General features: G+C 39.1%; 1 protein-coding gene across 1 annotated transcript; it reads right to left on the bottom strand.

The window, feature by feature from the left end:
* Positions 1-15,157: 15,157 nt before the first annotated feature.
* Positions 15,158-50,747, bottom strand: LOC139726740 (prokineticin receptor 2-like). Its single transcript, XM_071637734.1, has 2 exons — positions 50,281-50,747; positions 15,158-15,920 (listed from the first exon to the last, which is right to left on the bottom strand). The coding sequence occupies exons 1-2, from the start codon at positions 50,745-50,747 to the stop codon at positions 15,158-15,160; spliced, it is 1,230 nt and encodes a 409-aa protein (XP_071493835.1).
* Between the last annotated feature and the right edge of the window lie 21,342 nt (positions 50,748-72,089).

Here is a 72,089-nt window from a genome sequence, read left to right as displayed (position 1 = left end):
GATCAAGGTGTGATTGAGCAGATGCTATCATTTACAGCGATGAGTGAGTAGCTGAGGTCATTTTTCCTTTCATTAGATATTTCATTGTAACACTCTTTGTTAGAGAATTTGAGAGCTTATACGATAAGATGACAATACATGTATGATCAACCTGAAATAATGAAGAAACTATAGTAATAATAATAGCAGAATAATAATAATAAACAAATTCATGTAGCGTATAATTATCGCCAAAACTAAATGAATAAATGAATGGCATAGCATGACATGGCATGTTTATTTGATTGTTTCTTCTCTGCTCCTTAGTTTCTTTAGTACCATTTCGGTGACATATTCCCCTCATTCGTTTATCAAAAAACCTCGTGAAAATATTTTTTTTTTCGCCCGCGTGCGACTACCTAAAAAAGAACGCAAGATGGCGCTGCTTCCCTGACTGTGTTTGTCACATTACATCGTCTTCTATACGACACGATCTTAGGCTGACCGTCACAACTCAGAGCGGCGACCGACCGATTTGTAGCCTGCTTGGTCGCCGCTGATATTTTGGCACCACCCAGCAGTTTTTGGAGATGTTGAGCAGGCTGTAAAACCCAAGCGATGACCAAGCGATGCCCTGTCGATTTCCAGTATGTCACCGGTCGATTTTAGGTTAAAAATTTGCGAAATATGGTGATCCTATAGCCGCGCAGAGTCCGAGCAGTCACCGAGCGATGCCCCATCAGCAACTGGACGATCTACCACCGGCCACCGGCAGATTTTTATGAAATCGCTCGGGGACCGACGGGTGATCGATGGGTCATCTACTGGTAGCCCGTAGACGTACTAGCGGCGGCCCGCTACATACTTCAATAAATTTGAGACATTGTTCCTTTTATTTTTACGTGGTGTTGATATTATACAATGTCAGAATATCCTCTTAGCACCAGGAATTTGAACTGAATTGAATTAAATCACTGAAACTGCACTGGTCTTACTCTCGAGACACAGTGAACAGTTCCAGCACGTTTATTTACATAGCTATTCCACTTGACATCTATACATCACAAAAAGCATACAAACAAGCAAAATACAAAATACGATATAAATCGGGTCATGAATAGAAAGTGTGTCAGCATACATAAGTACATAAGACAATTCTCTATAACATGTGAAATATGATGGAACCGCAAAAGCAAAGCTTGTAAACGCAGGTTCCAGGAAAAAATACCAATGTAAATTTGTTATGCAAGGGAGATAGGACACAAAGTACTAATGACGAAACTATAATGAAAGCTAAAATATCAAGTTACAAAGGGAAGCAGAAGTAAAAAAAAAAAATAAAAGGAAAAAAAAAGAACCCAAAGAATAAGAACTGAGTGAAAAAATAGCATATAGATACACAAGTATACGAGCACATATCTGTGATCAAGTTCATGACGAGTTCTGAATGTGAATACTGGTGTAGTGATTATATAATGGGAGCATAAACCAGAGGGGGGTAAGCATGGTCTGCATAGTTTTTCTCAGTGAAATATATGGGTAAATACAGTTCATTGGTGGAGTTTATCATAACTGGAATAAAAGATAAAGGTCCATAATAGTAGTAGGTACTATATATAGTTACAATGAAAAACTTTAAGAAGACGTGACCATACGGAGGGGGGGGGGGGAATGTCTCTTATCTCAACAAAACTAACACAGCGGCACAGTTCATAGTCTAGTATGTCGAGTCAATCTCGAATAGCGCCCTCAGCTGTCGAAATTGCGTCACTCTTCTCGCTTTCTTCGTTATCCTTGATTGTGATTCGTATCATTTTAGAAAGAAGACTTCCAGCATGATTGCACAAAGTTTACATGCTTATTTGATATCATTTTCAGATGACCCAAGTTATGATCGTTTCATTACCATATTCAAATACAATGTGTTGCTAGATAGCTGGTATGTCCGAATTTGAATGGATTTCAGAACATGACAAAGTTTCATGAAGAAGAAGGAAGAGATTGTTTTTGTATTCTGAATAGTCTTTCTTTTCTTTCTTTTTTAGTACTCCACTGTGTATCAGTATAGATATTGGACATGGATCATGCATTATGATATACATCGCCACAGATTTAGTCGACACACTGAGAATCAGGCGTATGAAATATCAACTAAATGCTATGATTATCTTTTAGTGCTTCGTTGTTATGGTCGTTGAACTGGTTGTGTGTATAAAAACAAACATGTGGACGTCGCATCCCCTCTTTCAGTGAGTAATTCAAAATTTTTTTTTTAATGCATCAAGTTAATCAGCAAAGGCAATTCCTTTCCCTTCCACTCTCGACATCGGCTTTTGAACATGGTGAACTGTCTTTCTTTGCTGCTGTATATCAATATAGAAACACTACATATGTGAGAACGTAGTCATTTATTTGTCATCAATACCAGAATGCCTTCTCTATACATGTATACGAATTTGCCTTTAGCTCATTGCCTTCTTTCCTTCTGACGTATCCGACCTCTATAACAAATCATTGCAACTGATTGACAAATTGCGCTTCACCAACGTATATATTTGATACGCATCGGTTATTCAAAACTAGTATGAAAACAAAGCCAAAAAAAAAATAATAATGGCATATATACTCGGGTAGGACTTATACGTGTATGTCAGTTTTTCTTCTTGATTTAATCATTACAGCTACTAATATAACACTGAATAATTGATGCTACTTTACGCCGATGAAAGGCAATTTTGTCAATCAGCTATAATAGAATAACTCGACGAAAGAACGCATTAATTTGAACGAAATGATTGCTTGCAACTGGTTGACAAGTTGCTCTTCATCAATGCCAATGAAGGGCAATTTGTCAGTCAGTTTCAATCAAAAAAAATCAACGCAGGACGCAGGAGTCATTAACTGGAATAAATACCCAGTATTATAAGCGCGATAGGGGATCAGAACCATGCGTCCATCAAATTATTGAGCGTAAGTTCAGTGATCTAATGGATACAACGCCTGTTTAGCAATCAGGAGACCGTGGGTATTGCGAGTATTATGTCCATGATTTTTATCATGACTATTAAGTAGACACTAAACAACCGGTGATTGTTTGCGTCGATGAAGGACAATGTCTCAATCAGTTGAAATAAAAACAACTCGACGCAAGAATCATTCATCTGAAAAAAAGAGGAAATGTTGCTGTGTACTTTCCACATGACAAATTGGCTATCTTATCAACTAACAAATGAATTGGCTGTTGTAAACAGCAAAAGGTACATGCCTCGGATATGCACAACGGCTTGTTTGATTGTTTGTTTGCTTGATTTTTTTTTGGGGGGGGGGGGTGTGGGGGAAGGGGGTGAGGTGTTTTCAAAAAAAAAAAATAAAGCGAAATGTTTAATTAGGCCAGTGATTTTCTGCCAAGCTTGCAGACCTACAAAAGACGCAGGCATTCTCCTCTGTTGAGCAAAATGAATTTGTGAATTGTAAGACGGTTCTTAGAACTGAATGGGATTGATATCGAAAGGTGATGAGAACTGCAGTTTTTCCTGGAGGAGTAGAACACGCCTGCTCTTTATTTGTGAGACTTTTTCACCTGCCCAGTTATCCCACCTCCCAAATATTCTTTTCATTACTGTCGCTATTTTCAAGGAGGTTTGATACCTCCTTGCTGTTTTTGATTGGTTATTGCGACTTCGGGCCCATTCAAGCCATCTAGCACGTTTCAACGCAAAAGTGTGTGATTGTGCTTTTGTTACTTGCACAGATCGTAGTTAAAGGGATACTTTAGCATTGTGGAAGATGAGGATTTGGCTTTCAACTTTTTGCGAGGTAAAAAGACACCACTTAAATGAAATAGTACAGAGCATACGATTCTAAGAGGAACTCAAAGTTTATTTTATGAAAATCGGTTTTGGAATGACTGAGACATCCAAAAGCAAAGTAAAACAAAGCAATCGTAATCGCTCTGTTTTGGATATTTCAGCCATTTCAATAATCAATTTTCTTAAAATAAACATTGAATCCCTCTTGGAATTACATGCTCCTTCATATTTCATAAAAGGTTTGTCATTATCTCACCAAAAAATTAATGTTCGAAACGGGATGCTAGGTCTTAAAGGGATCGTATAGTTTTGGTTATGACCTAACTTCCTTGTCATATTTTCTCGGTACACGTGGTTCAGTGAACAGTGTCCAGGCATTAACATTGATATTTTATATATTTTTCCCGACCTGCGTATCTCAATATAACTACACATATATTTTTACAAATGATTTAAATAATCTATATCAAAAATAATAGCTATAAAAAACCCTCGAATAATATATTATTTACTCATTATTTATCTAGCGATCCACGTCCCACAAGCTTTGCTTTTTAGTGGATCACTATTTTCCATATATTTTCATATATTTTCCGCACGTCCACGAAGTATATATGTATTATTGTATATATATATCTATATATGTATATATATATATATATATATATATATACATATATATATATATATATATATATATATATATATATATGTATATATATATATATATATATATATGAACATATGTTGTTGTATACATGTAATTTATCTCGGATATTACATGAATCTTTTGCAAATGTTTGAACAATGTCATTTCATGACATGTATACTTTGTACTATGTTTTGATTTTTGTTGATTGGAAATTGTACTATGTTTTTTTTTATTTTCGTTGAATGGATGGAAATAAACTATGATTGATTGATCGATTGATTGATTGATTGATTGATTGATTGACTTCAGGCTTCTTACTTTCTTTCTTTTTTTTTGTGGGATAATGAAAAAACCTCTTATGAAATACAAAGGACCATGTAAAATGAATTCAACATTTATTGGATGAAATTTGGTTTTGAAATGGTTGAGATATCCAAAACAGAGTGATCCTAATAAAAGATGGGACCTACCTTTTATTACGATCGCTTTTTTTACTTTGTTTTTTGATGTCTCAGCAATTCCAAAACCGATTTTCATCAAATAAACTTTGAATTTCTCTTAGAATGGTTTATATCCTCTGTACTATTTCATAAGTGGTTTCTTGGTATCTCGCAACAATTTAAAAGCCCAATCCTCATCTCCACCAATACTGTACCATCCCTTTAACCAAAATTGTAAGCACAGTTCTCATATGCCTGCAGAACGTTTGACATTTGCTCGTAATTGAATATTTATGCATAAGAAATGCGTTAAGGAAGCGCCAGTTCCAAATGGTGGGAGATGAATTTTGAGGCCTTGTTTTAGTTTTACTGTATATCTAAAATGTATCGGCAAACTGCACTTCAGAACACAGCCACAGATAAGCTCTTCGCTTTCACACCCTTCCCTCTTTATATGAATAATTGCAATTGGAAAGAGAGAGGGGGGGGGGGGATGGAGGGAGAGCAGAGACTCAAATTAAATGTCGTCTGATAAGCTGTGTATGCACGACATAATTTTGACACCTACTTACATTTGCCTTTCAATGTGCGACAAAACATACACCTAGGCCTGCATCATATTAGTTGTCGAATCGAAGGAAGAGGCGCACGACCCTTCAATAAACTCAACAGAATTTCCCTGACATGCCTGTGATTGGAAGGCTGTCGAGGGAGGCAGCGGCTCAGACAAACAATCAAGCCTGACAATAACTTCATCAAGTGGGCATCAAGAGCGCTCGCCAGGACAAGGCCAACATCAAAACATCGGATATTTCATGGATGAATATTTTAAGCGCCCTGATTTGCACCGAGTCCTTGATGATACTGAGTCAACTAATCAGCAAAAAAAAAAACCCCCCCAAAAAAACCCAAAAAATAAAAATAAAACAGGACGTGACTTAGGCGATTTCTCCTCCTTTTTTCCTTTCAAGTATTGCATTCAAGTCAAGCCAAATCCAATCCTGCGACGGATAGATAGAAAAAAAAATTGTCACAGAAACATTCATTCTGCCTTTTTCCTTGTGATAACATTCTAATTTGCGTGCAGATATAGAAGATAATTGCTTTAAAGAAGAAAAAGTGAACAAACAATTTTGTCATCAATTTTGTCATTAATTTTGTTGTATAAAAGTGAACTCTATAACGTCTAATCTTCCCTAGTTACCTTCCCTAGTTATTCATATTCCAAGTAGTGTTTGATTTTTTTTTTTGGGGGGGGGGGAGGGGTGGGGGTTCTTTTTTATTTTTGGGATGTCACACTTTCTGATCATGTGAACAATCATTTTGCTCTTGACACACTGAGACGATTCAAGTTGCCAGTTCTCGACGGTTGTTATCTAAGCAAACGATACTAGGCAAATATGCAACAAATTGTTTGTTTTGACTTCGACAGAAAAGAAAAAAAAAAGACAAGGCAGAGAGCAAAATGGGATCCGACATATGTCAGACACAATTTCGACACCTAGTTCTCTCGTATTCCAATCTACAGTGCAAACAATGCTATTTGGAAACTTTCTTTATTAGCTCTCGAGTCTCTTTCTACACAAGCTTTAACGGTTGCATTCTAACATGAGTGGCAAGCAAGGCATTTCTTGCCGCCTCAGCCCATTTCCCCACTTGATGTTAACATTACAGGAAAACTTCCTTTTACGTAGACTTTATTTGTTGCTTTGAAGTCTTGTATAATATTTTCGCCTTGATGCTCAAACAATATCATTACAGACTTTTTTTTCCACGATTGCAATATCGTATCTTTCTGTTCTTTATCTTCACTTTAACTATGATTCTCATTTTTATAAAAAATAATTGTTATTATGATCGTTCGTGTTCCCAATTATTGTACTTACCATTATCATTGCAATCAATATGATTGTTCTTATCATTTCAATAGGCAACAAAAGATGTTCAACTTATTAACTGCTCTACAAATTACAACGTGACAACATCAACTTACGGCAAATAGGATGCACAAGAGCTCCTGTGGCTCATCAGTGGATAAGAGAACGGGTTAGTAATCACTAGGTCACTGGTTCGAATCTCTTTGAAAACAGCAGTTTGTGCATGCTACTGGGGGTAGAGCGCTTTATCCTCATTGTCTTAAAGGGATGGTATAGTATTGATTGAGGTGAGAATTCAGCTTTTAACTTTATGCGAGATATTTAGAAACCACCTTATGAAATATTAAGAAGTCTCCAATTCTAGGAGGAATTCAAAGTTTGTTTGAAGAAAATCGGTTTTGAAATGCCTGAGATATCCAAAACCAAAGAAAAACAGAGCAAAACAAAGCAATTACAAGGGAAGGTGGGTCCCACCTTTTATTACAAGAATGCTTCGTTTTGGATATCTTAGCCATTTCATAACCAATCTTTTACAAGATAAACTTTGAATATCTCTTAGAACTATATGATCTTTCATATTTCATAAGGAATTCTCATTATCTCAAGAAAAAAAAATCATCATCAAATAAGTTGGAAACCTCAAACTACATCCAAACCAAAACTGTATCACATCCCTTTCACCTTCGAAGGGGACTTAAAGGCCTCGCTTGTTTGATTACCGACCTTCATTGCTTACTCAGCGGCAACAGGAAATACATCCTGGTTCAAATTAATTCCAAGAAAGGTAAGATATATATACGACAAACATATGCATCCTTTCAACCTCGTCCTTATCTCTTATATCAGTCCCTATCGCTGTCCTCTTTTACGTGACCTGGGTGTGGATCAGAAGAGGACATGTCTCTCTAACAACTCAGCTACAAGTTTTCATTTAAAAAGACCATTATTCATTAATTCCCATTTTATTGACTGTGTTCATTCATGAAATCGTAAATTGCTTTCACATCGTTTCGAGAGAAATGTTTGAATATAAACTGACATGCTTGAGATATACAGGCTTAATAGGTATAAAACTGAATAGTGGATGTCTGTTGGAAAATACAGAATGTCATGTTATTCTTTGCTTTCTAGGGACACGTAAGCTGTAATCACGACGAGTTCGTATAATACCTTGCAACACAGCTTTGACTACTAATAGTTTGGTATTACTAGAAGAGGGGCTTCCAGCAACAAAAAATTCCCCCTTATAAGCCCCACCGAAATACAGATGTGACGGGTTTGGAAGCTCAATTGGCAGCAAATTGTCGCACACGTTAAAAAGTGGCCTCCTTAGCGCTTTTATACTTTCCTGAAAGCCTAACTAAGAGTGCATGGGCTGTTTGCTAATGATAAGCTGGTATTCTCAATATTTTGAGTGGAAAACCGGTGGACGTTATGTTTTTGATGTTGATAGACGTTACGTGATTAATCCAACCGTTAATAAATGTACATATTCTAACTATACATATTACTGCCTATAATTATCCCATCTTTCTCTCATTACACACTTACACACGCACATACACACATGAATGTCTAAATCTAAAAAGAAATATGATAAATGTATAGTTTAAAGTGTGTTCAAGCATGTATTGTGTGCTAAATATTAAATTCCACGCACACGCATTACCTGAAAACCTGTCACAAGAATGCATAACAACAGCTGTACTATGAAAGCATAATTTTTTACACACACACGCACACGCACACATATTTTGATGAATATATATATACGTTATATATATATATGTATATATACATATATATATATACCTTATATATATATATAAGGTATATATATATATATATTTATATATATATATATATATATAACACTTTTCCATGTGGGCATATGAGTTTTATATCCTACTTCCCATAGTATCTTCCAGCTCCTTTTTTCTCCCAATTAAAACTATATGGTATTTTCTCATTTGTTATATGCAACACTCTTTACTTCCGAATATAACAAAAAAAAAAAAATGCAAAGACCACTTTCCTTCTTGTTATCAACTTTTATTACCAAATAAAAGCGAGGAACTACGAGTTCCTGTCGTCACAACGAAGCATCTATATTTCAGCAAAATAATATAAACATGTATGGGTGTGTGTGCATACCCTGTCTGTACATACACACATACACACCCTCACATATGAGTGCACAGGACTTTATGTTATGTATGTTTATATGATATGTTTACTCATATATAAACATTCCATTAAGTTGTTTCTTTATTGGCATGCTTGTACGTATATGTCTGTCTGTAGTTTTGTACCTATGATACCTGTTTGGGAATTGAATGCACCCCCCTCCCCCCCCCCCCCCCCCCCCCACCGAAATAAAGCACAGCCCTCATACTCTACATCTTTTATGCATTTCTGTTTTCATGGAGATTGTAGAGCGAAGAAAAACGGAAAAGGAGGACAAAATTGAATAAGATATTTGACACGTAGTTTCATGAGTATGCATTAAGACAGGGTATCTAATATATATGATAGGATATTTGATATCCTATTAAATGCATGGGTACTGTATGCGTCTTATGGTATACTTCACGACATTGAGCATGCACTAACTTGGCTATTTATTATGTGGCAATGTGGAATTGTTTGTATACAGATTAACGCACCAACATATATACAAGCATCATCCTCAATAAATGATATGAAAGTAAAAAAAACAAAAAAACTTTTATCATCATCACGTTACGGTACGTTATACTTAACGGGCTTGTAGTTTCAAGATTGGATCAAATAAGAAACATCCGTAAACTGATAAGCCCTTTGTCACATTTCCCGTACAGACTAAGATTTTCCGTAATATTTATTTTCACCAGTGATTTAATGAACACGAAGTTCGGGAGATCAAGCCCAGTGGCGGATCCAGGCAGGGGCGCACCGGGCGCGCGTCCCCTCTTTATTTTTTGTTAAAACAAAAGAAATAAAAAGGAAAAATGGGGGGGGGGGTGGGCGCGTGCACCCCCTTTAATTTTGTAAAGGAGCCCCCACTTCACGGAATTTCTGGATTCGCCCCCGAAGCCACCCACATTCCTTAGATGCCATGTCTATTTACAAATCTTGTACTTACCTCCAAATTTTCCGCATTTACTAAAGACTACACTGATTCAATTTTCACGTTCGTAAGAACATTTAATCTGGAACTGATGCACTGATTGAGTATTTCATTTTTTTGTGTGACTCATTTGTGCGAAATTGGATAATCAGCATCTAACCTCACAATTTTGTTTGACATTGTATTGGAAGTATGAAAGAAGCTTTGCCAGTTTTCTATCATTTCCTACTCTACCAACACGACCAATATTCTAAGGGCATGCTTAAAAGGATGAACTATTCAACTGCGATGATTTGTATTAGCTCAAACACAAAGCTTATTAAATTTACTGGGGAAAAACCCTCTAAAAATTGCCTATATTGATTGAGAGTCGACTACTTTACTACAGACAAATGTTTTGAACCGTTGTACGATTCATTACTGGCATCACATTACAGAGAGAACACGGATGAGAAACACAATAAATTGACCGCAATCATATAGTGTATACGTCTTTCTGCGATTTTCTTTTCATTACTATATATACAATGAAAGACTGAATAGACGATAACGACAACAAAAGATCAAAATGTTAGAAATCGAGTACTTTTGGACATTCGAGCAGTTTTCTCAGAAAGGATAACTGAGTCGTATCTTGCGACATCTCTTCTCTACGAAAGGAAATATCACATTGTACATATTTCTCACGCATATATTCATTGTGAAACAAACTGAGAAAATGTATAAGGCCTGGTTACTCTCATGGCTAACTTACAGTAATATTCAAGAATTTGAATATTTAAACATATAGATCGTTTGAATAGCTACCAAACCTAGGTGAAGAAAAAAAGAAGTTGAACGAATATTCGACTTACTTTCACGTCTTGATTATTTGCCGAAATTAAGATAATTAACAACGAATTTGGGTTTGACGTTTTGATAATCAATGAACTAATTGTGAATGAATAACGGGAAATCAATCATTTCCTTATAAGTGGATATTTATTCTTCATTGTTAATACGTGAAAAGGTATAATGCATTAGAGATTTATGGAAATGTCAGAGAAGAAAAGTCGTAATACATTAATGCTGCAGTGACCTTGATACGCCATTTCAACACTCTTGCAATTACATTGGTGACTACTTCCATTGTATTATATCATTTCAAGACATTAATTTATGTCTTTCTGCCAAAAATACTTTTTCTCAAGACGCAAAATGACTGTTTCAGCCTTAGTTGGATATCATATATATTTCATTATTGAAAAGCGCATGATCTCCAATAAAATGTTTATATTCCTAAACTACTCCTATATTTCAAAAATATTGAATATGGTTTCCCCCAGCTAACAATGCACACTTATGATTACAATATTCAACGATACTTTTTCCAAGCGAACTCAGCTTATTTTCAAACTAATACATCAGGACTGGATGGAAAAACATGCAAGAACATTTTTCTGCATAAATGAAATAACACGACACTAAGTGGCTACACGAACGACATAGTATCACTGTGATCAAATAATTTGAGAAAACAAACCAATCTTCCTAAAGTGTGAAACCGTTGGAACAATTTCCTTCGCACGCTACTGTAGGAAGTACGCTGAGGGTAAGGCAGCTATTCGTAAAATGGACCCCATGACCGAAAGGAGGGGGGGGGGGGGAAGCGAAAATTGAATTACATGAGTTCACTTCAGAGAAAATGTGGCATCGTAATTACACACAAGAAAAATGATGAGATTAATACAGCAGCACATGAAAAAAAAAAATAGCTCAAGATTTGTGTATGCGAAATAAGGTGTGGGATTTTTGCTTGCGCTTGTGTTGAGACGGGACCGAGCACAGATCCAGCTACTTTTCATTCCAAGACGTCTTGTTCGTGTGAACGAGAATTGAGCTTGTATCGACTCCAAAGTTGCAATGAAAGTGAAACGCGGGCGAGAAAATGACTTTTCCCAAATCTATGCTCATTTTGTGTTTGTGTTCGAGGATTTAATTTGATATGATTTCATTTCATTTGATTGTTCCACATCTCAAACACAAAAATCATGATATTATCGATAGAACATGAGACAAAACATAACGTCGTGATCAAATGTCAAATGAGAAGACAATTTTACAAGCATAAAATGTGGGGACCTTCTACAAAACAAATCTTGTATTGTATAGGTCTTACTGAGCAAATAACCTAATAAAAAAAACTATGAAAGGGAGGAGTGGTACGTAAAGGAAAAGAGAGCAAAAAGACCGAGAGAAATACACAGCGAGAATACATTAAAAGATTCCGAGATAGGCACCTGTATATCGTTTACAAGATTCCTCTTCACACGAGCACACATAGTTACGTAACTGTAACAATGTGCAAAATACACGTCATGATAATTATTCAGGAACAGCCTTGGCATGAGCGAATCTGTTAGAAGAACAAAAAGCAAACCCGGACACCAGGGTGTGTGATATCAAAACCTTGTCCCCAGTTCCTTGGCAGGGACATAGGTCACGGTTGTCAAATAGGTAGGGAAATGATGAAATAGTCAAGGCGCTAATTCCTGTAAGAGGCTTAATTAAGGAGTTCGTTCAACCCACCCCGCAGAAAAGGTTTGACCAGAAAGGGTGGTAGATGGGACCTCCATGAACATCCCCAGGTAGTATGTGGTTCCAAATTGTGGTGTCAATAGAATTTTACTGGCCACTTTTCATCATTGTTTGTTGGAACAAACGTAAGAGAGTCTGCTCACGCCAAGACTATTACACGTACCACTAGCACAGCTCCAGGCACCAGTGCCAGTGCTGCGTCTAGTAGTCTTAGCGCACACATACTTTTTCTTCGACAAACAAGGGTTTTGCCTGCAAACTAACTTTTCACGCCAAGCTGGGGTCGGTGTAGTGTAGTTTCTAGACGTTTTTATTTCGTCTTTATTTCTCCGAGTTGAAGCAAGCCGAGTGAGAGCGCATACCCAGTGATTGCGACGCCAGAATCGCAATCACTTGGTATGTGCCCTCACTCGGCTTAGCGCAATACAGCGGGCTTCCGCACAATACACAAGCTGCAACTCAGAGAAATAAAGGCGAAATAAAAACGACTAGAAATTAAGACTGGGGTCGGTGACGCTTGTCGCTATTGGGGCACTGAAAATGACAAACTTATCACAGTTTTTGCATTTATTTCATGAAGAATTCATCAAAACTGCATAAAACTATATATGTTCACGTTGCTAAAGATGTCAGCAATACAGTGGGATTCATTGTAAGTTATGATATTGTGCATGGTTACCATGGTAACCGGATGCCTACAGGTGATTGGTAACCCCCAAATGTCTCCTACTGCTGCAAAACTTTTGATTTTTTTTTAAATTTTATAGATGCAATTAAAAAAAAAAACGTTTTATTAATTTTTTATTGTTAAAAAAAAAGTTTTCTTCTGTTGCCAAGGCAACCAGTATTATCCAATCAGGGTTCAGCTGTCAATAACTCAAAAACTAAAGCTCAAAATTTCAAAAAGCTCAATAAGCATGTCCTTCCTTCTGCATTGCGTACCACTTATGTGAAGAATATTATTAAAGCATTCTCAAGTTACAGAAAAAGTTGTAAACAAAGGCATAATAAACGGCTATTGAAAGAAAGATATCATTTTCGAATAGTAAAATGCATGAAAAAGTTGCATCCGTCGTACTTTCAACACAAATTTGACTTCCAAGTATATAGGCAAATGTAGTTTCTAGTAATGTATGGACACAAATTTCCCTTAAAAATATAGGTGAATGCAGAGAGCAAAGCCAATCATAATCATTCTAATGTTAGCTCTTTTGAGTATTTACAGAGCGATGGTTATTCAAATCAATCCTGGAAAAGAGCAGAGGAAAGCAATAACTGTTCATGTTCGTAACGGAAGTTTATTCAAGAATGCAGATAAATTCCTTTCTAAAGAAGGAATATACACGTGCGCTGGATTATCCATCAAAGAATTAAGCATACTTTTGTGTTCGTTAGCTTTTGTAAAAAAAAAAAAAAAATTAAGAATAAAATGAAAAATCATGATATGTATATTTGTATCAAAACGTGCAGTAATGAATTAATGCTTAGGAGAGAATGAGGGAAAACTCTTGGGCGTCTGTCCCCTTTTATCCAGGCTAATATTACAGTGTTGAGGTAGGTACGTTAAGATCCGATCTACAATGGGTGATGTGCACGCAAGGCAAAAGAAACAAACCTGTCTAAATTCCAGATATTTTGGGGGGTTACCAATCACCTGTAGGCATCCGGTATGTTAATGGTAAGCATGCACAATATTATTATAACTTACAATAAATCCCACTGTATTGCTGACATCTCTAGCAACGTGTGCATTTATAGCTTTATGCAGTTTTGATGAATTCTTCACGAAACAAATGCAAAAACTGTGATAAGTTTGTCATTTTCACTAGTTCAGTGCCCCAGTAGCGACAATAACGACCCTAGTCTTAATTTCTAGCCGTTTTTATTTCGTCTTTATTTCTCTGAGTTGCAGCTTGTGTCTTGTGCAGAGTCCCGCTGTATTGCGCTAAGCCGAGTGAGGGCACATACCCAGTGATTGCGACAAAAAAAAAACGATTCTGGCGTCGAAATCACTGGGTAGGCGCTCTCACTCGGCTTGCTTTAACTCGGAAAAATAAAGACGAAATAAAAACGTCTAGAAACTACACTACACGGACCCCAGCTTGGCGTGAAAAGTTAGTTTGCAGGCAAAAACCCTTGTTTGTCGCCTAAAAAGTCTGTATGCGCTAAGACTACTATACGCACCGCTGGCATTGGCGCCTGTAGCAGTTCTAGTGGTACGTGTAGTAGTCTTAGCGTGCGCAGACTCTTTCTCGAAGAATAAGGTCTTGTCGCAACTAAAATGGCCTGTAAAATTTTATTGATACCACAATTTGGAATCACATACTACCTAGGGGTGTTCCAGAGGGTCAAGCCGACCACCCCATGCAGTCAAACCTTTTCTGCGGGTTGGGTTGAACGAAGTCATTTTTTCTGGGTCCCTGCGCCTTGACTAAAAGTGTCAGCACCTCGCGCCAAATAGTTATTTCAAGATAAAGGACTCAGAGGGCATTCTTTATCATATTCGTTATAAACTTGACGAATTGCTGAGTACAAATTTTCTGTGATCGGTTCTAGATTGCAGGTTTCATAGGATGCACATTTGTCTTTCAAACAAATTTTCCGATGAGGTCAAGCGGTAATTGCTCTCTAGGGAAATACCGTACAAGTGCATTTCCGGGCAATTGTATTGTCTTGAGTCATACATGTATTCATGTTTCGTTTTTAATTTTTCCTCATGTCTGATACACCGAGGTCCTGGCGGTATCTCGCGTCAGATCTCCTCTCCCATTTCCATGGTTACAGGCATCATAATTATTCGACGATCCCTTGGCGACCTGGGATGGGCGCGAATAGCGCACTCTCACGGTGGACTGTGACGTACACGTCCGGTTCGCCGGCGTAAATAACTGGAACACACACTTGCGAAAGTTGACGTTGAAGAAGATGTAGATGAGCGTGTTGAACATGCTATTCAACATGGCTAGGGCCTCGACAAGGTAGAACACTGTGTTGAACAGTTTGTATCTGGAGTCCCCGCTACTCGGTAGATAGAAGTCTCGGACGATCGAGAAGCCATTGTAAGGCGCCCAGCATATGGCAAAGAGAGCCACTACGATTATAAGCATCCGTATCGTCCGCCTCTTCGACGCTTCCGCGGCAGCCTCCTGCTGCTCGGTCATGTGGTCGCACGGAACCTGCCGGAACCACAGTCGACGAGCGATGAGGAAGTAGATGACGCTCATCAGGGTGAGCGGGATGCAGAACTCGCCGATGACTAGGAAAAGAGTGTTGGCTAGCATTGCCGAGTTTCTCTTCCAACCCGTCTCGACGCACTGGATCATCTGCCTGCCGTCGAGTTTCTTATCAAGGTGCGTCTGAGTGTTGATGGTGGTTGGGATGACGACGAACGAAGACACCACCCATATGAAACCCAGGATCGTCATCGTCGTCGAATGCGTCATTCGAGGGCGTAGTGGGTTCATAATCGTCAAGTACCTGAAAGCGGAGGAAAAAAAAGAATAAGAATTATGCAGAGTTTCGTGACGCCATTCCGTTCAGCATATCATGCCATCATGAATAAGGAAACACAAATTACTATCATGAGCTTTCATCTGAAGACGTGTTTGAATCTCATGACTCAATATGACTTCAAAAGAGAGGACATTCTTGAGATTAGACTGGTCTGCCTCAAAAGGATGACGGGCTGATCCTGCAATGAGATTCACCCCATACATTAACAACAGGTTGAACAGTTTGCATTCGAAATGTGCAAAATCGACTGCCTTTCGCGCAACCATGTTATATCAGGCCTGTTCAATCGAAGCACGAGCGAGAGAGGTAGATAGACAAACAGACAGAGATACAGAGAGGGAGAGAAATGAGAGATATAGAGAGGGAGAGAAGAGAAGCTCGCTCGAACAGACCATATCATTGATTAGTCGAACGTGTAGTCATGTGTTTCCCCCGGGCGAGACGAAATCTGCTCCAACAAGCAACAAGTTTGGAAGAAAGCACCCTCTCCTTCATACCTTTGACATTTACCAAAGACTCCAAGAACATCTTCACGCTGTTGTTGAAGGTTACCCACTATTCTCCAGGTTCTGCGGAATGAAAGTTTGGCCGTATCGAAGCACTTCTTACGACACTTTATCAAAAGTTACTTGCCTTCTGAACCTATATATGACTTTCATTAATACCATAAAACTACAAAACTGTAAGGTATGGGACGTAATAGTGCTCATCTTATGTGTGTCTGTATCGAGACACCTGACACATCCGTAGTGAAAAATTCTCCAGATTCTCGATTCAGTGTATATATATATATTTTTTTTTCGCCAAGGAAGTTCACTTCTTTCCTCCGAGATTGAATTAAACGGCTAGTGCAGCATTTTGCATTATTTTGATAGAAACGGTTACAATAAATTGTCTTACTCACAATGATTTAAGACATTTTTTTTTGCACTGCAAATCAGACATTGTTAATGTTTATTCATTAAGTGAAAATTCATTGGTAGATGTATGCATGTTCTTATTGATTTGCTTGTTGATTAACTAAATATCTATCTATTGATTGATTGATTGATTTGTTCTTTAATTTAGTTCACTTAGTTAAGTAGTTAGTGTGTCATGTTATCTAGAATGAGCTCATCAGGAGTCAAGGCACTGATCTTCCAAAAGGCCCTGCCTCACAAACATTGAGCACAAAGCATTAATCATTGAAGGTCTACCTATGCTGCGATTGGCGCACACTTTTTTGGAGGGGCGTGACGGGTTTAAAGAGGTAATCCACCTAAAAATAGATAAACTTCAAAAGAAAGCCAAAGTTATTCCCTACAGAGGGAGACAAAAAAGACAAACATCGAATGAGAAATAAGGAAGACATGACATTTTGATTTAAAAAAAAAATATTTCTTAACCAATCCTTACGAATATTCAAATGAGCGAGTTTTATATTCATACTGGTGAAGTATGAGATTTTTGTCATTTTTGGACTGGTCAAGAAATGTTTTCCAAAAAAAAAACAACAACAACAAAACTGAAATTTCAGAATGTTATATCTTCCTTACTTCTTATCCGATTTTCATCATTTTTGTATCGTTCTGTAGGGAATATTTTTCTCTTTCTTTTGAAGTTAATTAATTTTTAGGGTGGATTTCCTCTTTAACGGTGTATACCCCACGACGGTCGTGTCAGGATTTTGCCATGCATGTCAAACCACGTGCGTGCTTGGGTGCGTGTGTAAGATTAGTCACGCTCCCCATGAAGCGATCGATGCTTCGCTCTCCGCCTCACTGAATTGGACCCGATCCCATCCCCGGAATTATTTCGTCAGCCTCCCGAATCGTACTCGAAAAAGGGAGCAAATATGACTGAAACAAACCGCCATGTGATTCGATAACCAGAAATATCCGAATGCATCCGGAGACGTGTTGTTTATTTCAGAACTCTTTCTTGTGGCGTCTCGTAGAAGTTCGATGAGGATAATATTTATGTCGGTATTAAAAACATGGGTTTCTCTATCGCTAGCTGTGAACGTGTCTGTCTGTGTTTTGGGCTAAACAAATTATAGCAGATGATCATTTTTAATATCTTTTAATGCAAATTAAATGTTTGTGTAATTGTGTTCACACATGCGTTGGAATTGGTTGAAACCAGGGTCCCGTTTCGTAAAACTTGTTATCAGTGACAACTGCCACATTTCTATGACAAATTTGCTCTCAGCCAATCAGATGCAAGGAGTTCAGTAGCTTGTAACAACTATCACAACTTGTCACTGATAACAAGTTTTATGAAACGGGACCCTGGTTTCAACCAATTCCAGTGAGCCGAAATTTGCATATTTCCTCGTCATCATTACATTTTGTTCTTATCTTGCTTGATTTTCTTTGCGCCCCCTTCCCCCCCCCCCGTATGTTCGAAACCGTTGGCGCATTCTTTTGATCCAATTGGCGATCGCTTCAGAACGAAAGAAATTGCAGCCGCTGCCCCGTGAAACATTTTGCTTGCTAAATATAAAATGACATGTGTGAACACAATATACGTTGTCATTTTGTCATCACGTTTTGTTCTTACCTTCTTTATTGATATAAATTTTGGCGAGCGAACGCAGCGAGCGAGCCGAAAATTTTTGTATTTCAGCTGACAGAACATGGAATTCTTGTGTGAACACAATAAACATTGCCATTTTGTCCGCGTCATCATCATGTTTTGTTTTTATCTTGTTTGATTTGGTTTTCTGCCCCCCCCCCCACCATTCTCCCCCCCCCCTTTCCGGGCGAGTTTTTTTTTTTTCTTCTTCTTCTTCTTCTTTTCTTTTTTCTTTTTTTCTTCTTCTTCGTTTTTTTTCTTTTTCTTCTTCTTTTTTTTTGCGTTTTTTTTTTCGTTTTTTGCACCCCAACGAGTGGCGCCCGGGGCACGTGCCCCCCTTGCCCCCCCCCCCCCCTAGATACGCCACTGCCCCTGGTCCGCACATAAGCACTCGGGCCAGGTGAGGTTGATTTGAACCAGTTTCCATGGCGGTGAATGGGACTGTGGCATCACACTTTGGTACTCCATACAAGGAAGGCAAGAGAGGTTTTCAGTAAATATCTAGGAGTAAATATTTATGACAGTACGACGCATTCACTTGGGAGTGCGCATTTGTGTACAAGAAACGTCTACACAAAAACCCGCTAAAGAGTACTATCAGGCAGCGTAGTCTAAAGTGAAATTAACGAGATTTTTCCATGACCCGATGTGCAGGGGGTGAAATGACGTCTCCCTTTAAGGCTGTAGAGCCCGCTCATCGTACTATACTCTCTGTCCTCTTGTACCAAAGAAAGTACCCCGAGGAGAAACAAACTATTCATCAGAAGCCTCAAGATGAAGACAGCAACAAATCATTTTCAATTTATTTACTTTCTCGGTTCGAATTGTTGCTACATGTACCAGATTGCATGGGGAATCGTGTACACTGGGCAAGGTTGACATGCACTGTGTGTCTTTAGAGAGAGAGTGAAACGTATAAAGGTCAAACTTCCTCGCTACTCTCTTCTTGAGACCTGACTGATGCTAGATTTATCTTGTCTTTCTTCAATCTTTTTTTGTTGTATCTTTGCATGGCGTGTCTTCAAAGGTTGTACTTTTCATTCGGAAAGCAGCAAGCGGATCCGAAATGTTAAACATGACTCGGAAATCCCGCAGGGACGCTATCTGTTGTGTTCTGGACTCACGGGCTGGCCACCGCCTCGAGTATGATCTCCAACCCGCCGGCGACCCAGAAATGAAAAGAAAAAAGGAGAGAAAAAGAAGAAGAAAAAAAAGATGAAAAACCCAAATCAATATCATACAGAGTATGTCCTGAGCCAGACAGGTGTTTACTCTTTGTAGCGATGATTGGACAACTCGCGTATAGAGAGGTTCCATCACGACGAAGGCAGCTAAAAGAAAAAAGAAAACTCAAACTAACCTCAAGTTTGCTCCGAGCTCCCGTGATGACAGAACATGACGTCAGACGGGAATGAAAAGGGGACACTATTTCCCAAAGGATTCTTTTTTTTTTCAAGGATTCATTTTTTCTCTCCTTTTTGCCACTTAAACGGCTTTGCTTAAGAGTTCTAGTTTCAAGGGGGACGGGGTCTGCTGCACAAGTAACACATGTCAAGTGACCACGATGAAAAAAAAAAAGATGATGAAAAGCGGGAGTAGATACGTACAAGAACCGCGCACGTGGGAGCCAGCGATGTGTAGCTGTAAGAGGGGATTTTAATCAGCGCGCACCCACTATTCGCACCAAGGGTAAAATGACGCCATAACAACGCTGTGAGGTCTATACGTAGCATAATTGGAATAGATGAATGACGTGTGGGAGAGAGGAGCGAACGCACGCGATCATCGAAGCCGCCTCCTCTTAAGAGTATACTACGGTTTTATCAGGATCGTTTCGCACTATCGATTCTGGCAATCAGTTATCCCAGTTTTATCGTGTATTATACGTGTGTAGGGTGGCAACAGATTTTGACGATACGATTACTTTTTAAAACGATGGTGTTATCAGGATCGCATCCTTTAACCAGGGCATCTCGCGTGGTGACAATCTGTCTGTAGAATGAAGACAAGATGCCCATTGATAAAAACGAGAGAATAAGGCACGTCTCATATGTGAGTATCAGCATGAGAAGAGAAAAAGACAGCAAAAGAGAGAGAGGGGGAGCGGGGGAGGGAGAGAGGGAGAGGGAGATATGAGGGGGGTAGCGGGAGATAGGCAGAGAGAGACAAAAATGTTTCATTGATCGCAGATCATAACAAGTACAAAAAGGAGAGAGATGCCACCACATCTTCGGCTTTGGTATCGCGAGCATTACCCGGCTCTTCATCGATGTTCCCTGGTCCCAGAATAGACAAATCTGTCACTCCATCTCAATGGCCAACCCATCAAAATGCAGATGGCAGAATTTCACTATCGCGTTGACGATGAGAATCCAGTCAATATTTTGAGGATGGTGACTGGTGACTAGTCGACAAGTACATCAAGACGATGGCACACACACACACACACACACACACACACACACACACACACACACACACACACACACACACACACAAATAAACAGAAGAAATACCACATGAAAATATTGTGGGCCATCAAAAACGTTTGAAAACCGTACGTCAAGGGATACTGCAATTATACATTTTTCCTTTCAATACACCCCCACTCCTCCACACCCACGCGATTGAGATAAACAAAGAAACCAATAAACATCAAAGCATTCAATGACAGAATGCAATTTACGAGAGTGCAACAAATATATTCGGTTTCTGACTGAAACACTTTAAAAATGTACAATATTACTATTACTATTACTACTACTATTATTTAAAGTGCGCTTTTCCCACAAGGCCCAAAGCGCTTACAATCAATTCAAAACATGTACGACAGTATGTGTAATTGGATAAACAGCTACGAACTAGTTGCTATTAAAAAAATGTGTTTTCAAGGCTTTTTTGAAAACACTGACTGATGGAGACTGTGTGTTTGTGATTGTGATAGGTTTATGAACAGAAAACGTAACCTCGAGGAACTTATAGAAATAAGGCCTGTACGCTATCGTAAGGTATGTATAAATTTTACACACGCATCTGGATCCACACATTTCAAACCTTCTATTGCCTGGGACATAGATAGTCTCTTTAATACATTTTTTTTTAAAGAGAAATGTACCCTTTTGTACTCTTTACGAGATCTAATGATTTGCATTTTTGTGGAGGTGAATGTGTACTTGATCTTTTCCGGATTCGCCTTTTTTTTTTTCTTTGTGTACAATCGAATTCTCTTGACATGACGCAAATCTCTCGTTTGAAGAGGCTACACCCCAGTAAATAATGCCAGTGCATATCTTGGCAATCAATGACTTAAAGTCAAAGATATAAAACACCTGTTTCTTGACCCTGGCCTAATCTAAGCATCAGTCATCGCCACAGCGCCACAGGAGGGGGGGGGGGGGGGGGGGGGGGCACCGCGAGAGGAGGAGATTGTTTTGGTTTTGGCATGGGCCATGTAGCTCCATGGTGCGTGTGTGTGTGTGTACGTGTGTGTGTGTGTGAGTGTAGACATTCAGCGTATGCAGACAGAGCATGCCTGTACTGTAGTGACCGGAACTATTGTCATTCCATTTTGCTCTCCCCTTCTCCCTCCCCCATCTCTCCCCCCTCTCCTTCCCTCTCTCCCCCCTCGCTCTCCCTCTCTCTCTCTCTCTCTCTCTCTCTCTCCCCCTCTCTCTCTTTCTCAATGATCCAGTCAGCAGGCTGATTGTAACCAGGGAGGTAGTCTCACCTCCCCGTTGTAACTCACTGCCAAATAGCACATTGTCAGCACCGGCAAACTGGCAATGCTCTCCTTCTTATTCCTGTATTTTCGTTATTTACGGGTCAATTTTTTTCGTTCGAAATGTAAAATGGATGACCATAGAATTTCTCAATAGAATATAAAATTGAAAACTTTAGAAAGGATAGAGAAAATTGAGTTCACTTTGAATGGTCTGCCACAGGCAGATATCCTTATCATGCTCTTACGTAATACGACAGCTGCTTTCTCAATGATCCAGTCAGCAGGCTGATTGTAACCAGGGAGGTAGTCTCACCTCCCCGTTGTAACTCACTGCCAAATAGCACATTGTCAGCACCGGCAAACTGGCAATGCTCTCCTTCTTATTCCTGTATTTTCGTTATTTACGGGTCAATTTTTTTCGTTCGAAATGTAAAATGGATGACCATAGAATTTCTCAATAGAATATAAAATTGAAAACTTTAGAAAGGATAGAGAAAATTGAGTTCACTTTGAATGGTCTGCCACAGGCAGATATCCTTATCATGCTCTTACGTAATACGACAGCTGCTTTCTCAATGATCCAGTCAGCAGGCTGATTGTAACCAGGGAGTAGTCTCACCTCCCCGTTGTAACTCACTGCCAAATAGCACCGGCAAACTGGCAATGCTCTCCTTCTTATTCCTGTATTTTCGTTATTTACGGGTCAATTTTTTTCGTTCGAAATGTAAAATGGATGACCATAGAATTTCTCAATAGAATATAAAATTGAAAACTTTAAAAAGGATAGAGAAAATTGAGTTCACTTTGAATGGTCTGCCACAGGCAGATATCCTTATCATGCTCTTACGTAATACGACAGCTGCTGGAGTCATCAAACCCTGGCTTGGCCTCCAGGTTTGTCACGCCTGAGCAGAAAGCTTATTTGCAATGGACAAGTACTTCGACTCCCAACTCCCAAACGACAAATATACGCACCCCACTTTGGGTATTCCCCAGTTGGGGACTCGCCTCAAACGAGGGATTGACGGCATGATAGTTTTTGTATTTGTTTTTGCATGGTTTGCAGTTGTTTTTCCTCGTTCTTTACATGTCTGCAAATTCCGAGTAAGCTGAAAGAGTAATCCTATTAAATACTGAACAAATACATACATGAATAAATAAAGATTATAGTCTTTCAACCACGTTGAAAGTGAAGAGGTAGGGCTGCTACATGAAGAAACGTCCAATTCGAAATTGCACGCTAAAGCTTTTATAATTATCATTTGAATTTGCTGCAAAGGTTTGCGCCATGGTACAGTAACTTGGAAGACTTTCGGCCTCTACATCGGCTTGATGTTTCCCTTTAAATTCTGACAGACATGTTGTCGCCAATAAGATCCGACTTTTTTTACGGCTGCACCCTCTTTCGAGAACAAACCGTGGCTGTTTACATCCACTTAAAGCTGCAGAAGTTTAAATTGAATAGTCGGCGAAAGGTCAGAAATGCAAACTCGCTCCGGGGCACACCTAAGACAAACCCTTCTTCTTCCGTCCTTTTCATATGGAAGGAAGTAAAAAGGTCGAAATTTTGGACAGAAAGCAAGGACCAAGCCTTCCGAGAACCCTTCTTCTGACTACTGACTGTCCGAGTAAGTTTATCTAAGGCTGTCATCTTCCAACACTTTGCAGTTGAACAGCCAACGGCTAGCGGACGAAAGACGTCACAAAGCCAAATATGCGCACAAACATTCAGAGAGAAAAAAAAAATCACTGTGAAGCACTATAAAAACCTGCGTAATAAACTTTAGACATCATAGCAAGTGGCGCCACTATTCAGATCTAAAAAAAAATAAATGAATAAAGCGTAGTCTACTATGATTTGTATTAGTTAGAAACGCAATTGAACAAGAATGAAATATTATGCATGTGCTACAAGGCAAATCAAATTGAATATGGATAACCTTTCAATATAAATGTCCCTACCTATTGAAAAAAATGATATGCGATACCACATTTTGCTTTGGCTTGTACGTATACGAATTTTGCTGGACTTTTTTTTTAATCCTGTGCACATTATCAAATACAGGAACGTTTATCTTGTTTCACATAGAAATTGCATAATGGACTGTACTCGGAAAATATTTTGAGTTCGGCTCTCAAGAACTGCAAAGATGTCCCGAAAATGAAGGAATCCAATTACTGGTAAATGACAGCAACAGATATGCCTAAATCTAGACCCATGAAGTTCATGGCATGAACACTAGAAACATTTTAAGCATGACATACTTCAATAAAACTGAAACCAAGGTCATGCTGTATTCACCAACGCTTTATTTCGGCACACAAAATTTCGAGCGATTGGCTCTTTCTCAAGTGTTGATACTGAGTTCAGTTTTATCATTGATGATTCTGATTACATAATACATGTATATATATATACATATATATATATATATATATATATATATATATATATGTATATATATACATATATATATATGTATAATACACATACATAAATAGGTTATAAATATGGTTATAAAATACTCCAACAAAACTAAAACAAGTGTATATAAGGCCGACGTAAAATATGGTATGGGATTCTTTTTATCTATCTACATATGAATGATTATATAACATCAAATGAGCACTGTGCAGGAATAATGTTCTGGTGGTGTATATTGTGCATGTTGCAAAGGAAGAAACGTATAATGCACATAGTAATACGATTCCCGATCAACCCCCGACGACAGCCTGCGGTTCATGACAATTTAATATATTAATATGCCGTGCACTTGAAATGCATCCTTAGGGCTTCGTCTCCGCGAAACGTGATCTGGCGTCCGCGGTTAGGGGACAATAGATGAGATTTCTCACTTGGTTTGTCTAAATAAGATTGATTCATTCCAATAAAACATTTAAGGTAGAAGCTTAGATGTTGTTTTCATTTTCTTACATTCTATTCATTGACCGTTGACCTATCAAGTCCGCATGATATTAATCACTATACGATGCAAACTGTAAAGTTGGCTTTCAAGCTGTAGCTTCGCGTGTTGTAAAAGATGGGAATTAATGGGATTGTAAAAGACAAAGTCATCTGTTTCATTTAATAAAAAGATTGAATAGTGTAGTTTAATTGTTCGTTTTGTTTCGTATTCCCCTATACAGGTTACACAGTCGTGTGCCTTATAGTTCCTTTCGTAACGTATTGCTCTCATACGTTAATGTCGCCATGAAGCGCTATATTCATATACACACAGATTTCCCTCCAATTAACTACTACTTGTTTTGTTTTTTCTAAGATACAAAATGTTCCGTATTAAAGCATAAATTAAATAATAAATAATTAAAGCATAAAGCATTAATGATGGAAAAAAAAGTAATGAAATTGCATCATCGAAATGGAAATTTCCGTATTCATAATATAACGTGTACGCTGCTCCTCTGAAAACGGACATCGATTGAAAACGCAGAGATACTATCTACTGGCTATATCATAGAAAACCTGTGATGTTACTCGGGTGAAAACAATCTCGTGCCAACCCCTGAAATATAGAGAAAGAGAATTAGAGAATAAAAGCGCAGACTAGCTACCTAAAAGCACGGAGAGAAAGAGAGTACTGTAAGTGGTGAGGAGAGAAATACGGTGAACTGCCGGGGGAGTGTTTGTGCAGGTGTATACCCGCCGCGAATACCTGTAGTCCAGTCTCGCTGTCCATAGAGTCATCAATAATTCTAATTAGTGAGGTTTTTCGTAGGCGGAATTTTTCCCCTGCCTGCATATATGAGCATATCAACGGATTTAAATCCCACTGTAGGCCAACCTCTTCACTCTTAGCAAAACAAATGTAACAGATTGTCCCTTATACCTAACTGCGTGAGAAGTTCAAGCATGTTTGTGCGGATGGAATGGGTGTGTGAGTATACGTGAGGGAGAGATGCTTTGTCTGGGTATGATTGCGTTTTCAAGAGTCATAACTTTCGTTGACTGCGTGGGTTGAATGTTGCAATCCACACACGAAGCAGCTATCCCATATACGTATCCCCATGATTTTAACTAATCACTTCATATTACATGACGTGGGCAAGTGACGGGTTTGAACATGCAGATGAAACATATTTCGTCGAAGATATACAGCAAAAGAACCCAAAGTAGTGGAAAAGGAACGGAAAAGAAAACGGGAAAAGGAGGAAAGAGATAAAATTTCAAGGCAAATTCCTTCTCCGAGTAGAACTGTTAATCAAAATCAATCAAATTGATCAAATCTCGCGGGGTATCCCCCAACACACATACGCACACACACATACATACATACGAAGGAGCTTTGGCATTTTTACTTGTGAAAGTCAACCTCTGGAGCATACTTTTGGGGAATGTCCAGCTTATTTCTTTTTAAGTGACAAACATCATTAATTGTTACGACGGCTTATTCAAAGTGGTATTTCGGCGTATGCGTCTTTCACTGTGTACCAGGTTTGTGGTGGTGGAACGAGCGGGGGGGGGGGGGGGTCAGGGTATCTCCTTTCTACACGAGCTATATAGGGAGCATTCACATTTTCAGAATTGGATATAAACGATCTAGTACACATTTTTTTTGTGTGGAATCCTAAGAAACTTTTGTTTCATCAAAAACTAAGAAGCAGAAATATCGAGGGAAAATATGAACGGCTAAATCGTGGTGTGCGAAAAAAAAAAATGTAATGAACAAACACAGGGAATACACACACAATAGTAAAGTCTTTCTTTTTTCAGTGACTTTCTCAGTTACTGATCAAATTAGTTGAACATCTCATATTCGTATGTATGTATAATGTATATAAATAGAAATGTGTATAACAAAGCATTGTTGTAGTTAGTCTCTACACTTGCGTTATTGCAAAGCATAAAATCAGGGAGCCGGTGCTTTTCCAATCACAGATGCACGACGGACCAAGTGCCAACGTCCGTTGCATGAACTGAACTCGTCTCATTGTCGAACGATACTCTGCGGAGATCGATAATTTAGCAAGTATCTCATCTACGGCTGTCTGCTCCCAGTGTATACCAGTGTTGCCAGATGGTGATTTCGGGAACCAAAAAGGGTGAAATTTGGTGATTTTTGAAGTTGTTTGGTGACAAAATTTTAGCCTGGTAACCAAATCAAAATTTGGTGATTTTTGGTAACTTTTTGGTGATTTTTAGACCGATGAAAAATAATCACACTAATTGAAAAGGAAAATGCATTTTGCCCAAAGTTTTCCCCTTATTTCCTGCAGAAACATAACATGTGCCCCTTTTTTGTCACAGCGACACACACAAACACTCATAGTCATATGTCCATACACATCGTACACATTTTGCACTTAGTGTGTGTGACTACGGCGCGCCGAAAATTGCACCGAGACTCGCGCAGTGTTTGATAAAGGTTTATTGATACAATTTTGTCTTGAAATTAAAGCCTTACCTACGCTCTTCCAAATTTGGTGATTTTTGATGGCTTTTGGTGATTTTTTGCAAGCCTTTTGGTGATTTTACTCTGTTGGGACCTGGCAACGCTGGTGTATACAGGAAGTAATAAACATGGGGAAGGTTTCCGTCGTCAACATTATAATCGATCCTAATCAGTCAAGTGAAATATCTGATTACATGGAGCCGTTTTAATCTGTAAAGGGAATTGCGAATCAACCATATAGAGCATTCATAAGGGTTACTTGCAGCTTTAACAGTAAATAATGATTATAAACTTCATGAGAGAGAATGGATTTCTTTCATGCAAAAATGCAAGACATCTTTGCAAGGCGTAATTCTGATTCATGTTAAGAAAAAGAAAATCGATATGTCTCAGTTTGATTGTGATAACATTTTGATTGATGCTTTCTGTCAGAAGGAAATGTAATTTTTGTTATTTGATTAAAGCGATGTTGGTCAGCAATATGCTCAAAACTAAATTAACAACACTTACACAATTACCACTCGTATTAAAGACGATATCTAGGAGGGTAAAACACTCTTTATGCAATTAACCAGAAACATACTCCGCTGAGGCATCTTCTTTTTTTCCCCCTTTTTTTTTTGCCACAGAGGGAAGAACAAGTAAAGGAGACTTCCAGATGATTATCAGACTTTTACATTTGAACAATTATAACTTAGTTATACCAAGTACAGAGTTTCAGAATTTATAGTGATTGGGTTGAGGAATAAGAATGTTTTCAAAATGTACAACAAATTGCAATGACACTTATGGCAGCCTCACCATATTTAAGAATGCATGAGTTGGGGCTCAAGGAAGCAGAACGAAAGAAGATGGATGAATACATTCTACACAAGGTGAACTTGTTAAGCAAGTGGTACGGTAATGGAATTACACATTTCTGAAATAGGTGAGGCTCCAATGTAATCAACACTGTTCAGTGTAATTTGTTTAAGATTTTTCAGAGTATTGTTTCCCTGCTCGAGGACCACAATAAATTCCACAAGACCGCGTTTAGTCTATACATGGAGCTGTCGATTTATGTACTATATGATGTGAAATCATGAAAATCGTCTGGAATGCCCCTTTAACTTGAGTAATTCTCCATCTGCATCTTCCGGCATAGTGTCCTTAAATTTATTGCATTCTTACTTGAAGATACACAATGACGTTCGATACTTGTCGTACAACAATAGATATACGAATTCAAAATAAGTAATGTTAACTTGGTACAACATTGTTCAATAATACGTTTCTCAATTACAATCTGAGCTTGTGCAGATTACGGTGATTGCAAACCTTCTCTTGAAATTGACTTGTAACTGGGGAATCAAAAAAGTGAATAGGTCTTCATGAATATTACCATAGAAAAAAGAAAATGTTATAAATATCCATGTATAAACCAGGTGTATTTTGTTATGTACAGGTGAATGTGTAATCTTTTCAACTACATTAACAAAGGACTTTCATGCAACACTAACATGTAAATAACCACTTTCTGCTTAGCTGTTCTCAACTGCTTTTTTTTTTTCCAAAAGCTCATTCCACGTTTTGTAAAGTCTGTGGTTCCAGGGGTCATTGCACACTACTGCTTACTCTAAACTGGCCTATAGGGCCCAAAATAATTGTAATAAAGGCAACCTTATAATCGTGATAATGATCTTTTGTTCTCAGAACACCTGATACATGAAGATGAAAACGTATTTGGAATAAGTGCATCAGCTGCGCAATTTGAGCTGCAATATTACAGCGCCCAATGTGACTCGAATGCAGACGGGTCAAAATGAATGAACTATCGTAAACCACAGAACTACTTTAAGATATATATATATATATATATATATATATATAATATATCTTAAATGGACAGAGATTATGTAATATTACACGTTTATCCAATGCTGCACACTGGCACTGACCCAACGGTCCAGACTAGTAAAAATCACTGTCTGACCAATAACTTTTCGGGTATGGACCAGTGCAAAAATGAAAAACTGGGTACCTACTTGTCTGAGAGGGACAGCTTGGACCGGAAAAAATAATGGGTTATTGATCAAAACATGTGGGGGATGAAAACCTATATGGCATTAAATGCTCCATAATTCTTGATTTTCGCATGTTTTAAGGAGGACATAGAGGATGGAGCGTTTACATACATAGAAAATACGAGGAACATACATATATCTCTGTGCCTTTTCATTAATGTGTTCTTTTACTTAAAATATTGATGTCACCTGTCCTTGCCTTTCCACCTCACTTTATATACCAGTGTATAACCTCCTCGTCGCTTTATTCGATGATCCCCTCCCCACCTCCCACCCTGTATATATCTCAAAACTCATGTTGGGGGATCAGCCCGTGCGAATGAATGCGCGTGGCGGCAGGGCGAGCGCCCAATCGATAAAGCCATTCCCTTTGGCGGAAAGGGGAGTCTTTTGGGCACAACTCGTCGACGGCTCCGAGCCACAAGACGCTGTAATCGTAGCCACTACAAACATTGCCAGGGTCATGCGGAAGATCGGGTTAAACAAGGGAATGATTACCGCCAGAGTCGGTCTGTAATCGACTAGAACGTGGCGTCCTTCCCTTCGCCCCCAAGCGTTTTTTCTTAACGCCATGAAAATGGACGATTTCATTCGATTATAGTCTCTTTTCTTGTTGGTTCACAACTTTTTTCCCCTCTTTGGCTTCCGTCCCATGTCCGAAGAATAAAGAAAGAATACAAAGGAAATTTACCGAAAACTTTATGGGAGTGAAATTGACTGTAATAAAAGTAATACAACTTCCGTGACTCTGTTAGCGTTAATCTTAACACATATTGATAGTTTCAGAGTCGTCAAAGTAGTTACTTTGTTTTTATTCTCTATTATCAAATGTTACATAATCTCATACTCGCTTCAAGATATAAAGTTATTAGTTTCAAGCGTCTTGAGTTGTCCTTCCGGGTGTTTTATTTTCCACCTATAGCTGTTATTGTATGATGAGCGCAATTTGAATTTAAAGAAGATTTGATACTGAACATCACTTGTGTGCAAGCTTGTAATATCTGGCTATTACTGATGCTATACCTCGGACTATACTGAAAGGTCCTGCCCTTTTTTCCACGGAGCTTTATTCCCTTCAGTATTTCCATGCTCACTTTCATTTTAAACCCATATTCTCCTTCCTTTCTTCGTCCTTATATACCTTTTTTTTTAATCTAAATGAAAACCTACCATCCAATTATTGAGTGAGTGCACAGTATGATCCATGGAGGTAGGCCTGGATTTGGATGTGGACACGTCACCGTCCAAAATATTTTCATTTACCTCCTTTGTATTGCAAGAAAAAGATAAACACTTATCCTTTTGTTACGTAGGTCTACAGTTCTGCAGTTAGTAAGGTGTTGGTAAAGACACGTACAAGTGCGCCCTCGCAGCAATTTCTCCTGTCTGAGTTTACCCGGGCTATTTCACACTTTGCTATCACCCAGTTCATAGTTAGCGCTTGTCTGCAATGGCCTCTAGGAGCCAGAGACTTTACAAAATATAGAATAATCTTTCAGGAAAAGCAGTTGAAATAGCCATGCAGAAAGCTGTAATTATTTATGTATTTAAGTGCTGGATGGTTGTCTCTTGCTAATGTGGTGGAAAGGAATGGGTGCTGTTCGTTATTCCGAAGGTTCGTTCATCCGAAACACACAAATTCCCTATACCTAGAGGTTCGTTAATCCGAAAATGAAAAAGGGTTTGTTAATCCGAACATTTGTGGCGTTATTCCGAAGGTTCGTTTATCCGAAGATTCGTTAATCCGAAAATGAAATTCGGAATAACGAACCTTCTGAATAACGAATCTTCGGACTAAAGAGCCTTCGGAATAACGAACCTTCGGAATAACGAGCTGTAACCGAAAGGAATAAACATTAAGCTGAACATTCGCATAAATCACGCACCTGAGAGATACGAGAATATTGATATTGCATCTTCCATGAAGACCTATACAGTTTTTAGATATCTCAGCTACAAGTCAATTTTAAAAGGTCCGCCGTGACCTTTATCTGCACACGCTCAGAATGTGACTTTGAACTTGCCTATTAACATGCTCCGACATTCACTGTCCGAGACAACCTATTTCAGCGAAGCGGTGAGGGAATACAACTATGGAAAATTGATCCCGATCTTGACGGAACAACGACTGGTAGAGGTGCGAGCCTTTACCTCAAGGGCATGTCAGAAATCAAAGCATGATACCCGGCGGCATCGTGGATATTAGATAATGTTCGTGGATGGCAGCAGCCTTCTACCCCGCAGATATCGTAGTACGATCATTCTTATTTCCTTCTTTACATGGCTAATGTCATTTTGACACCGCCCGATAACTCTCAAAGCATCAGTTACCGTGAAACACCCTCTGGAAACGAGCGGTGTCGTTCTCGGGTCGGCCCGCCGAAGATTGAATGATCAAACTCTGGCTGCTGTTACGACCCGTCGTGCTCCCCTTTTCTTGATGTTACTACAACCAATTAGATGTCGTCCAACACATTCTGGCTTCCCTCTGCCGAAAGCAGTGTGACTGTCTGCTATTCATCCTGGGTTCTTTTTTTCTTCACCTTTTTTTACCGCCATTTTGCTTCACAAGAGAGGAAGATCGCTTCGTGCTCGGGCCAACGCAGAAAGATCACGTTGCTGGAAATGGGATTCGACGAGTACGCTATTTAAGGTGTGAGCAAACTCTTGTGTGCCCATGCAAGAACTAACCCTGTACATTGGGCACGTGAGTGCGTCATCAGGTGTGCGAAAATGAGAACTAAGGTGCGAAAAAAAAAACGGTCAGCCGTTTGCAGCTCTGACAGAGGATTCAGCGGTAAAAAAAAATTAAAGTTAAAAAAGCCACCCCGTGTCCAAGTTAACTCTAAGATTATGGTTTAAAATCAAACAAGGAGAAGAGTGAAAGTTTCACTAAAGTGGAACGGCTGATTTAAAAGCAATTGAATTTTTAACATTCTTCTGGTTTTCTCAAGGTATTAATATTGGTCGAAAACACGCCACGCAGTTTAAAAGTTTATAATGTGCTGACGTCACAGGTCACCCCTCACTCTTAGCACAGAAAGAGAAAAGGGGAAAATATCGTCTTTTGCAGAGTTTCTGATGCGTAAACAGTTATTTATGGTTTGCGTGAAAGTTGGATGTAGTTACTGAATCATAGAAACGGAGGCTGACTACTTTTGTTTGTTTGTTTGTTGTTGTTGTTTTTTCGCCAAGAGCAAAAAGGGAGGCATACATCATCCAGGGGTGTGGCGTTGCCATGGCTATCACTACAGACTCCCAAGGCGGGTTTCTGAAGAGTTGCTTCGTTCATGAAGAGCCTATATAAAGAGTGCCATTGTAAGGCATGGATTGAGAAAGGATAATAGAAAAGCAATATTTAATCGCCACAGCCATTCGGCACTGGAATTGACGTGCATTTACGTGTGCATTCATGGCGACAACCACTGTCCCGAATCTTCTGTCTGTTGAAGTCTGCGCTCTACATCGTAAATAGTTATAACGTTCATATCATCAAAAGAAAAGCAAAATACGTTCTACCCAGAGCACCTGGCATTGACTAAGCTAGCAATTGCGTGAAAGCGCTACACAAATTCTTGTTTGTTTGTTTGTGTGTGTGTGTGTGTGTGTGTGTGTGTGTGTGTGTGTGTGTGTGTGTGTGTGTATAAAGATCTTTTTTTCTTATTGTCAACTTAATGCGCAAGTTAAACATTTACAGACAACAATTTTCCCTTTTGCGCAGTGATATGATACAATATTAGTTTTCTCTTCTAATATGCCTTGTTCTGTTTGTTTGTTTGTTTTTGCAATACAATACTGCTTCTGCATGAGGATGCCTGCAGGGAAATAAAAGATATTCTATGTATGATGTCACAAGGTCCACCAACTGGCCTTTTGTCTACCAGATTGTACAATAATATCGCAATGAATATTTCTCCCAAAGCAAATATTCGCAAGTCAACAACGTAGAAATTATTCCTTTATAGACTTAAATCATTACTGTTCTAAGCATGAATGTTTGATGAGCAAAATTTGGCATTGAAATATGCAGCACATCAGAAGATAGAGATGGGGGCCCCAAGGTCAAATAGAGCATAGCGATATCATTTGATGTTAGCACGGTCCGACTATGATTATTCATGAACAGCAGGCATGCATAACTCTATATAGCTGGCGCCAACGGAATTGCGGGGGGGGGGGGGTCGCAATCCTTAATTGCATGTTTTACGATTACCCTAAACTCAAAGTCACATTGTCCGTCGTTCAATTGACTTACACTCAACACGATTCATTCAATCGTAGATCAAATGGCCGTTTTCCCTGCTCATAGGCTGAGTCTGAATATTATGAGCTAGTTGTGCCATTAAAACAATAGCTGTAATATACAAATGATACGATCAGCGGTGTTTACACGTTAAATGGTTCCGATCATCCCGGCATGTTACGCGGGTATTTATTTTCTCCTTTTTTGTGTGTCTGTTTCTGGTCAATACCTTCTTCAATACCAATTTATTATGTTACGATATTTGACGAGTCTACATAAGTTTCAATTCTTTCAGACTTTATTGGTGATATCTGTCTCTACCTTGCCTTAAGTTCATTGGTCGAGGCCATAGCAATGAAAGTTGGGAAACGGAGTAGACACTTCAGACATTTTTGACAGTTTATTGCCAGAGTTTCTAGTTGGGGGAAGTGTCGTATCCTTGGGTAATGACTGTGAATCAACAGGCGGTAGAGCTAGACACAATGCAGATTATCTGGAAGACATGACAGGTTAACAATCTTGACAACGTGTGGATAATAGCCGGATTTCAGCATATTCAAAGCTCGATTCGGATTATCAGAAATGACTGTATTCTGGCAAGCAACCCGCAAAGCCTTTGCAACCCCCGGGCGTATGTATCCAAAACTGATATGCGGGCACTTCGGGAGTCATCAATTCATGACGTTTTCCAAAATATGAGAGTGTTAATGTTATTATCTTTTTAATCCCGTACAAAGAGTGTCGTCTTCAATGTTGTATTAGTGATTTAAGAGTTGCCAATCAGAGAGTAACTTACGAGAGACGTCAGAAGCAGTTTTCCCCTCCCTCCTAGGAGCCAAACTCAAGTCACTTAATAGCATGCATGTTCCCTGAGTGATTGCATCCAGAGTGTTTATTTGATGTCATCTTGGATACAGACATATCAACATGACTGAAAAATGAGGAGCTAAGGATGAGGGTGAACATAGGGAGGCAAAAAAGGGCGGAAGTCTGCGAGAGTGAACAAAAATAGACAGAAAAGATCTGACCGATTCCCCATATAACTCGGCGATGGGCACAAGCGTCTGCTACGTATGCACCTCGTATTCCGCTAGTGGAGACAAGATAGGAATATGTGATGAGGATGACGTCGCTGATTGGGAGGGGAGAAGGGGGAGATAAGGAGAGAACGAGGTGGGAGATGGAGAAATAAAAACAGGGGGCGTTAGTCTAGAGGAGAACGATGACAGAAAAAGGCAAAGGAGGAGAGACAAAAGAAGTTATAGAAAGACAGAGGAGGAGAGAAGATCGACAGGAAACAGAGGTAGAGATATAAGGGACACAGATAGAAAAGGGAGCTGGATTTCTTTATGAGAGAGGAAAACTTGGAGTAGATAGATAGATAGATAGATAGATGAATAGATAGATAGACAGATAGATAGATGAATAGATAGATAGACAGACAGACAGATATAAAGATAGGTTGATAGATGCATATATACACACGTAAATAAATAGGTAGACAGATAGATAGATATATAGACAGTTAGAAAAATAGATAGATAGAAAGTTAAATAGATAGATAGACAAGTGTATAGATAGATAGATAGATAGATAGATGAATAAATAAATACATAGATAGATAGATAGATAGATAGATGAATGAATAAATACATAAATAGATAGATAGAGAGATAGATAGAGTAGGGAGAAAGAGAGGGAGAGAAAAAAGTGAGAGGGAAGGTACTAGAACCATCTGTCAATCAGGGAAAAAAAGCACCTCAACGGACGAAGCTTCCATAAGTATGTCTTGTCAAACTCCTAACTCCATGGATGGATAGATAGATAGGAATATAGATATATAAATAGATAGATAGATTTATAGATAATAACATATATTTAGATAGAAAGATACATAGATAAATAGATAGATAGATAGATAGATAGATAGATAGATAGATACTAGTAGATAGATAGATAAAGAGATGGATTGATGGATAGATAGATATTTATATAGAAAGAAAGAAAGAAAGATAAATGGATGGATAGATAGACAGATAGATAGATGGATGGATGGATGGCTGGATTGGCAGATAGACAGATAAATAGATAGCTGATAGAGATGATAATGAAATACTACTTAATGATTATATCTGCTTAATCAATTCAGCAATAAATATGTTAAGAAGGCATACAACTTTCGTTTTATTCACTACTGTTCACAGCTAGGTTGAAATCGTAGTAGCTGCTGAAGCTGTCGATCATAATGAGGAACAGTCGAAACGCTACACTGATTTCTTCCGATTCACGGTATAAGACGACAAAAGTGTTGGCATGAGTCAGTGAGAGCATGAAAGCGTGAGAGAGATAAAGATGAAGAGATAGATAGATAAAGAGAGATAGAGAAGGGCAGGACGAGTGTTGAAAGAACGAAAGGGACAGGAATTAGAAGAGAAACTTTTTGTGTTCTCTGCCTTTAGCACGTCTTTACCCTGCCCGACGAGAATGATCTCGAATATTATTTTCGACTTGTAAATGGAGGTGACACGAACAAGTTCAGGTTGAAGGGTAAATATCAAGAGTTCGTGGTCATTTCTCAAAAAAAGGGGGGGGGGGGTCAGGAAAGAAAAAGAAACTCGAAAAATGTGTGTGTTTGTGTGTGTGTGTGTGTGTGTGTGTGTGTGTGTGTGTGTACGTTTGTCTGTTTGTTAGTGCCTTTGTGAATATCTGCCCACGCACGTGAGCTCTCTCATGCGTGCGTGTGTGATTGAATCTATATGGCAAGCGTAGGAGAGAGAGAAAAAAATTGAATGTATGTATGTGTGTGTGTGTGTGTGTGTGTGTGGGTGTGGATGTGTTGGTGTGTGGTTGTGCGTGTGTGAACTTGCGTGTCAGAGAGAGAGAGGGGGGGGGGGAGTTCAAAGAGTGAAGTTGAAGGAGCCAAAGGTTTTGACAATTAAAGTAAGAAGCGATAAAATGATATGGAAAGAAAGAAAAGAAGAACGAAGGTAAAAAGAGAAAGAATGACAGCCAGATGAAAGTGCGAGACCATGTCTGGCCTCGATTCCATTTTGTTAAGGATATTTGCAGATAATTAGACTTGTAGATTGTCGGTGGAAGAAAGCAAGAGCGGGTCGCGATCGTTTTATAATCGAACCAGACTGACGGCTGCTTCATGCACGTCGCACGAACGTGCCTTCTGAACAAAACCTAGAAACTCGTCGTCTGCTCTCCAAACAAGACGAGGATGTCAAGCCATTGAAGATGCGTTTTCTTGTAGCCTTTAAATAAGACGCTCTTATTATTCCGCTTCAGGGGGCCATATGGCGAGAATCTCAAAACGTAGAGTATTACGTGCCCACGCAATGTGTGCCATCACCAGTGAGGTCATTCGAGATTTTTACCACATTGGTTACTTGTAAAGAGCCACAATTTGATTAGTTTGCATATTTGGCTGATTATTGTGATAGGAGTTCATTCATTTTTAAGATTTCATTTCCTTTCTTTCATTTCCTCCTTCTCCCCTTTCATAAACACTGAGCAAGATCAGTCAACAAACAAACGTTTTATCCTTAGCATAGGTAATATCAAAATCAATTCACGACCACGTAGTGCAGAGTAGCAAGGAGGCCAACCAAGCCAGATCCTTTGCTTTTTACATCAGTTTATGCATTTAGTCTTGATTTAAGTGTTTTAATTGCAGACGGTTTCAGTCGAGGGATCGTTGGGAGTTTGCAAGTCTTCAGCAGACCGCGAGAAGACAAACCCAAGGGGATTAATGCCGAGGCGAGGTTCCACAACTGCCCACAACTGAACTCGTTCACCTGCTTTCGACACCACCAATGCAATGCTCCATTTAAGAGGCATCCTGAAAGCCTTGCCATAGAAAGGCGTATAGTCAATTTCCTCGAGGATGTTTGAAGGGGACGAGCTTAGCCGCCAAGTCTTTCCTGCTCTCAACCTCGGCTTGCCTTATTCCCTTATTCATGAAGCAACATGTAGGTCTATATCGATGGTGGAAAACATAATAATCCTTGATTGTAACTGGCAACATAGATATTTCCAGTGTGATTGATGGACAAGCAGAACAAATAGAAACTTCCCACGGGACAGGCTCCTGACAGAACAGCTTCCCGCGGTGGAGCGGTTAAATGTCGTCTGCAACATTTTCGCGCCTTCGAGTTACAACATTCATACCCCACCCTTCGGAGATGACGTCAGGCCAATGTCAGAAGGGAGCTTTATTTTTTTTTCTCTCTCTCTCTGTCTCGAACTCAACCTCCTTTTCTTTCAGCACACCAATGAAGAAGTGAATGATTTCGATAGTAGACAGATAAAGTGAATAAACATGTTTCATCAAAAATTCAAATATATTTTTGTTGGAATACCATGCAGGGCGATGTTCAACATTCCAGACAGAACAGATCAAACACAAACCAACAAACCAACAAACAAAGAAACAAACAAGTGGTATGCAACATTAATGCAACAAATTGTAGAAAAAGAAACCCTTAGCAGAAGAATAGCTCATTTGTTGAACTAATGTTCAATCAAACATTTTCTCCATGATTGACACAGGTAATTGAAAACAATGTCGTTCATTTAAAAGATTTTAAGCAATCAAACTTGCTTTGATGTTGCCGCTTAATTAAGAGAGGAGTTTTGAGATAGAGTGATGTTAGGGAGAGTTTGAACTGGCCCGAAAGAGCAAGTATATAGTCGTTATAGACAAGTGGTAGCTGAGACAGGTCCAAAAGGATCAAACTTCTCCCTCTCCCTTCGAAATGCTTGTTTCCCTGTTTTTTGCAAGGTGTCCGTAGCCAAGGTAACAGTACACATCATTATGTGGCATCTCAAAGTCATCTTTCGTGTTCAAGACCTGGTAGCGTAAGGATACCATAGAGTGGGAAGGCTAGCCTGGCTCGGATATATTCGAGAATCCCCGTAACGTATTGTGTACAGCTTTATAACTGATCTCTATGTCTGTACACACACAGCCGAAGATTATCGACTGGGGTCGACTGTTACCGAAGAGCGTACGCTTCGATGCACACAATTTGCTGACGAGCGCTATTCGTAGTTTCCGAATGTACCCCTGTGGGCACCAAAATGTTGATCGATTCAATCGGGCTACCCATGAATCCCCACGTTACTGGGTTTTTTTTGACAGGAAACTTTGCCGGACTGTTCAAGTTAATTTCGGTAAAATGAATATACGTCCAGACTAACAGAGCGACGAAGCGATTCATTAAATTTACACGCGCGCGCATACACACACACAGAGACACCATCACCACCACCACCACCGTTTTTCACCAAATGTGTGATATCGGTTGCAGTCACATTCTGCAGCAAACTCCTTCAGGTACATACGACAATTCATAGTCTGAGCTCTTCATCAGTGTACCAACCAGTAAACGAGCAATAACAAGATTTTCTTTTGTGTCATATTTTTTTTTTCACAACACATATTCAAGCACTGACGTCACTATCAAGAACATCTGCATGGAGGGTTTAAAAAAACACACCACCTTTTATTAGTTTAAGAGTTGTCGGGCACACTACATACTTGCTGTTCTGCGATATCTTGGTTGATTTTTTTTTCCTTGTTATGTTTTTTTTTCCTACTGCATCAAAGCTAAAGGAAAGGGGGAAGAAAAGGTGCTAGTGTCACATTGAGGAATAAGACTGCGACGCGAATACGGGAAAGGCGCGCCTATTTTTCGACTCTCGTAGTCATGCCGGCATTTTGAAGACCGCTGGCGCTGCAGGTGCTTAAAACACGAGCCCCCAGAGACGGGTTCTTTGGCTGGCAAGAGCACGTGACGAGCTGAATTGACAGCCGACAGAGAGGGACGGGGGGGGGGGGGGGGGGTGGGCAGGAATCAAAGCTGTTGTTCAAACAGCGAAAAGAAATTCACGAAGAGACGACACAGTGGAGATACGTGCCGTGAAGAAGATCTCTGAGGTACGATTCTTCTGGGGGAATGAAAATTAATTCAAACATTCGTTCATGCCAGATACTTAGTGCAAACGTTACAGTGCGGACAAAGCTATAGTGACTTTTGATTTTTTTTTTCTTTTAAAGTGCACAGAGATTTTCAAGTTTCCAATTTCTTGCCAGTATGCAATTGCGTTGTCAGATGATCAACTTATAAGATTTTTATCTGCAATACTGAATCACAAGTTCGCTCATAGAAGTTTTAAAATAACCGAATACGAATAGTTCTTTAGCAAATAAAAGTAGAACTCTTTCCACTGAATATTACCTGGCTAGATTTCCAGGTTTATTCTGTATCATGTTACTTGTCAGTCGTGACTGGAAAGACTTGGAAAGCAATGTTCAACAGTGGTATGTTAAACCGGTATGATAAATGTTGTTCTTCAATAATTGCGTTGAAATCTCATGGAAAATTTGGCAATATATGAGCGGAGGGTTCCAAACGTCAATCTATCTATGTAATCATAGATGATGAAGTGATTAGATAAGAATGTGATCAAAAAGTAAAAAAATAGGATTTGCACACGAATACAGGTTTTGAATAAAAAGAAGCCGACGAATAACTCAAACAACGATGTCGGTAGGCGCAATTCTTCGTGATTTACTTCTAATATCATGAAGACGCTATACATTCGTATTTTGAAATAACCTTTCTTCTTTTTACTCCGTGCTAGTCTTTCTGTAATCCCAAATTCTAACATTATGGACATTAATCTCCCCTTCTCTTTTTTGTTAGACACAACAAATGTTTGGAAAAAGAAGTTCATCCACTATTGTCATCCAGAACCATTATTTTGCTCATGTGTTGGACTGTTTCTGCCCGCATTGATCTACCAAATAAACTTTGTGTACAGCAAATATGTAAAATGTATTGTAGTAATGGATACCGATGTAGCTGCTTCTTGCCTTGTCGAGGTCTTTTATGAAACAAGATGTATTTCTATAAAATTATGTTAACTGGAATACACTACTTTTTTGTCGTTATCAATATCTATGCGTATCATTTGGAAATGAAAATAAAAACGAACGAATGAATGATTGATTGAATTAATTAATTAATTGATTAATTAATGATTCAATGAATGTATGAATTAATTCATAAATTAACTACTCAGTAATCAATTAATTGATTAATTTTCAAAAGAGACCAATGGTGTAAAGAGTGGCTAGTTTGATTTTTCGCAAAACATGGAATACAATATTCACCAAGGGAAAACATTGAAAATGCAGTTGATCCTTAAACTTTAAGGACGCGGGATAAAGACCTCCTGGTAAAGATGTTACTACTTCTCTCGAAAATAAATGGGAGCTAAACAAGCAAACAATGAAAGGGTATTTCGCATTTCATTTGGAGAACCTCCGGATGAGGAATTGGTCAGCCTTAGAGAAAGGCCGATATGTAAGACACAGAGAATCTTGCGGAAGAAATAATTATAAGCAAAACCTACGATCTGTTGTCGCTATTTATACACACAATGATGTATTGCCCATAGGAGACAGGATATGTAGCCGCTACAGGCAGGTGGCCGCTTAGTCAAGGTTGATTGTATAACATTTTCATTTGTTTGTCGTAGAGCGTCTTCATTTCCCGCCCCTGGCTAAATCTTGTCCTACGGGAAGAAAGGAAATTCGCTTTTAAAAAGATTGGCGGAGGGATTTGAATAACACGCCGTCTTTAATGGTCGGATGATGAATTTGCAAGTCGTCGCCAGGATAGTTCATCGCAAGATAGGTCGAAAAGGACAGGTGGTTCATAGATTTATACAATCACTTGAAAGAAACCTAAACATCAATGTGCAGTAAGATAAAAAAAAATGTATACGATATATTATATAGACCCCTATACACTTGAGTGCGTGTGTATATAATCATGTGTGTATGTGTGTGTGCATGACTATTAGGGCACTCAAATATTTTAATTTGATCCCTTCCTTTTTCAAGAGTACAGCTGACATAAAGTAGCATCGCAGCGTACTCTGAGTGTAGCATCAAAAAACAAAAAACAAATGCCATAAAACAAAACAAAACAAATTATATCCTCTTCTCTTCTTAACCATTTGACATAAGTTATTCATTCCTTCATGAGCTCAGAAAGACATCCATGATTTTCTCATTGGTCACATTCAGCGCAGCAGGTCTCAGTTAAAATTTCTTGAAATAGTCCACTGTGTCGTCCTACATGGTTTTACTCAAGACTCACTTCATATCTAAAGACGATATAGAAGCAGTGTACCGAAGGGGTGAAAACTGCGAACAATGGCAAAGTGTGTATTGTTCTCTTTTTTTCGGTACAATATCATCGTACATAATATGTACGATGTATACGATGTATCTATATATATATATATATATACATATATATATCTACATCTATCTCTCTCATCTCTATCTATATATATATATATATATGCATGTATATATACATGTATATATATATATACATATAAATATGTATATATGTATATATATATTCATACATACATACATATGTATATATGTATATACATGAGTATATACTAAATTCAATGATTTTCCGTCCAAATCATTCAACAGTTGAATTGATAAATGCATCACCTAGCATTACGTAGACGTATTTCTTTTTATTGATAGAAATTGAAATAACTGAATTGAAAAAAAAATCATGAATTGAAAACAACTACCGTGGGAGGTAAGTCATCTTGTACTCATCCCTTGTGATGATGAAGTGGTTAATCGTAAAAGGAGATGTGATGAATTATGGAGATCACGCTGTCGCTGGTTCGCGTTGAAACAGTTAAAAAGTTGAGCGACTTTTACAGGTCTCACACTCGAAAATAAGGATCCATAGAGATACGTGTTGAGAATTTTATAAGAAATGTTAAAAACATATGAAAAATTTCAGGAAAGATCCAGTGTCCTTCATGTTTAATCTTTAAACTTATTTCATTCTAGTCCTGAAATTTGTAAGGGGGGATTCTGATGAAACTCCGTTCAGAGGTCCCTCAAGTAAGACTGCAGTTTTAAAAAAAAAATCATATTTTAATCTTCGCCGAAATCAAGGTAGTCCCCCTAACTCTAAAGGAAAGTCTGTCCGTTATCCACATCTCGAAGAGGTATTTACCCTTATCAACTACACCTAATCAATTTAGGTCAGTGCGGTGTGGCTTGCTTTTTATATATTTTTTTGTAATCCATATTTATTTCAGCATCTGTAGTACAAAAAAAGTGAGGGTCTCCAGCTATAGTCCACTTTCTCTACAGGCGTGAGGCCTATAACGAGAACCAAACTGCACACCTCGCGAACAACGCATTTGTTGCGCTCGTGAGAACCTACAATTATTTTCGTTTTTATCCCAAACTTAGCCCCCGCGGGCCTACTTTTATTAACTGGAAAATGATGGAGATAGCACGGATTTTTTTTTATGGGTTACGTGGCCGCTGACAGTGACGTATCGATACGCCTGGACAGACCGCTCGCCAAAGGAGCCGGAGTGGTACTGGTCATCGCTCATGGATACTCTAGAGTCCGGAGAATGACGGGTCAGACGAAATCGATGCCCCGGCTTGATACACATAGCGCGCTTTCGACACAGACATTTACAAGGGCTATAAATGATTCAAACCATCGAGCGTATTGGTGAGGTCATCTGCTGACCCATTTGTTTTCCCCGTGAGGACACAGCATTATTCTTTCACACATATCCAGGCCTCGGAAGAAAAAAAAAAACCATAACAAAACAAACAAAATCAGATCAAAGCTTTGTAGGTCAGAGTTAGGAACATTTGACACTGATCAAAACAAAACAAAACAAAACAAAAGAAAGACTAAAATATAGATCAATAACAAAGTAAGCCCCCCCCCCCCTCCAAAAAAAAAAAAAAAATTAAAAAACAAAAAAACATATTCCGGCCCTACGAAGATATTGTCTTCGTCATTGGCTTCTATTGAAAAGGTATTAGCGCTACACACATGTGGTTCCCCTCGCTGATTTTATACGTGGAATGAAATAAATGCATATCATTTACCTTTCAAACCTTTCAAACTTTCAAACCTTTCAAAGTCAACTAAATAAAAGGGGGTTATATCATGTTCAGACTTCTTAGCTTTAAACATCATTTTCCTCCCCTCCTTTTCTCCCTTCTTTTCTTTCCCATTATCTTAATCCATCGCCTCCGCAATGTGTAGCTACGTGATCGCTTAAGACGACGCTGTCAAGCATAAAAATAGTGTTCTGCACATGCGCGAAACAGCTGTTTCATTTTGTTCAACCCGGGAGGCTGCGTCGTCTGAGCGTTCGCGTCGTAAATCTAAAGCTCGCGATTGAAATGTCCCATAGACTCAGTAAGGAGCACATAATGTTCCGGTTTCCTATTCTTAAAGTGACTATTTGATGGATTTTTACTTGTAGACACGCTTGAGTAATACAAGACACTCCCAAACTCACCCTTGTTTGTGGCAATAACTTTCCGCTCCGCTCTTGCTTTACCGGGATGGATAGGAAGCCTTATATAATTATGACAGCAACGTAATCTTGTGCTTTGCTGTTGAACGCTCAGCTCTGGTTTTAACCACGGCTCGCGTGGTTTGTGTGTTCGGATCCCCCTCGGGAATATAACCCAAACGCGAAGCTGTGTAATGACAAACGCCGCTACCGCTGTCAAAACACGGGTTAACCAGTTCGTGCCCTTAGTTCATATCGACTTTAGATCAATTCGGGCGAGTAGTGGGTCAGGTAGACACATGTTCACTACGTGTAGTGTAGCGTTCACTTCCGCCATTCTGGTCACGTTTCTTTTTGTTTGTAATCAAAACGTAGATACCACCCTCTGCCTTAACTAAAGACACTATACTTGGTGGGATACTATTCGATGAGAATCTCACTTAACATGAGGTGCTGAAGATTCGTGCTTTTACCGGCCCATTTCGTTCTCAGTCGGAGGGGGAAAAAAGAAATCGGTCACGTGTGAAATAGGGATGTGGATGTAACGTATATAGAAACGAGAAATCTATAAAGGCAGCGTGTGGATGCAAAACGAGGGCAGAGTGGCAAACTACGTCGGATCACAGGCGGAGAGTTTCTTGGCAGAGTTGCCCCAGGGATTATGTATGAAGCTACTCGGTCAATCTTTAGATTTTTAAAGAAGGTTTTTATTTCGTCTCAAGTCTCAAAGTTTTTGATACACACCCTTTTTGACACTTTCAAAATAAACTGAACCTATAGCACTAGCCGTGATACAATCTAATATTGGGTCTTGTTTAAGTCCAGCAATAAACCTTGACAATGAACGTATACCTTCTATTTTAATATTAAAGGCGTAATTTCCCATTTGCAGATGAAACAAAAACCCAGCTTTAGTGCTTCAAAATAGTTTTAAAATGTGAGTTAGGAATAGAAACAACCAATGTAAAAATTTGAATCATTATGATTAACGTTAAATATAAAATGTGAACAATAGTTATAATAAAAATGTTTCTAGAATAAACCATCTACAGTTATGGTTTATTGAGAAAAATAGTGATATCTCCTTATATTTTAGGCCTTATTGCAAAATTTTTAGGTGGTAGGATGTTTTGTGATACAACTGACCTACACATATGCATCAAATGTGATATCTCGAACACTTTTTTTAATCACTGCTCCCAAAGGTAAACTGTACCTTTAAGGTTGAAGTGCAGGGGAGGCATTTTGAAACGTGGCGCAAGGAATGATAATGTGAGAAGAAGGCAGGAGAAAGGCAACGTCGACAGGAAGACATCAAAACACATAACAGACAACATTTGACTTTTCCTTTATGTTAGTCAGTATAATTTTTACATAAAAGTGACAGACACGCTAAACCTTTGCTGACGTACTTCAGCGCCTCAGGCGTGAAATCAGAGGCAGCGTTAAATGGACACTATTTGCGATGCCTGACTTCAAATATTCCGCGTGCCTTCCAACCTGCGACCAGTAGCCTACGTACCAATTATCCTATGTATGGGATATGCTGGAAAATCTTTAGGCATCTGCGCCGACATTAAATTTTCGAACTGGAGCATTAATCTACTGAAATAGATGGATTCTCGCCTCCTGAGTATTCACATGTCATTCACAAGAATGAAGAAATTCGAACAATCGAGATCTTACGCCCGGTTTACCTATATGCGTTGTCAGATATGTTTCTATGTTGAGTAACCGTCAGAGCTCCAACAGACACCCTTTGCAATCTGGTGATGACGTTGTTCATCATTATACGATTAGTATCAAGAATTGTCACTTAACCGGCAAGAAACCATTTGAATAGTAATTGATTTTCCAATTTAAGGTTGTCTTCCCCCTAAGGTCCTGCAACGAGGTACATACTTCTTTTATTCCAGTCACATGAATTTCACTACATGTAATTTTCATTTCATTTCATTCATTTCTTTCTGAAACTTTTTCATGAACAACATTTTACGGGGAAAGTGCATATACAACGTATGATAAAACTGAGGGTAAATATTTTAAATTTGTTATGCAAATTAGAATAAAACTTAAGGGATTATAATTATCGAGCAATGAAAATTGCGTTGTCTGTAAATACCCCACAGGCATTCCACTGACTATCGGAGGTTCATCTGACTCCCCCCCCCCCCCCCAAAGGCAACAATTTTGGCGATCCGATGAATTCCGATGAAAATCTGACCTGACAAACTCTACAGACTGGCACCAAGGCTCACCGAAGGTGGTAACCAATTCCAAACGAACACCAGAACCAAGACTCAAGTTAACCTGTCCGATGACTGTTTAATCGTCGGAAACTCAACAGATTCTCAAAGGACGTCGGATGGACACGCCCAATAGTCGCACAACACAAGTCTAACACATATCGGATTGACTCGACGCATATCGGACGCATATCGTCACTTATCCGACACTGATTGGAATTGCGACTAGAAATTGTGTCCAACGGACAGTGTCGGAATGTTTGATAGGATTGCTTGGGTTGTCACAAAAAGTTTTAAAGTATGACAACCCCGGAAGTAATATATCATCCATTACCTTTCTTAATACAAAAGGTGCAGGTGTATGTGGGTCAGGGGGAAGGGTGCTTGGCCCTTAAAATGTGTTTTATAATCATTTCACTAGATAAAGGCGTAGAATGTACAAAAAAGCAGTCACAACTTATCAATAAACAATAAAAAGGTTAAAATGTATATTCCATCCGTTGTATATTGATTTAATAACATTTCTTTAGTAATTCTTTTAAAAGGAGTAAGGATGCATGTTTGTTTCAAGGAATTCAGTAGTAAATTCTATGTGTCAGGTTCGTGGTGTCTTAGGGATTTAAGTGCCAATAAAATCCTAGGATTATAGCCGCAAATACGTACGTGTTAGATATTAATGCAAGTTGCTATTGTATGAAAAGAATTTAGAAAATACTTAAGGAAAACATTTTGTAATGATATTTAACAGCTATTTGCATAGTATAACGATGTGCCTTGAAAATTGTAAAATAGAGATTCCGTGTGTGAGAGACGTGACGGTTTTGCGCAAATCCTATCTGCTCACTTTTGTAATAAATCTATGATTTATTGATCTAGTTTGGAGATTATCAATTATAATATTTTGTTGTAAATTTACATTTCTGCGAGTATGTAAGAAATATAGTACGTAATACAGTATGTAATATATATATATATATATATTCACACACATATAAATTGAAACAAGGAAGGGAAAACTGACCAGAAACAAATAATAAATGGCGAAAACTTTGAGCAAAAAAAAAAAAAAACGGGTTTTCATCGGGATTCGAACCCGAGACTTCCGGATTACTAGACCGGTGCTCTACCGACTGATCTATTGAAAGCCCTAGATCGGTGTTCGTCCCAAACCCTTAACTCTCTTTGCTCGTGTGGTCAGAAGCTATAGTGTGTGTATGTGTGCCACACACACACACACACACACACACACACACACACACACACACATTAACCTGACATAGACCCAAAGGAAGTAAATCAACTTTGGAATAAATGCGAGGGATCACCGAAGCGATGCAGCTTTTTATTTTTTGTAATATAAATTGAAACAAGAAAGGGAAAACTGACCAGAAACAAATAATAAATGGCGAAAACTTTGAGCAAAAAAAAAGGGGGTTTTCATCGGGATTCGAACCCGAGACCTCCGGATTACTAGACCGGTGCTCTACCGACGGAGCTATTGAAAGCCCTAGATCGGTGTTCGTTCCAAACCCTTAACTCTCTTTGCTCGTGTGGTCAGAAGCTATAGTGTGTGTATGTGTGCCACACACACACACACACACATTAACCTGACATAGACCCAAAGGACGTAAATCAACTTTGGAATAAATGCGAGGGATCACCGAAGCGATGCAGCTTTTTATTTTTTGTAATATAAATTGAAACAAGAAAGGGAAAACTGACCAGAAACAAATAATAAATGGCGAAAACTTTGAGCAAAGAAAATGGGTTTTCATCGGGATTCGAACCCTAGACCTCCGGATTACTAGACCGGTGCTCTACCGACTGAGCTATTGAAAGCCCTAGATCGGTGTTTGTCCCAAACCCGTAACTCTCTTTGCTCGTGTGGTCAGAAGCTATAGTGTGTGTATGTGTGCCACACACACACACACACACATTAACCTGACATAGACCCAAAGGACGTAAATCAACTTTGGAATAAATGCTAGGGATCACCGAAGCGATGCAGCTTTTTATTTTTTGTAATATAAATTGAAACAAGAAAGGGAAAACTGACCAGAAACAAATAATAAATGGCGAAAACTTTGAGCAAAGAAAATGGGTTTTCATCGGGATTCGAACCCGAGACCTCCGGATTACTAGACCGGTGCTCTACCGACTGAGCTATTGAAAGCCCTAGATCGGTGTTCGTCCCAAACCCTTAACTCTCTTTGGTCGTGTGGTCAGAAGCTATAGTGTTTGTATGTGTGTCACACACACACACACACATTGGGCCGAATGCATAAAAGAAGCAATTGCTTGTAAGCAATTGCTTCAAGCAAAAGCACAAGCTTGTCTAGCAAAATTTCTAGCTCAAGCAATTGCGTAAATCCATATGCATAACCTTTTGCTTGTGCTTATACCTTTTGCATGTCCCGCACAAGCAATTGCTTGCGTTTCCAACAAAAGGGACGTCACGCCTGTGCGAACACAAGAACAAAGGAGTGTGGCAGCATGTATTTGAAAGGGCATGTGTGTGCGAAAACATTTCCTGACATAGCAGAAGAGCTATGAAATGACACTCATAAATGCACACACACACACATCTATATATTATACACACACACGTACTGGCTGATTCCCATCACTGCTTATAGTAGCCCGGATGTGCCAGATCGCACATGGAGAGAGGTCTCCTTGCTCTCCACCGAAGTCAGACATCCTACCTGTTTTTCATCACATTTTGCGTGCTAACCACTGGACATTCCCGTTGTTAAAACGGAAAAGTTTCTTACACTACTTAGGAGTAATTTCTCGTAGATTTATACCACTCAGGCACAAGTGTGGTCTTTCTTTTATTAATATGAATATGATACTTAAAAGGGAACGTCCCAGTTAAGCAAAAGCTTAAGCTCATTTTGCAGAGCTTGCAAAATCGTAAGCAATTGCTAGCAAGAATAAGCAAAAGCTATGTTTTATGCATACGTTTTTAAGCAAATGTTTGGTCTCAAAGCAATTGCTTGCGGTCAGCAAGCAATTGCTTGTGCTTGCTAGCAAAAGCTTCTGCTCGTAAGCAATTGCTTGTTTTTATGCATACGGATTCGAGTAAAAGGCTAGCACAAGCAATTGCTAGCGTTTATGCATTCGGCCCATTAACCTGACATAGACCCTAAGGACGTAAATCAACTTTGGAATAAATGCGAGGGATCACCGAAGCGATGCAGCTTTTTATACACACACACACACACACACACACACACACACACATATATATATATATATATATATATATATATATATATATATATATATACATATACATATATATATATATTATAGTATGTAATGTAGTATGTATTGTAATGTAGTATGTAATGTGGTATGTAATATAGTTATAGTTTGTAGTTTGCAAGACACGACATATTACTGAAGATGTGCCATTCATCATTTTATTGTAATGAAAACTGTCCATGTTTTCATTTGTTCATTGTCATTTTTTATTGTGGGGTGTCTTTTGTTCTTTTGTTTGTCTTTTTTAGACAGCGCAGGAAATGTTACTCTCAAAGTATATTTACAAAGTGGATAGTTCATAAAAAACATACTATTTTAGTTTTTTTTAAGAATCCTCATTCAATAAGTCGAATTCATTTACATGCTTCCCGCCGCAAAAACTACTAAGTTAATTAGTATTTGATTCGATTTACCTGTCAATGGCGATCGTTAGCAATGAGTTGACGGAGACGTACAGCGACACGGCCTTCAGGAATGCCACTATGGCGCACATGGCCTTGCCGAAAGGCCACGTCTGGTGAATATAGTAGTAAAAGTTGAATGGCGCCACCACCGCCGCCACCAGGAAATCCGACAACGCCAGGTTGCCAATGAGCAGGTTCGTCACCGTGCGCATCCGCTTGAAGCGGTAGATGACGCAACAGAGCAGGAAGTTGCCGGTGCCGCAGATGATTATCATGAGGGTATAGCTGATAATGAGAATGACCTTTGCCCCTATGCTCACAGTGTAGGCTTGCATCATCTCATACTCAGTGCCGTTGGTGTCATAGTCATAGTAGGAGTACGGGTTGAGGACGCTTCCATGCTGCTGTAGAAATGGGTTCGCCTCCATTACGGAGATTGGGTCTTCATCGGCCTGGTAGGAGACGGGAGAGGCCATTGTGGTTCTGATGCAAATTAACGAAAATGAAACATTTGTACGCCAACACCCGCGCGCAAGAAGTTAGCTACAATGACTCTTTTTTTTTTCTCTCCTGCCCAGGTATACTCAGAAACTTTTCCCAGTGGTGTGTATGCACCCTTTCACCGCCTTCGCTTTATTTTCACCGCCGTGAGTGAGAGGGCAAAGCGGAGGGAAAGTTTCGGGTATCCGCGCCGAGTGATCACGGCCTGAGAGTCGATCTTGACGCGGTAATCCGTGATGGCCAACTTGCACCAAGCCAGCAGGTGGTTCTCCACAAAGAGCTGCACTTTCACTGGCTCAACGATGATGCCCATCACAATGTGGTCACCTCCGATTGATATAGTCTTTAGGAGATTCCTTGCGCCTCCTCGACATAGGCTGTCTCCCCCTCAAGACTTTTCTAAAACAATTCAAATTTGCTGTCTTGAAAAGTAAACAAACAAACAAATAAACAGACGCCCACGAACTTGAAACATTTAAGTCTGTTCGCAGAATGATGTTAGCGATTATAGCAATTAATCACGGCTTGCTTGTACCAGAAATATCCTTATAATAAATCCAAATTTGAAGAATACATCCCAACAAAAAATACGTTATACGGAAGAAACCACTCATCAGAAGAAGAAAATGAGGGCGTCATATTCCTTATTAAATGTCTCCGCAGATTAGTATTCCTTTCGGACTCAAAGTTATTATCCTGGTAAGTACATTCCTTGGAAAAAAAATGTGAGTAATGTCAACTTGGTAGAGTTAAAAATAGAACGATACTGACTCTGCACTTGAGAGGTGTACCGGTGGAAGAGCAAGTCTTCGGCGGGCTCGAGCGGGGAACCTTGTGGCGTCGGTGATGGCGGACGCTCGAATGACGAGGTTTCAGTGCATTCGTAATATCACGCTCTCCCCATCTCTGGTTTTCTACCGTCTTGGGGAGAATGTATGACTTGCGCAGAACAATCTCCGCAGCTGATGTGCGCATTGCGTGCCACGAGGAAAGGAAACGAGAGAGCGGGAGTTTCCTCCTCCTGTTTGTCTGAAGGGAGAACAGAAAGAAAAAAAAAGAGGGTGAATATTTCTTTCGCTGAGATAAAGAGTGTCTCTTGTAGTCCCCTCTCTGGAGAGGACACGGCCAATGTGTTGAATCAAGCAATTATTACGCCACACGTCGTTAATAGGGGGCTTCCTGCAAATTTACCCAAGCATCTAAAGTGTATTTGAGTTGGGGACGATGCACAGCTTACTTTACCAATCTTGTTGCGCCTCTCTGGAGCCAATGGTGAATATCAATCGCGACTGATGGCGCCTTCTGTTTCAGTTCTGAAGACCACTAACATCGATTTTCAATCATTTCCCGTTACGTTCCACTCTAGAAAAAAAAAGATAACCAAACAAAACTTTTAAGTGGTCTTCAACGAAGATGCCGACCCATCCCTATATTGCTGGAAAGAAATGATAGTTAAAGAATTCAGAAAGAGAATAGAGCCGTCTAGAAAAATAAAGAGAAGCAAAACTGGAGCAAAAGGATAGAAATGAATGAAACTTGAGGAAGAATTAGAAGATGACGAAGAAGAAGAAGAAGAAGAAGAGAAATGAAAATGAGATAGAAGAGGAATACGAAAAAAAAAAGGACAAGAAGAAGGAGATGAACCAGACACTTTTTCGACTGCCTACTAATTATGCTTTGCCTGTTTTGGTTTTTTTTCTTCCAATTTCTGCTTTATAATGTGCATAATAACAAAATGTAAACAGGCCAAATAAAAGAGCAGTCGGTACATGTTAAACATCAATCGGGTGCACAAGTAAATTGCTATAACGAAGTAAAGATTTTGGTCCTCAAATTATTATCTATATCATTATCTTTGCAGACTTTTTTTTTTGAATGACTTTAACAAAATTTCAATATGACAAAAAACAAAAGTGCCGGTCCTGCGGACTTCTTATATAACGGGAGTTGCCTGTATCAATCATATTTCTTTCTTAAATCCAAACAACCTCTTTGATGTTTGGGTTTCCATCGGGTGAGAAACCGACGCCAAGAGATTGTACTGATGCCGAGACGAGTCAAAGCGACTATGCTGCCAACAAAATCATGCACTATTTGTAAAGTCAATGCTTTTAAGCATTCGAGAAGTGCATTTCCCCTACAATAAAGAAAGTGAGAGAAACGTTAAAATCAAACTTTTCCGGTGCCATATATTTGACCTAGGTTTAGAGATCTGGTTATCTTCATTGGGGGAATGGAATTGCACTCTAGAGAAAAAAAAAACAACAACAACGCATGAATCGATTTGTGTTAACAGGTAAAACTATATAAACAAAATGAACTCTTGTTTCGCCTTATAGATCTATGCGTTGTAGTTTCACATTCCATCTAAAATAGAATTCTAGGGTAAGTAACTTTTGCTTAGTATCCACTGCCTAAAGGTGCATAAAGTATGCATTCTTCATTCACGTGTATTCTTCCGTGTCATAACATCATGCTTGCAATTATCATTGTTTTTTTCGGGGGGGGGGAGGTCACGTGACTTGTTTCAACTGGTTTATGTAATTCTGCACTCCCCCGCATAGATATATGGCACGCGCTGGATATTCTTTTTTGAGCTTACGTTGTGCATAGTTCACGAAATTTGCTTTTGAAAAATATGAAAAGTTTAGTCGTGCCGAGATTTTGAACGTGTCGACAATTTTGTCACGCATTTCACGCATTGACCTTATTGGTATGCATCCTCCCGCATGTTGGGCATCACGAATGTTTCCCACACTGGCAAGAAATGGCACGTGCCGATGGGTAAGCCACGCGCAAGCCGGTATGCATGCAAGTGTCAGGGCAGCTTTTTACATTCTACACCTGAGCGGATAAGGGTCGTCTGTTAGCGAGAAAAACCACATAATAATAGGCTTGGTCAGACTGGCAAAAGATCGAGAAGTTTAAGATCGCGATCTTTGAGATCTCGAAGTTTTGCCAGTGTGACTGCGCCTACTAATACAATGTAATACATTAATGAGTGATGTCATAGACAGAAGGAGTTGTAGCGAGAGATGTCATACAGCGACTGAATGGTTTCTTTACGTTGCAATGAACGAACATTTTTATTGTACTTAGTACAGTGTATTTCATTCTATTTTATTCTATATATTTCTGCACATAAAGTGTGCATAAATTCTAGCTATATACATGAACAACATAGGAAACATTGCTAAACATCGAATGAAGCTTGTTAACATAAAACAATTTGTTACATTAGTTCATGATATCTAGCTTTACAACTGTAACTGTAACTGGGGTCATTTGAACCATTGCTAACTGCGAACTGGTCTATTAATAACCATTTCTATATTCATTGTTTGCGAGATTGAAACTCTTCCATTATTCAAAATACGGATCAGTGTAAACGTACGCTCATCATAAAGAGAACATAAACACGTTTTCATTTTATAAGAATTTTGAACATGAAGATGTGTTTATCTTTATATTTTATTATTATTATCATTATCATTATTATTATTATTTTTATTATTATTATTGCTATTATTATCGTTATTATTATTATTGTTATCATTTTCATTATTTCTTTTTTGCTGTGTGTATTATTCTGCTGTAAAACTCCTTCTCAATATGATAATTTTGTACTTCCAAGTTTAACGTGCATGTCACATAAAGACTTTCTAGTTGCTTGTCCTTGTTGTTGTTGTTGTTGTTTTTTTTGTTTTTTTTTGGGGGGGGGTTTATTTTAAGCCCCATTCACATGAAATGAAATTTTCCGTATGCATGTAGTTTCTCTGCATTTGTTGTCGTTGTTGTGTTTTTTTTTGATGATGAATGAAATAAAATGAACCTAAACTGAAGGGATGTCACTATTGTGCATGGTTTAACCATTTGTATTTTGCAGAAGATGATGTTATTAATCCCCGCTAACTCTTGTAGGTGCCACCAGAGGTAATCTGACGCACTGGGCGGTCGTTGCCTTTGCGTATCGACCGTTCCCTATCGGATTTTCGAATCGCCAAGTCAGCGTGACCACGGGGTGGACGGGGAGGGCGCGGAGTCTCAGCAAGGGTGTCGGGAGCTTTTCGGGCTCAGGTTTCGTTCGATCCGAACTCCTACACCTTGACAAACCTCGTGATTGCAGAAGGTGTGGAAACTCGAGCCTTGTGACTGACCGGTGTTTTTGTTTTTGTTTTTGTTTTAGTCTGGATATCCTCTAACGTAGAAAGTCATCTTTAATACTCCCTGCACACAATACAATTTACCATCACACACACACGTATGATACACACACCGTTCACACACACATCAGGCACACGGCACAATCATACTAGAACATAGATCCCACATACTGTACGTATACGTACATACACACAAACACATCACAAAAACCATTACCTAAACACAAACATTCTTACACACACACACACGCCCGCATCCCAAGTACACCGTCACCAATACATACACACGTATACTTTACGCGTGCGCACGCACACACCCTCGCACAAATATCACACACCATCACTCTAATCAGTAGCTCCATACTTGGATTCACGATTGAAACGTGGAACTGCGTAGTTTAATAGCTCAGTGATCGAAATAAACACTTTCTGTCTTGTGAAAAGAAATATCTTAAACGATTCTTGAACGATCAGGGATTCATTTTGGGATGAGCCAGAATTCTGATTTTAAAGGAGACCTCCGGATGATTTTCTGATTTTTACAATTTCGAACAACGATAAATTACTTATACTGAATATACATAGTATCAGAATGTATTGTGATTGGGATGAGAAATAAGAATGTTTTCAAAATTCATAACAAACTGTAATGAACAAGGGTGATGACATGGCAGCCTCACCATAAGAATTCATGAGTTGGGGCTCAAGGAAACAGAACAAAAGAAGAAGGTATGCGTACATTCTACACAGGTGAACTTGTCAATCAAGCGGTATTGTAATGGAATTACACTGCTATATTTCTGAAATACGTGAGGCATGTCATCAAGACTGTTCAGTGCAATCTGTGTAAGACTTTTCAGAGTATTGGTTTCTCTGCTCAAAGATCACAATAAATTCCACAAATCTACACATGGAGCTGTGGATTTATGTACTACACGATGTAAACTTATGAAAATCGTCTGGAATGCCCCTTTAAAAGTGTGTCACCCCATGGCAGCGAACGAGACCTATAACACTGAGGTTTATGCGGAAGATGAATGATATTATTATCCCTCATACTATTAAAGCCTTAAACTCGGTTTATTCAACACGATAAATAGTTTTGCATGCGTGTGTTTGTCTGTGTGTGTCTCCTAGGATGTCTCTTCCTTCTCTCCCCTCTGTTTGTATTACATATATCTTTCTGTCTTGCTATCGTTCCACTTCGCTCCACTTCGCTCCTCATCCGATTTCTTCCAACATCACTTTGTCCCGCAGGCACAAGTAAACACAGCAACTAGTACACAAATTTTATTCACTTCATATATCGAATACCCTGCCGGCTTGATCAAATGAAACAGAAGAAAACAAATTAATGCAAAGCAGGAACTGAAAAAAATAATGAAAGCTTGAAGATATAGTGAAATTGAATCCGCGGTTATCCAATTGTCGACACAAGTTGATGTCCATTTTGATGATGTGGGGTGCAACGGTAATCAAGGACAAGTGCCGAGTCTACTCTTCGAGCTCACACAGGATATGCACATAGAGCCCGGTACAATTTGTTTTACATTTACGCCGCGCAGGCTTAAAAACAAAGTACGGCGAAACGACGTGTTCAAAATTTACGAATGCATTGCTCAATCGATCGCATTATCAAGCGGCCATACATACAAAGCTGACATTAAAGACGCATGCCGCACTAGAATACGATTTTAAACTTACGAATAAGATAATGTCTGTTTGAATTTCTAAAAGAAATGGGCGAAGTAAGCAAACAAACTAACAAAAATTCAAACGCCAACAAACTTTGGTTGACCACCCCATACTGTTTCAAAGCTCATAAAACTGATCATAACTTCTAAAGTGCACTGTGATATGCGTGAACTGCGTTGTAACAAATTTATAAGAATGATGAGTATAACGGAAGGCTTACTTTATGCAAGAATAGGGGAGCACAAAAGTGTGCAGAGAATCTTAGAAAAAAACAACAACATGCAGACATCAAACACACATTAAAAGTTATTGAAAGTAAACCAAGGAACTGTCCTTAAAATCTCATCTGATATGAATGCCGAAATATGATCACACCTTTGTTTTACTAGATGTCTTCATATTCAAGTGTAAAAGCAAATACAAATGATATTTACGGACCAAGTACGCTCGCTCTTGATCGAGATTCCGAAATGTATAAACTGGAAATGACAAAGTGCTAAATTGCTCATAGCGTATGTGAAATAAGACAAAAAAAAATGTTTAGCATTTCATCGATGGAGCAAAATAATCCAAAAACCAGATGATTGTTCATGAAACACTCGTCATTTTCCCATTCCATCGCACTCAGCATCAATCATAACATGACAATGCTTTCCATACTTAACCAGGTATACACCTAATTTCATCTTCACGTGCAACTAAATAGCTGAATTGTGCTGGAAGGGGAAATTATAAAAACAGAAAGAGACGCGTCGGCTTGATTGCTTCTATATGATATCAAAATGACTGCGACCATTTTTTCCCTGCACCTCAGCGTCTTTCGTCGCCTTTTGTTAATCCTACGTCTATAATAGTTCACCAATGACTCGAAAGAGGATTATTCGTTTTGGTGTATTAGATTGAAATCTATATGTGTCGGGTAGCTTTTGATCACAAGACTAAATTGCCCGTCTCGCCACGACGACTGACATGTTCACTTCTCACGTGTTATGTTATCGAACATCCTTACTCAGTTCTGAGCCATTTTCATCTCTCTTTTGCCGGCGTCTGGCATTTGTACAAATGACGTTTCTTAGTAACTTGATGATGTAAGATGGAGACATCGCCAAACTCAAAAAGATGCAATTAAGTAGATAACTTTCCCTAAGAGTTGAGGAACATTACAGCATGGGGGGGGGGGGTGGTACACTCTGAAGAACTGAAACGGTGTCACTCTTTCAACCTCTTGTAACTGTTAGTTTTAACACTCCAAATGTTGGATTTACTATTTCATTATTTTTAGCTGGTAAATACAACATTTTTGTTTAGTGTTAAATCTAACATTTTGAGTGATAAATCTAACATTTGCAAAAGGTTTGAGAAGAGGCAACATTTAAAAGGTCGAATTTTCGGTTCAATTTTTAGAGTGTAGCTTTTCTGTTTCCTTACCACAGCGCAGAGTTCAACTAGTCGAAGAACTCATGAACCTGATTTCAATTGATATCATGAATTTCAGAATAACTGTCCATTTCGTTAGCATTTATGATCTCTGATGTTCATGAGTGCACCAGAGAAGCCTCTCAACAAAGATCTGTTCTTTTGCTTGTTTGTTTGTTTGTTTTTTGGAAAAGATATGGTGGAATGTATAGGAAGTTAAACAAGTAAACTGAAGAGAAAGAGAATAATATCTTAACAGTTCTCTGGCGAAAAATACTTCTTTTTCCATTTTCCTGTTAACTCTAACTGAAAGAGCAAAATAACACAGGGAGATATAAACTTGATGAGGCGTCACAATTATATTCCCATGGCCTTGTATAATAAAACTGTAAAATGATCATCTAATGCGACATCTATAACCCCTCCCCATTAAAGGTCATTATTACAATATATTCCATGACTGCAGTATCTTGATGCGAATGATACAATTTATCATATATAACTATTGTCTTTTTTTTCTCTTAAAAATAATATGATCTACAGAACATTACGGCATGACCAGTAAATAGGTTAGAGTGGAACTCGTGCTTCGATGACATCATCACTCGTCAATCGTCATTATAACAGGTGGATAATAGATAGTGACTAATAATGACACTCCCTCGTAAGAGCATTAAACACTAACTCTTTACCCATACTATTTATAAAGTGTCACGTGCATTGTAAAAAACTACTATGATACTGTCTGCTTGATTTCACTTTGCTAACAAAGGCAGTTTTAATTGTTTTATAGTTTCAATTGTCGCTATCGCCAATACACAAAAAAGTACCCGGATGTGGCTTTTTCGTCAAGATTTAGTGCACTTCCGGGACTCGGGCACTTCGGTGCGGGGCATATTTTGCACAGCGCTAGCGCGTGTGCGTGTACGTGTACGTGTTATACGTGCCTAGCGCCGTAGCCCTGGGCCTTTCATACAAGCTAGACATACTGCTTGCTCATAGCGATCGACTTGCACATTTATAGTCATCTTTGCATACCCTACGACAACGCTTAAATAATACATGGAAATATTCACCCACCTGGATATCGTCATGGAAGGTCCTTCTCGAAACTTCGAGAGAATGACCGTTCCCCAGCTGAAAGCATTTTTGACGGAAAGAGGCATTCCTTGTCATGGAAAACGCAAGCCTGACCTCGAATCGCACGCGCTGTACTCAGTGGAGTCACCCGGAAACTTCACCCACGTCACGTCTCGCATCCAGGGATATTTCTGAAGATTTTTTCGTTTATCGTCCAGCGACAAACACATGGCAGCTTCGCAGTAGCGACTCATAGTCGTATTTACAGCAATTTCTCTAGAATGGAGAAATTTCAAATCATAAGAACGCTAAAATTCAAGTCGAGGGAACAGTAAGTACACGCCAGAATACAGTCGGCCGGCTGTGTAGCTGTGAGCTGTATGTAAAGAGCATTCGCGTATCACGCGCGCGTACGAACGGAAGTGACTTGGCTCCCCAACTATCCCATAATGCACCGTAAATGACGCTTAAATTAACACCTTGGTACTTTTTTGCGTATTGGCGATAGTGAAAATTGCTATGGCCTCGTGTGTTTCTTTTTCCTGTAAGTATTACGAGATCGAAAGCCTAATAGTTTTCCTAAATTTCACTCCTCCTCACGAGCCTGCGCAGCTCCTTCGTGATGGATGTCGAAGTGTTTGCAAACTGAGAAGCCACCGCCAATAAGTTGCGTTGTCTGTGAGATACATTCTTCTTCGTCTTGTGTTTTGAAAACCAGATGTAGTATGTGTCCACTTGTACAGGGAAGAAAGAGCGGGGGGGGGGGGGGCGCGGTGGGTGAGAGGAAGAAGAAAAGAGGAGGTAGAGAGAGACAGAAGGGGAGGGAGAGATAAAGGTCTCCACACTATCCTCCTCCGACCTTTGCCGCGACACTCAACCCTTTGATATGATCGATGGTTTTCTCGTGCGTCGATATTCATGACCTGTATTTTCGAAGTCCGACGAGCTTAGCTCGCAGACTCCGGAGAAACTGTTATAATCTAATGCATTCATTTAATATTTACTTGTCTCTGCATGGTCCTATAATCCACTCCACAAGGAGTTAATAAAAAAAAAATGATATCGCAGACACGAATACATCCCCTTTTTATACATTCCGTTGTGGGTAAAGTTGTTCCTACCAATGGCTTGCACCTGTTTGAGGGCCACTTGTCGTAGACTGATTTGAGGAGGAGAAAATTAGTCCCATTTACTGCTTGCATTTATTCTATTTTTGATCCATAGATCTAGCGATTTGAAAGCACTGTAATTAGGTATATTCTATTCTTACAGCTTGATATAATAATTTATGTCTTCGGTAGTTGAGAGGACAGACAGGTCTCGGGCAAGCCTACGGGAAGCTTTGAGATTGCTATGAGAGGTGCGCGTCACGAGTTCCACCTGCCCCACGAACTATACAGCCCATGAGTCATACAGCCCGTGAGTTCGACACAAAGCAAATAATGCACATGAGTGCGAAACTATAAGCAAACAAGGCCCACGACTTCGACACTAAGCAAACAAGTCCCACGAGACCGACACATCAATCCCCATGGATGTCGAACTCGTGGGTGGTTTTTACATAGTGTGGAACTCGTTGGCCTTTTTTGCTAGATGTTGAACTCATGGGCCTCAATTGCATAGTGTCGAACTCGTGGGCAATGTTTGTCTAGTGTCGGACTCATGGGCCTTAGTTTGCCTGATATCAAACTTATGGGCTGTATGACTCGTTGTATGACTCATGGACCTGATTTCAATGTCGAACTCGTGGGCTGTGACTCGTGGTGGTTGGTCTCGTGGGATGATCCCGCTACGAGTATCACTTGGCAGAAAAGTGTTGATGACATTTACAAAGTTGACAATTGGAGAAGTGCAATGGCAGGCAATACAGATGGCTGTCGGATGAGAGACAAACCTTGCATCTATCCAATGGCTGGAAGACATGCACAGGAAAGGCAAATGCTCTTGTCAGCTTGTGAATTACCCACCTGACCCGCTTACATTACATACGCCTCGTTAAGATTATTTTGAGATGAAACAAATATATATATTTGCGAAAGAGATCACCGCTACAACAGCTTTTTGGCTTCTCCTGAATAATTTTGCATATTTTCTTTATGTGAGATGTGAGAAAGGGATGAGAAATCGATGCGTAGCTTTGACACCGTTGTAGCGGTGATCTCTTTCGCAAAAACATTATCCCAATTCACCGTTATGCGGCACGCTGCTGGTCGTTATTCATAACTCTCTGCCCCAAAAAGGAACGTATGCTAAAGAGTTGAAAGGTTGGTCCGTCGGATATTCGAGCTTGGGTCTGCCTGAATCGCTATGACGTCTCCGTGGCCGAGCGGTTAAGGCGTTGGCGTTCCATGCCAAAGACCCGGGTTCGATTCCCGGCGGAGTTCAACTCTTGCGCTTTTCCAAAGAGGAAGAACAGTAAGAGGAATAACGATGTCAAAGCTATGCACCGATTTCTCCTCCCTTTCTCATATCTCATATATATAGTCATATACACTCGACAAAAAAAGTAAGTTCCCCCCTAGCATTTTTGGATATATCTCAAAAAGTATTTAACTGATTTTCATAATTCAAACAGAAATGGATAAGGAATTTTATTACTCGTAACATGAGTGGCAAATCATTGCCACCAGATATCATTATTGGTGTGAAAAAATGCAATTTATGTCAAAATACATGGAAACAAAAGTTGCGCTTTAGTGATTTGCAATGATTTTTACACAAATAATCAGACAATCACTCATGATTCTGAACACTTAAGCATGGCTTATTGCATATTTCTCTATCTCTTTCTTTTCATGAGCATACAGTGAAGTATTTGATAATTGATAATGTCCACCATCCGCTTCAATGACCAGCAGGCATCTCTTCCTCATACTGTTAACTAAAGTTTGTACTCAATGTTGGTCTATGCTCTCTGCAAGATGCTCTAAAATTCTTGCGGTGAAGTGTCATCTTTCACCTCCTTGCTTGCTTTCCGCTTAATGATATCCCAAATATTCTCTACTGGATTACAGTCAGGGGATCTTGCAGGCCTTTCCATACGTTCGATGCCATTTTCCTCAACAAACTGATCTACAACTTGAGCGCATGATGCAAAATGGCCATAGGCACATTATTGTGATCAAATTTACAAATCACATGGCTTCTACCAACATTTTCATATTGAAAAGGCCTATATTGTTTAAAAAGTATGCATAACATCTGTTTAATAGGGAAGCACATTGTACCTGTACATAGGAAATGTATACAATATGCTTCATATAGCCTGAAGTGCAACTTTTTTCCCATGCATTTTGACATAAAATGCGTTTTTTACACCAATAATGATATCTGGTGGCAATGATTTGCCACTCATGTTATGAGTAATGAAATCCGTTATCCATTCCCGTTTGAATTATGAAAATCCGTAAAATACTTTTTGAGATATATCAAAAAATGTTAGGGGGAACTTACTTTTTTTGCTGAGTGTATATATATATATGGTCATTCTTTTGTCGTCAATTTGCCAATATGATAAGAACTTGAACATTAAATAGACTGAATCAAGCTTATCATTTTCTTTTCATTTTCAGTTGAATCAGTGTTGCTTAGTACCAAGATTGATTGTAACATTGATCTATGACACGTTTATATTACACAGTGCCTTGGGCTGCAGAGATAGGATTACTCTTCATACAGCTTCCCATCACTGCAATTAAGATAAACATATCTGGGTAAAACTTAGGTCTGTTGATAATAAATACATCTCGCCCAGAGATGCAGGTTCTCCACACGGGTTTCGCACTCAGAACCTCCTTGTGCGGAAACCTATGGCCTTTTTCACAGTACCACGCGGGGACACCCATCGATTCTTCGTAGAAGTATGGTCATGCAGGCCTAATCGGTATACCTTTATCTATTGAATATTATTTAGAACTTATAATTGGAATGAACAAAATGATGCAATGTGATTCTTTTTTTCTTTTTATCTGTCCTTACCTCTTTATCTTCCTCCCTACCTCTCAGTCTTTCCTCCTCTCTCTCTCCTTCTTGATCAATATTTCCCCAAAGAATGGGGCTGGGTATCATTTCGTATCTATTCCCGCTTACAATCCCTTCGTTTCATGCATTGTCACGAAACGTACGGATTAACTTACCCCCCGCAGTCCCCACTCGTGGGTATGGGCCAGGTTGATTATAAATAGCTGGGGCTCCGTTAAACATCCCTTCTTAGAGAGAGCTGGGGGAGGGGGGGTAGGGGAAGAATGAGGTAAAGCGATGGAGAGAAGGAAGAAGAGGAGAGAGAGGGGGGCAGATGGAAAGACAGATCTCCCCTAGCTGCACTCCATCGAATGAAGTGTCTCGAGCACGTAAGAAAAGTGATCAATATAAACCGTCGTGCAAATTGCTCTCCTCCTTCTAAACCCTCCATATATGCCCACAATCTCCCAGTGAGGAGAAGGTCGTTCTGAAAATAATAATATCGAACTTGTGTATTGTGTTTCTCCTTCAGGGATTCGACAACGACTCTCATCTGTGCTTTGATTGTTGCTGTTATCGTCATTGATTATGTTGTTGTTGGTGTTGTTATAGTGTTGTTATCGTTGCTGTTGCTGCTGCTGTTTTTTGTTGATGTTGTTGTCGTTGTTTTGAAAATGATTGACGGGATGTGGATGATGCTGACTACAGTAATACGATTTTTTCTTCTTCTTCTCGTCGACTGGCGTGCGAAAGGTCCAGGATTCAACAGCTGCCCACCGTGTCATAAAGCACTCAGCGCTGAAATTATTTTTGATTGTTTTAGATTGCTTTAATTGTTGTTGTTGTCGTCGGTTACGTTGTTGTTGTTGTTGTGAAAATAACTGATCGAGTTTGAATGATGTTGACTATAGTAATGTCATTTCTTTTTTCTTTTTTCTTTTTTTTTTTTTGGTCGATCGACTGCGGTGTAACGTCCAGCACTGACATTTTCATGAAGCACTCAGCCGAGAAAATGACATTTATAGATTAACAGATAAGTGTTTAGATTAGCAATGAGAATTTCATTGCCACATCTCTCCCCCTCCCTCCCTCTCCTTCTCTCTCTCTCTCTCTCTCTCTCTCTCTCTCTATATATATATATATATATATATATATATATGTAATTATATATATATATATATATATATATATATATATATATATATATATATATATATACATCTGTCTCCTCCCCTGCCCCCACACACATACACACACTCTTTCTACCTTATCGTCCTCCAACACACAAATAAAGTAATATCATACAAGTGCTGTGGAAACAATGGGGAGGGATCTGCAGCCCCCCCCCCCCCCACACACACACACTTTAGGGGCTCTTTAGAAGAAAAAAAAAGAAACGATGAAAAAATGAGAAAAAAGAACGCACACATAAGAAATCGAGATTATTTCCATACAAAACGGAGGGGAAAGAGATCGAGCATTGACTCTTGACCCCAAACCACCCACAAACATTACCCCCCCCCCCCCCCTCCTCCTCCTCCTTCTCCGGAGCTTCCTACACTGAAAACCGCTCAGCGGCCACATGCTATCGTACCTTACCCTAGTATGTCTGCGACAACATTTTCATGATTTCTACTCACCTTGTAGCGTGCGAAACCAGACGAGAGAAAGATAATGATCATAACGCTACTGAGTAGCAGATAATTGGCATTAGGCAATTAGGAGGCACTTGAAAAAAGTATGGATAGTGCATTATTGCCCGAGCACAGACGATATTATACATTATACAACACCTCAGAATGATGTCGAATTGTGATTGGCCAAGAACATGTCACATGACATTCAATAGAAAATACCTATCAAACTCATTGAGAGTGACAGCCATACAATAGGCCCCTGGCATGGGCCTATTGCACGGCTCGAAGGTACTATAGCACGGCTTCGCGGGGGGCTACTAATGCATGGCCGCTCACAGAGTTCTGTGGCTCACACCCGTAGCAAAGCGCCAGCAAACTACATTGTACAGTGTACGTGCTGGCCGGCTGCGCTGCGCTGCCGGTAAGTCTCACAGACCAGGCGCGGCGGAGTACTGCAACGTTAACGTACGTGTACGCGCAGTTACTTTACCTAGCTAGTTGCATGTATCGCGGCCTTTATACCTACTGCTGTGTTTTTACTTTTGACTCTGATCTGCTACGTGGACCACAGTGATCCCAAAATCGAGGCTTCATTTCAAGTTGAGAAACCGTAATTTGATTATTTTTCCGTGTTTTTATACAAAATCATTTTCGGAAATAGACAAAGTCTAGACCTACTACTAGATCTACCGACATCTCAGATCGGCCAAACAGTCAGGCCTAACTCGATCTAACGTTAGCGTAGAATGGGTATAGACCCTGCGGAGTTTGTGATTCCTGTGACTGTGTGGTCGAATCATGACGAGTGTTTGAAAGCAGTACACAGGGTGGTTTACAATTCTCTGCCTAATTGTTACATATATTTTTGGGCCTTCCTGAGTTGGCGGTCACTAATTTTGTATTGTGATTGCGGACAAGGTGTTGTATATAACGAATAATTTATGATTTTGTTCGTGCATTGGGGCATGTAATATACAATATATAATACAATATATATCACAGACGATATTATACATTGATGTTCCAAGTGGGCGAACCGATATTGTGATGATCATCAATATTATTTCCAAGAACAGAGAAAACAAAAATGAAAACTTGCAGGATTATGATTCGTAAATGTATTCTACTCAAACAGTAAAACGCTATAGTGTTACCTTGTTTGAAGGCAACATGGAGCTCTTGTGGTTCAGTGGTTAAGATAGCAGTCACAAGGTCCATGGTTCGAATTTCCTGACTGCAGTGATTGTGCCCCTACACGGGTCTTATTATCTGCATTGCTTATAGTTCTTAAGAGAGGACTTTAAGCAGTCAGTCTCAGCATTGCTTGCTTCAAAGCATTCTTTCCTTAGCAGTCTCGAGAGCAAAAAAAAAGTTGGAAATGGTTTTTTCAATTAAATGAAATATGAATAATTATATAATAATAGTATTTCATAAAAAGGTCTTATACTGCATCTGTCTTGATCTCTCATAACAATGTTATTTTATTGAAATATATTTATTATTATATGATACTGTTGGCGGGGGGGGGGGGCTCTTTCAACGATACCCAAGTGACATCAAGACCCAGCCAAAATATGCATATCACGAAGTTTGGTAACCTTTTAATAACTTGCTTACAAACTTACAATGCATATCAATCTACCGTTTACCCACAAAAGCACATGCTATGAACAACATGAATGAGTATCAGAATATATCATGGATGTTAAGCGAAATCATGCAAATATGATTCTGATATGCATTGATATAATGTAGACTTACTTTTCAAAGTGGCATGGATTAGCAATATGAATGGCGATATCAAGGATTGTTGACGACAGGATTTATAGGTAAATAAAAAAAGGAAAGAGTTAAACTCTTGAAATTAATAATATTTGTTTCACCCATCAGTGTATGTTACAGTGTCCAATAAGGTTATTATTCGGTTTGCTTGTTTGTTTTTTTAAACCTGAGAACCGCAGATATCGGTTTTTCACCAGCAAAGTGGTGCACTTATTCCTCTTTATTTCATTTAGTTCCTCTGTAAAGTGTTTGATTTATCTAATAATTGCTTGACTGATTAAGTTACGCTAGCAGATGTGATCCCTTTTCCAGTGCTGCTCCTATAGCATTCTTTGGTTAAATTTTTCCTTTATCCAAGAGAATGGGGCAGGTAAAGTCCGTTGTCATTTTTTTTTATATTGGCAGGAATACATCAAGCTATACACTCTAGGCTGATTTCAAAAGTATATTGAATTGGTCGATGTCAAACATTTGCAAAATAAGTTGCTTTGTGGCAGTGAAGTTTTGTTGGCAATGCGCATGTCACAGAAGAAACGGTTCTTGTCCCTCATTTCCCATTTACAGGTTAACAAATCCTCCTTTCCTTCTCATCTTTCCTTTTCTTTTCTTTGTTCTCATCATGTTTAACTCCCATGAATGAGTGCGTGAGGTAAATAAGTCATGAGTAGCATTTCGTCTCATCATCTGTCTCTGTTCTTAAGTATATATTTTGGGGGGATCTTATGTTGTGCTTCGAAACACTGTGCTTCAACCATTACATTAATTCACACGATATGGCCAGGGTGTGGGGAGGGATGTCGTAAGACCAGCGTTATCATCAAGCTAGCTGCTTAATTCTGTACCCTGACAGCCCAGACGGATGCAAATGAACTGTTAAAAACTTGCTATTTCACGTATTAGACATCATTATTAACGTTGATGAATTATTCGGGAAATGGCAAATAACATAATATTGATAACAGAAGTGCTTTGGATTTGCTATTTCACGTATTAGGCATCATTACAAACGCTGATGAATTATTCGGGAAGTAGCAAATAACACAATATTGATAACAAAAATGCTTGGGACGAAGTTCAGTAATTGTTTGTTTTTTCGTTCTGTCATGAGACTGGATGAGAGACTAATGACTGACTCGCCGTTTGATCCTCCGCCTCTTAGATCGCCACGATGAGAAAGTGGCACAGTTACAGCATTCTGCTCTTGATGCTCTAATCCGAGCCGAATCCGATGACGCAGAGATCGAGGGCGATGCTAATCGGTTCCGACACTGAACGAAGCGGACCATTAAGCGGTAATCACAGCGCGAGTCGAGGGCATCGCTCGTCGTCGAGGGCTTTGTCGTTGATGTGAGTAGAGGATAATGGGATGCGTGTCTGAGGTCGCTGATGTCAACAGTTGAAATTTAGGCGCCCGTGGTAGTGAGAGGGTTCAACGAAGAAATCGAGATCACGCGCATGTACGCATATAGGTCCAATGCTCACTTGACTGAATGCCACAGTTAGTGTTAGCAGTTAGTGTTACGGTCTAGTTCGGCATTAATGTTTGACCTTTAATTTGAACTGAATCAATTTGATAAAGTGGTTTCTGTTTAGCTCAAATTTTATTGCATTTTCGTCCATGTTTTCTCGGGGTTTTTTTTTTTCTTTGAAAGAAGAACATTGTCAAACTATCTTTTGTCGAAGAGGTAACAGCATCACATAAACTGTGATAGAGAAATGACTGTAGTAATCCTCGGACTTTTATGTAAAGGGAAATGAGCTGTCTTTGGTTTAAAGAAAAACAAAAGCTAATTCATCTTACTTTGCGTCAGCTTCAGTATGAGTTCCGTACACATGTTGTAATGTCTCGCTGTTCTTTTTTGATTTCTTTACAAACATCCTTGGTTCTTATGGCTTTGCTGTATACATTTGTTTCGCATTTTGCCATTAGCCCAGCCATAAACGATTCTCGACTCGCAGACATTGTGTCGACAAAAGACCAATTGACTACGCGAGGGAGAGCAAGCACCTCTGTGGACCGGGAAAAGTGACCCACTCCGATAGAGCAATCCAAAGAGAAAAGTGGGAGCTTACGATGATCCCCCGCCAGAAATTCGCCAAATCTGACCATAGCAGGACAAGTGGTTGCCAAGCAACGCGTCACCCGAAGGCAATGACACACAAAGAGACCGTCGAACATATCCCGGAACGCGATTCCAGAAAAGATCTCTGGGATTTAGTTTTGGCTATGAAGCTTGATGCACATCCCTCATGTCACTACAATAATTTGGAATGGGAAAAACATAGCTTTCATATTCGCATTATGCGATTATCTTCATGATACACTAAAGTACATTATGAAATTCCTTTCTTTGAAGGTTCAGTATATGCTTTGTTCCATGAGCTCATCATACAGTATACATGCATGTTCCATGAGCTCATTATATACACCTATGCATAGAAGATTTAGTCGGTTTGCGATTTCCCATTCTCATGCGGCATGGACAAATTTTGTGCAACTTTAGATAAATCAAAATTTGCAATGGTATTGTCTCTTATACAGACATAACGTGCACTGGTGCAACTGGTGATGGATTGAGTTGCTCCCCGCACGGAATGGAAGTATAACAAGATAACGACAGGGCGACTAAACTCGATACGGGCCAGGAGCAAACTCTCCGGATCGTTCCAGGCTCACGATACTCATCCTTCACTTTCACTACCTTCTCTCATCCTACAAATTGATAATGTTGATGCTCAATATTTCCTCTGTATGATTTTCACTCTCTCTCGCCCCTCTCTCCCTTATCATCTCTTACATCCGAACATCTCTTGCCTCTCTTATACATCCGAACATCTCTTACATCTCTTACGTCCGAAGGAACCTCAATTCCCGCTTCTGATTCCGATGTTCAGCGTGTGGGCTTTTCCTTTCTTTCTTTCCCTTCTTTCCATTATTCTGTTGTGCCTTATTCCTTTCAATGGTATACCCTACAGCTAAGTCATGTCATGTTGTGTTTCTCCTGTCTTGTTCCGTCCTGTCTTTGTAAACAAATAATTTTATAAGAATCCTTTGAGTGGTTCACAGTATACAAGCATGCTTTTCAGTGGACTTCTCAATTCTTTTTTTTTTCTCTAAACATAACTTTGTATTTTGCCGGTATGCATGTATAATTCTATTTGTTAACCATTATCTGTTATGTAAAGTTGAATACATGCCTTTGTTATAATTCCTGATTTATTCTGTGATATATTTTGCTTAAAAAAAAAGAAGAATGAAAATAAACGAATAAACTACTAAACATAACCTTCTTTCCTTCCTCCCTGTCTTGATGTTCAAGTAAACTGAATCACGACGTGTGCGGAAATACAGTGAATTTAGATATACCATATACTTCAATATATACCATATATTTCAATATACCTTATACTAAGGCTATCCATATATTCCTCACGATAGTTACCGCTCCGAACACTACTAAGTACAATACATTTGTATCTGATTCTAAACAAGCTCATACGTATCCTCTGTGATTTTAGATGTTTACGAGCTATTCGCAAATGGAGAGAGCATTGTTTTGTTCAACATGGGAAAACTCATGATTCCTACCAAAAAGACTAACCCGCTCTCTCTCTCTCTCCCTCTCTCTCTTTCAATCGCTTTTATACTCTGTTATTCTCTATCTATTTATCAGTTTATCTATCCATCTCCTTCAACTTCTTTCTTTCTCTTTCTCTGTTTGTTGCTTTCTCATGTATCACATTCTGGTTTCTCTTCATCTTCGCCTATTAATGCACAACAAAATTGCATCACATTGCGATATAATGAACAGTAAAAAGACATACTGAAATGCCATTATTTGGTGCTCATCGACTCCGTGTACTTTATACGCACGCTCCTGCCTCCGTTTGCTATTACGTATCATATATTGAATCTAACTATTTCATTATATGTGCATGTCTATTGCAGTATCTGCAGTAATTATAATGAATTTTACTTTAAACAGTAAGATTAATATTTGATAACAGCGTGAAACGGCAAATAATGACATTTTAAATGCATATTAGTCGTCTAGAGATATTTTGATGATCGATAGTGATGGTGCGTATGGATGAACTTTAGCTTGGAAAGGATAATTAATGAAAGCTGCATTTATATTCTCATGAAACGTGTGCCGATGCTAGGCCATTTAATCCTAATTTTCACTGTGGCACAGATATTTTGTTGAAAGCTTATAGAATGCAGTATTAGCTATAATTGACGATAGTCTTGGAATACTATAAAATTGTATTCACATTCTGTAGATGCGCTATGAAAGCGAATGGAGTATCTCATTTGTGTTTTCTATATTTAGAGGGGAAAATGTAATTAAGGGTAGTTCGACAGACCGTTTCGATTGACTGGCAGGAATAAAAGAAAAGATTTAAGATGACCTTTTCGTGTTCGGAAAATAATATTAGCTCAATTTACCAAGTCTAGAAGCGATGAGGGACATATACCAGTTTCAGAGAAGACGAAACAAACAAACAAACAAATAAACAAGCAAACAACTAGCTACTAACGTTACTCAGGGAGAGGGAAATGTGAGCAAGAAAGCTTGCTTTGAGAATTTCAGTATGATGGTCATGTTCGTTTGCGTTGATTTTTAAACCCTTCATTCCGTGATGGCCGCTGTGTTTACCTTTTGATTACTCCCTACGGTATTACTCCTGATGCCTAGCATGTTTACGAAGGCGCCGGGAGAGACAAAGGCATGTAAAACACCTGTCTTGGTTGCGCCATACAATAGACGAGATACGAACACAGTAGAAAATGAATTCCCTCCTTGCCTCCATTCGACGGCATAATGTATCACGACTGAACTACAGCGCGATGAACACTGCGTGATGGGGGCAAATGAATGACGGCGCGTGTAAATATGGGCGTGTTTATTATTCGGTTGTATATTATACACACATCAGTTGACACATCAAGTTGCATTTTCATCGGAATTATCTATTTTTCTAATTAAAATTTGGTTCATCTGGTAAATCTTCGTGCCATAAAATGCTGATTCTTTCAATCTATATGAATCTATCATACATAGTCTGTCTAGTTTGAGGGAAAATGATCGTATATACCTACTCATGTACTACACAACTGTAAAATATTGATGATTCCCATGTTGAGCGTTTTAAAAAATCTACTTCTTAATTTTTCGAGTGAAATCAGTGCATGGTTGATGGGAGTTAATATGCATCTCTTGCGATTTTAGACGTTGTCATATTACAATCATCGACTTGTCTTTCTTTTTTCCTTTTATTTATCTTTGTACATGTGTAGTTTTATATGTAGTTTTATCTATGTTGTCCATGGAAACCCCACAACAACCCACCAAAAAATATACTGAAATTACAAGAACATAATATACCAGTGAAAGGGGACCGTTCAACTTCTTCATGAAATGTAAAATATTGCCAAATATACAGTATTTATTATACGTATAAACGTGCAATAATTTGTACAGAAACTTTTCAAAATAAAAATGATAACACACTAAAGACAAGTCAGTAAAGGAAAGTAAGGAAGAACGTCAAGAGTCCGTCTTCTTTCGCCAAGTAAGTT

The sequence above is a fragment of the Diadema antillarum genome, unplaced genomic scaffold (assembly GCF_040938485.1).
Source record: "Diadema antillarum isolate AM-2024a unplaced genomic scaffold, OU_Dant_1.0 seq00000097_RagTag, whole genome shotgun sequence".
NCBI lineage: Eukaryota > Metazoa > Echinodermata > Echinoidea > Diadematoida > Diadematidae > Diadema > Diadema antillarum.
This window is presented reverse-complemented; position numbering and strand designations above follow the sequence as displayed.

Excerpts from the sequence above, each read along its gene's own strand:
- LOC139726740 (XM_071637734.1), bottom strand. The coding sequence starts at position 50,747 with ATGGCCTCTCCCGTCTCCTACCAGGCCGATGAAGACCCAATCTCCGTA. Across the intron at positions 15,921-50,280 it reads CTAACGATCGCCATTGACAG|GTACTTGACGATTATGAACC; the intron begins GTAAATCGAATC and ends CTCCGCTTTCAG.